We start from the raw sequence: 71,183 nt of genomic DNA, 5'->3' as shown, positions 1-71,183 counted from the left end.
TGTTCGTGTTTGAAGACGTGTCAATCACGTCGGTTCAGGGACACCTTCTCATGAAACGATTTTCTCCTTCCTTTAGTAGAGGCGGTATCCGGGACATTTTCCATCATGAAAGTTGCAAGCCATTGATTTGCTGGATGACCCAGCACATCCAGCAGGTCAATCAAAGATTTTTTGTCAGAGAGAGAGAGAGAGAGAAAGAGAGAGAGAGAGAGAGAGAGAGAGAGAGAAACAAGGGTAATTGTCTTCAGGTGAAAATAATCAAGCCACTCACTGAATTCGCTGGAACATATTAGTCCAGTCAGCACTGACACAGTTTGCCTGTTATTCCCCCGACAAATACTTGGCTGAAACAGAGGCGAGAAACTTTTGAAATCCTTTGATTTAATCTCTCTTCTTTGAAGTGACCGGCTGACACCTTTTCATTTCCATTTGTTGCACTTGTTTTCTGACTTTGACTGATCATTTCCTGATCGTTATTCCAAACTTCTCTCAAAGAGGGTGTGATCGCTTCCCTTATGCAAAGTAATGTCATACAGCGCATCCAATGATTAATGTGAACTGGCATGGTGATATAGGATTTCCTCCCCACGGCGGGATCGATCCCCTCTTCCTCAGCTGGGTAAAGTCTGAGATTTCATTAACCCATTTAGAAAGACTTGACCATCTTCTGTGAGTTATTATAAAAAGGGGAAGAAGGCCAAATGCATTCTTTAGCTAAGATGACACCCTTTCTCGGCTTGCCCCTTTTTTCCTCATTGGGTGTTAGCCTACAGAATAGAAATGATGATGATTTATATGCATTTCAGTCAATGGCAGATAAATCCCTGTGTTTAACCAATCAATAATGCTGCAATCCATCAATTGTATTTCACTATTCCTGTCAGGGACGCTCTCCTCCGTTAAACAATATTTTGTATTCACCGCGCCGGTCGTGAATAAATGTTTTGCTTAGAAATTCCAAACCTCCCATTTTGTTGGCAGCCATGTTACTTCAGACCTCCTCTATGTTTTATTCATATTTCTTCTGTCCAGGCAGCCAAACTTTAAAGCAGCAGACCTGATGTATTTGATCTCTGTGATGTTTTCATGAGATCACTCACAGTCCAAAGCATGTTTTCCACATCTCTATCTATGGTTTCATTCAATCCTGATGACTGAGCTCCATCTGTTTCCACAACATTAGGCTACAGCACATTAGCATCAGAGGAGTCTCTCTCCGTTTGAGCCCGGCAGCCTGGTGTGGCTGTGAAAGAGGCAGGCAGCAGCCATCATCATGTGCGTCTGAATGGCCATGTCTGTGAGTCATTCCGCCCAGTGAGCTGCTCCTTACTGCCTGTTCTCTGTCTGATTGTTACTCCTGTGGAGCTGAACCACCTGCTGTTACCAGGCCTGAGGGACAGCCTCCCTCCTCCTCTACACACACAAAAAGAGGAGGGGTGAAAAATCAATTCCTCATTAAACAAATTTGTAAAGGCTGCATCAAAAGGTGTTCAACATTTGCTTTGGCACAGCCTGTCAGTTTGATGCAACCTTGAGAATGCGATGCGCCACTTGACAAATAGCGGGCATGCTTGTTGAGGATGAAGGTGTTGCTTTTGTCTTACTTCTTGATTGATAGTTGGGTCATCGCTCCCTTCACTTTCTAACACGGAGAAACAATGGCTCAGCGGTGCACAAATCAGAAAGCAAATCAATAGGAAGGTGTGTGTGTGTGTGTGTGTGTGTGTGTGTGTGTGTGTGGTGTGTGTGTGTGTGTGTGTGTGTGTGTGTGTGTGTATCTGTCCGTTTGACTGCCTGGTTGTCTGGGGCTAAAGTCTGGGTTTGAATGAAACCCAAAGAATAGAAAAAGAAATAGGAAGTGGGAGAAAGAAAGAGAGGCACAAAAAGGACTAGGAGAAACTTTGAAGTCCTGTCACAGACCAGAGGAGGGAATGTCATCTTCACCCCATCCTCTCTTGGCAGAGGAGTGGAATTACCCATCCTTATGCGCTCGTACATCTTTTCTTTTACAGATGACCAGCTTTCCCCTTTGGAATTGACACCCACAATTTATACTCATTTCACTTCTCTCCACAGTGCGCACAGGGGCTCCTTGCTGAGGTGTACCTGCCACGGCTATCAATAGAGTGACTCGTCATGGGCTACCTAATGCAGCCCACTCCCACTAAGGTAATCCTTCAGAGGCGTCCCGCGGCCTGAGAGAAATGTCAGAGCGCTGCTGCGAGGATCAGTCTATCCACGCATACCGAGACGGAGATATATCTTATTTAAGCCTGATTTAATTTGGGCTGCTTGGCACTGGTGAGCGGAACTGTTGTGTGTAGAACAGAGGGTGGGAGCTGGGGATGCAAAAAGTCTGTCTTTATTTAGAGAAACTGGCTTTGGTACAACACAGGCCAGATGCACCGCAAACTGAACTGACAGATGTAGCGGTCACAGATATTTCTCTGCACAGATTACCACCTTATGAATATTTACTGAATGCTGGAGTGTTGGCTGTGATGTGGCTGCCACGATCAACCGTATTCTGCCATGTTTCATATATGGGAACGCTGGCAGTGTTTGAAAGGGTAACATTGATAATTCATTATGCTCAGTTGGGGATTGGCTCAAAACTTTGTGGAACATCTAGCTTCACCAGATTTTCATCCGCGTTTTTGGTTCCCTGTGGTAAAGCAATCCACTGAGATCCAATGGTTAACATTAGAGTCTTCTCTTGGTTGCATAGGCTAACAAATTCCCGGTCCAAAATAAAAACAAAAAACTGCAGTTTGAAAGGAGAACAATGACTTTTCATGTTAACTTTAACTACCAAAACAATTACTTGATTATCATTAGGGGTCCAAGCCCGAGGGGCTTCACACAGCAGGGCTGTGGAACCCTATTGTTTTTCTAAGGATTAAATTCCTCCTCCATTATTCTTCTCCAAATTAAACCGCTACAGCCTGAACCGTACATGGTGGCGGTGTGCCGTTTTCAGGACAGGGCCAAAACTCAGCATAGACCTCAGGCGCAACAATTGACCCACTTCCACCACTAGGTGCCGCTATAACAGAAAAAAAACGCCTATAACTCCCAAACCATACATTGGACATTTAAAAACCATATATCCACACGTTCCCTGGATCCAACTGAATCTCGTGATATAGGCCACGACCATTTCTGCCTAGACTTTTATGCATGACAAATCACGAATTATCAAAAAACTACTTTTTCAAACTCCTCCTAGACCGTGCGTTTGATCTGCATGAAACTTGATACATAACATCTCCAGACAGACCTGGGAAAAATATGTTAAAAGAATTTTTATAGAATAAAAATTGCGCATATTACACACAAACTAAATTGTGTACCTAACTATGAAAACACCAACTTTGCCATGTCTCAGCCAAAATAAATGCTGTCAAAGCTAAACTTTAGATTATTCCTTGGAATGACCCTCTGAGGCTCTAAAACAAATTTCACACAAAAAAATGCCACTACTATCCGATTTTTTTAAAAATTTGATGGGTGCCATCTAGGGCCACTCCTGGGGCGCCTTACAGTGGGGTACTGATCGGTTGAAGTGGGAGTGGCCTATGGGCCCCATGTTTAGATTAACCACTTTACCTAAGGTGAATTACTTGAAATTAACAGGATAGATGTAAAATGGGCAGTTGACCTGACTTACCAAATATTACACATATGGACCACTAGTTTGCGCTACAATGACATCAAACTTGTTTTTATCTATAACTCCCACAAAATACATCACAAATTAAAAAAACCTTTACATCCACGGGTTCACTGAATCAAGCCGAGTCACCTGATATAGGCCACGGCCATTTCTGCTCAAAGTTCCTTTTGCAATATTGCTATTACAATATCTCTGCCACAGGAAATGCAATAAACACCAAACCTGTGAAGATTGTTTGGCATGCCGCTCGGAGGATCTGTTACAAATATGGTAAAGATAGACCATTAGGTCGCGCTATAATCAACCTAGACCATTTTGGCTCATTTTATCCCCTTTATTGAGTGTGTCATTTTTGACACCAAATGGCACTTCTGATTAATAACTTTGTAACTTAATAATGTAACTAGCAGAAACCTACAGTCTTTTGGAGCTAAAAGCTAACAGTGGCCCCATTCTGTCTTTGTTGTCTTCCTATCCCTTACAGAAGGTTTTGTATCAAGCCTAGAAACCCAGAGTTTTGGGGGACATTGTGCAATTAATCCATACTGTTACATGCAAGATTGATTACATGCAAGATTGATACGCTGTATGTAAGAAATGTAAGTAATTTGTCCTTTATATAAGTTATAAGGGTCAACTTGTTTGTTTTTGCACTGGATGACTCCAAATATACATAGAACTGTTTTAGACAACACAAATGCTCGTGTGGCATTGCTGTGTGTGTGATAAACCTATATCTATGAGATTTTTGTTTCGTTTTATTTATTTATTGGTCTTTATGGTCCTACAACCTTTTTAACATTCAAGTGACCTCTGTGCAGCACAAATATTCTTATAGTTTTTCCTGAAAAGAAATGATGTTCGTAGATTGACTATGGACAACAGGGTTGATGTTTTACAAGCCTTAGATATAGAAAATGAACGGACGAGACCAGACGGACCAGAGTTGGTCAAAAAAAAAAAAAAAAAAGCTCTGGGATATTTCAATGGCACTGTACTGCCGACCTTAGCGACTCAAGCCTCTCGATATTTCCTGATGTTTGGGTTCCGCTTTTGCGAGCTCCCCGGTTTGCCAATACCGACTCGCGTTGGGATGACTGGTGCGATGAGGCTTGGACCCCATCACTGCTTGCAGTTCTAGTTATCAATATTATTACTAAACCATTTTCCAGAGCATAAAATAAGTTGTTGCAGCCATTTGGTTTTTATTTAATTCTATTTACTTTGAAAATGAATCAGCTGAAACTTGAAACTTGCTACAAGAAAGCTTTCATAAACAATCTCTTACCTTAACATTTTTTTCCAAAGTTATGTTCTCTTAATGTGGTCAAGGTTGTGAGCTGGCACCACTCTCCTTGGTGATGTATTCAAAGAGGAAAAATGATTGGTTGCACAAAACTACAGACATTGTCAATAATAGAGGTGTGAATAAATACTCAGCTCACGAGATGAGACACGGGAATGGGTTCACAAGAACCAGATGAGATAAGATTTTAATATTATTTAAAGAAATATGACTGGTGAAAAAGTCTTTACTCAGTGCACCAAGGTTACAGCGTAACCAAATGATTTTACCATTAACCATTGATTTATGACCATTTTAAGACGAGGGGCCAACATTAATCTTTGTTTAATACCATTAAAGTAAAGTTAGGTTTTGCTTTCATGCTTTTGACTCATTTAAAAAAAAAAAAGATAGAGGAAGAGAGTGATCTGCCCAAGTCAGCCTCACACTGAACTGCACGCTGCAGTCCGTGTGTGTGTCGGGTGCGAGTGAGAGGGAGAGAGAGCGGCCGTACCGTCTAACATTCTAACGCTGGGTTTTACCGGCATCTTTTACAATTGCAATTGCTACCGCTCTGCAAAAGTGAACTCAGAGTCCACTTTGGCTAACAAGCAGGGGGTCTTCTATGCTAATTTAGAGGTCCAAGCCAGACTCATCTTCAAATCCAGATGTATTATAAGACCCACCAGGTCAGACCTCGTCTACTGGCGGCTGCTCTACACTTGTGATCGAAATTACGAAAGAATTTTTACATTTTCGTCACACCTCTAGTCAATATTATGTACATTTTTTACTTTTCACCGAAGGGGTTGCTGCTTAGAAGCTGACTCACATATGTTGTTGTAGTACGATAGTTTTTATTAGGGCTGCTATTAATGATTATTTTCTCGATTAATTAATTAGTTGTTTGGTCTATAAAATTAGTGCTGGGCGGGAAAAACGTAGGCCTATGGTCAAGAAAGGAGCCGTCTGCTGTTCTAAAGTTTTTAGTTTTTAAAGATCTGACATAATGTAGCCACTGTTGTTGCCCGTCGCTCCACATTAATTGGTTGCGCTAACGTTACTCGGCCGTGCTAACTTAAAGACATGTCACTTCAAGCTGCAGAGCAACACTTTGAACACAATACACTTACGGTCTCGCTACAGACTGTTGAGAAAGACGGACACACACACAGACCAAGTTTATATCCTTCACAAGTAGAAGTCTTATATACTGCTAATGTTAAACTGAAATGTACTTTTGATTGTTTTCTATTTTAAATGCCCTGACTCAACTAAGTAGGTCTACGACAAATGCCTATGGACTTTCTCAAGCTGTGCAGAAGTGGCTGCGCTACGCTACGCCCCAGACCGGGCGGGAGGAGCTGGACGACCAACCCTGCAGCAGTTATAGCGCGTTAAAAGAAAAAAATATATATTACAATAAAAAAATGCGTGGGGTGTCATTTGTGCTAGAAAGTTGCCTAGTTTCTATATTTTCCTCATAGCCCATCCTGGCTGTCAATAAAGCCCGAGTATAATAGCCTATGTGTTTTAATACATTCATTTATACCTTTTTAGATTAAACATGTGGTAGTCCTGTACTTAAATACTATTGAAGTTTCGTTGAGATATGCTGGGATTTCAACATTGTTTCAATATCCATTGTAATCAAAATACCACTGAAATCCTGTTGATCTCTGGATATGATTTAAACGTTGTTTCAATGATAATAGAGGGTGCAACATGAGGAAGAATCAACATCACAGATCGACGTTGATTCAATGACTTTATCGCTGACAGCGGGATGCTGATGTAACGTTGTTTCAATGACTATTTGCTATCTGGGGAGCTGTGATTAAATCACTGGATTTAAGATTTCTTGGCTCGCTGAAATACGTCCGCCAACCAGCTAACGTTATTCAAACTCCGAAGGAGTCGCCCACTTCTCTACAACAACCTAACTTACCTGTGCCCAAGGTAGTGTTTATACCACTATCTTACAACTATTTTGAAAAGGAAACAATGTAGAAGTTTTTTGTCTGTGTTTCCATTTGATTTACGTTTATTTTACTAATTTGCAGATGCACAATAAAAATAGTTTAGATTCTGTTTCATGCATTCTCCTTTATATAACTTTATTGTATAATGTTGTGGAGCCAAGCAAATCCTTTAGTAATCAAAGCTTTTAGGAAGCATGATGATATTACCGTGATACAAATGTTTGGTCATATTGCCCGGCATTATATAAAATGTCAGAAAAATGGTGAAACATTTTGATCAGTGTTTTCTAAAGCCCAAGATAGTACCTCAAACTTCTTGTTTTGTCCACAACTTAAAGGTGTTCAGTTGACTGTCACAGAGAAGTGAAGAAACCAGAATATATTATCAAAATAGTTTGCAATTCATTTATTGTTTGACAACTAATATCGTTGCAGATAAACTTGATTTTGAGTTGTGAGTTCTTACTATTACTACTATGCCACAATAGTAAGTTCCACTTTAGATTACTGTTGGAACAAGTCTTTTGTGTAAAAGGTTGCTAATGTGTTAGGACTTCACGTTGGATTCAATGCCTTTTGCACTGCAGTATATTTTGCTCTACACCAAGAGAAACTTGCCAGTGTTTCGTATATTTCAGAATGGTACCCTTAACTTTCATTAAATTCTGGCCGTCCACTCTAATATTTATATTTTATGTGGCTACTCTAACATAATACTGAATGTTGTACTTTTTATTACACAACAGTTACGTGATGCTGAAAAGTTTTACGATTTTGCATGAAGTCAAGTCCAGTGTAAGAGACAGTGTGCCTATTGCCATCTGTACCAGATACCATTAACCCTTGTGTGGCGTTCATATTTCTGTTACACAGCCTATGTTCCTGGGTCTGGTGGACCCACCACATTATTAGACTTTTAAATTAATACAGCCATAACAATTTATATAAAAATTCTTAATAGATGGTTCCTGTCGCTCAATTACCAATGATATATACTGTACATCATTTATGGTTAATATTTGCAATTTACCCCTGTAAGATCACATTTATGATTATATGATCATTTTCGTTTTCTGTGAGAAAAAGAAATTCAAAAAAGGTAAAAAAAAGGTAATAGAAACAAGGTTTTTGATAATTATTGGTGCTTATTTCTTAGAACTTTATCAGAACAGGTGGAAGTCCTTGAACAGTAACAATTTTGTAACTTTGTGTGTGTTATTTTTTATGTTCTTCACAGAAAATGAGCCAAGGCCAATAAGTTTGAGTTAGAAGAAATAATAAATAGCATAATTCTTCCTTTAACAAACATTGAATCTGGGTCCCACAGACCCGACACAAGGGTTAAATTACCAGTTAAACATAGCACATCTCTAAAACACATTAGCTGCACTCTTTGTTAGTACACCACTGTGTATTTGTATGACGTATTTGTTATAATGCTTGAAGTATCTGTTTTGCACATATTTTCCAACTCAGTCGAATAGAAACCCTCAATCACAATGTGTGCTTCTGAATTCACATATTGACGCACACCTTGGCTGCCATTAAATATGTATGACTAATATTGAAAATAGCCCTCTGTTTGCATGGCTGCAGTTATTTCATGAGTTTGGTGTGGCGTGTGGGTGGTGTTTCTGAAGTTTCCCAGCTCTCTACTCTTTAATCCACACTGACAGAGGAAGTTCTACAGAAAAGCAGTACAACAGAGGCTCACTTCCACTAGTCTGTACTCTGCTGGGAGAGCAAGGTTCTTTCTTTGTACGTGGGTGTATTTGTTATGCCTCAATAATAAACGCAGTTATGTCTTTCTGAATAAATAAATCAATAAAATAAATTCGGAATACAAAGGAACACTTTCCTCAATGATACAAAAGGTCTTTGTACCCTTGTATCTCATTTTTTTATTTTATTTATTTATTTCTTTGCTGTGGGAAATGTGTTCATGCTCAGAGGCCAAGAAGAGCTTGATCTATCTATGTCTCCTATCATCTTAATGAAAGTACAAAAGCATTCACCCTCTGTATTGACCTCCTTGTCTGGGAGATGGCTTCATAGCCTCAAACTCGAGTCTGCTGATTACCGCCTCAATGCAAACAATGCTCACAATCAGCCATTTAATAGCTTTTCTTTTAACGAGTCAGCCATAGTAACAATCCTCTGTGATAAGTACTGATACAGTAGAGTGAGCAGGGAGAGATGAAGACATTTTTCTGCAAAACAAAGAGTCATCTACAGGAATGAGGATGGGTCAATAACAGACGGCGGGATGAATTGTTGGCCATGTTACCCGTGAGTGGATCTGAGATAGGGATGAGCATTTCCCATGTGAGGGAAGCATGATCCAGTCCATATAAAGCAAAACTGCTATGTGTTTCACACTGAGGGTATTGTGTTGGTGAGGAAAACGGTCTTGCTGGCATGCTCTTTCATGTTCCTCTTCTTGGAAAGGATCATGGTTAACAGTTCAGGCAGGGCCCTGACAAAACAGATTTCCTATTATTCTATTACAACTCCACCACTGCAGACTGCGAGTGTGTGCCACATATGAACAGTGCGGTGAATAGATCAATCAAGACAAGAAGCTGTTGTCACACAGAAGACAATGCAACAGGAAGAAAATACCATGCACACACTGACTCTACCTCCTTTTCTCTCACCTATTCACACGCACGCACGCGCGCACACACACACACACACACACACCACACACACACACACACACACACACCCCACACACACACACACACACCACACACACACACCCCCACACACACACACACACACACACACACACACACACACACACACACACACACACACACACACCCCACACACACCACACACACACACACACACACACACACACCTTGTTTAGACATGTTGTCAAGGAACAAAGATGAAAAAAAAAAAAGCTGTTTGCTGAAATCTTTAGAAAATCCATCTGCTAGGTTGGAACAAGGAAAAAGTAACGCTGGAGCCTAGTTGGGTGAGTGCTTCCATAAAATATATCTTCCAAAGGGAAAGGGGTTTCATTGATTTTGCTACTGTGTTATTAATAAAATGGAGCCCGGTTGTTGTAATAAGCCTGGTGATTTCTTTTTATTGCAGTCCAGCTGACCCTTTTACCTATTGAGCGAAAATTGTGTGGGGCAAAAATCTACCATATGAGTCAGGTAATTCTCTACAGCATAATTACTGCCTACCTGGCCACCCCTCTCTATAATTCTGAATAGCAGGATGTCCAAATGCTTGTAATCACCTATGATTACTGGTGAAAGGTTAAGATGATTTAATCCCTCAGCCCAATTTGCTACATAATCCAGGTAAATACAACAAAGACTTGGGGATTCATAAACTGCTCATTAGGGACGCTGAAACATCCGATTGCTGTCTTGGGAGAATAATAACATGTTCTGCATAAGGAGTCACAGCATAATTTCATAGCAGTTGCAGGAGAAGAGCAGCAGCTGGACATCCGAGGTAGCAGACACGCTGCATATTGTGCAGGCGATTAAAAAATCCCAGTGTGGCCTAAATATCTTCCCACAGCCTGGTTTCCTCCCTTTTCACACATCCCCTGATTCTGTCACATCTTTACTGTTCTACTCCACAGCTCCCCCTCTCTTGCTCCATATCTCCCCGTTTCACGTTGTATGTTCATTCAATGATCACATCCTCGGGTTACCCACGTGCTGATAAACCTTGCAAATACAATTTCCCATCTTCCCCTGACAATTGCAAGTTTTTTTTTGTAGAGGATGAATCATTCATTCACCCTGGCTGCAAGGTTTCACGTTGCTGCGTGGGATTTTTGGGTTTTGGCATGCCCCTGCTGCGGCTTGGCAATCAGGACGACGCAGCAGTCAGAAGGGGGACCCGAAATGGGGGCCCTAATCAAAACCCCAGTGCAGCCCCAAAAAACTCATCAACACTGAGCAAAATTTTTCAAAAATTTGCTTTTTTTTTTCCCCTTTCCCATGGGGCACCCGTGGATTCGTTAAAGCGGGGCAGGTCTACAGCCGTGAGCTTCTGCCACCAGGGGAACTCACTTCCCCGGGTTGCTCCGGGGGAAACCCCTGCCCCCCCAAAACCCGGGGACCGCTTAAGAGAAGAGGGAACAAAAAAGGGGTGGAGGAGGGGGGAGGGGGGGAAAAAGGAAGCGGGAGAAGTAAGGTCTTTGGGGATCTGACAGCGGGGGGAAATGCCAGCCTCATTTAGAATTCACTCCCGAAACACTGTTCATCTTTTATTGGGGGAGGAAAAAAAAGGCGTGCTATTTCTTGAAGTTTTTTTAAAGAGTACATCAAAGGGGAAAAGAGGAAAAAGTGTGAGCGGGGAAAAAAAACAAAATTTCTTCTCTCAAAAAACACAAAAAACCCCAAACACCAGCTCTTCGTGCTCGCTGTTTGGGGCGCTTTTTGTCTCATGCTTTTCTCACCCGTCTTTTTTGGGGTTAAAAAGCCCCCTCAGAGGTCCCGGGAGTTCTCCAAACCCCAACAAATAAACCTGAAACCTGTTTTTTTTTTGTGCCCTCCCCCAAAAAAGTACACTTTTGTCCTTTGATTTCATTTTTTAAAAACCCAAAAAACCTAGCGAAAAGCTATTACTGAAAACAATTTGATCCCCCCGGGAAAAAAACTCACTGTATTACGCATAGCAGAAAAGGGCTTTTTGGGTCTTAAAATTGAAAATGGAATTTGCAGTGGCACCCTCACATTTTTGGGTCAGAACCCTTTGTTTAAAAAAATCATTAGTTTTTCCTTGTTGGGCATTTTATTACGGGGGGTAAAAAACAAAAGGTCCCCCTGTTGGAAGGGGGGGGAAAATTCAGTTTTTAAAAAGTTGAAAAATCACAGAAAAATTAAATTTTATATGAAAATGAGCAAAAGCGAAAATAAAGGGGCCCCAAAACGCGAAAAAAAATTTACTATTTATGTCAGTAAAAATAACCCAATTAAAAAAAAAAATCACTACTTCGGGTTTAAAATTTAAAATTAAACCCAAAACCACCAGTCCTGTGGCCTATTCTTGGCTGGATAACCGCAGCTCGAGCTTTTTGTTAGATTTTTTGGGTTCTGTGAATGCCTTTTAATAGGGGTTTTTTTAAATTTGTCACTGTTTGGGGCAAACCCCCCCTTTGGGCTCCGTCTCTGGTGAAGTGCTTTTTTCATCGCCGCCCAAAGAGCATTGTGGATTATACTCCCCCATCCTGCCACTATTTTAATTATTTGAAAAACTGTATTTCTGGTTTTTTGATGTGAAAGGGGAGAACATATTAGTTTAAAGTGTTTGATTTTAGCTTGCCACACGAAAAACCAAAGAAATGAAAGTAATGCCCGAACCAGAGGGACATATTTTGGGTTTTTTTTGTCAAAACCTGGGGCTACATTCCCCCAAAGCAACAGACCACCACAGTTTGGTGTGCATGCGTGCGGTTCCCCTTTCCCCAGAGCTTTCTCCCTTTAGTTACACGTTAAAAAAGAATTGGTTAAATGCCAAAAATTTGTAAATTTTCAATTCAATTTTATTTTGGGGTACCAGAATAGGTTAATGGTTTAATTTCAAAAACCCATATTTTTTTGTCTGCCCATTTCGCACTCCCCTTTTTTCCCTTGTTTGACTCTCGTTTTTGCTACAGAGGGTATCATTTATATACATTTTTTTTGGAGTCAAACCCTCGCATACAAAAAGCACTGAGCTATCCTGCAGATATGAAAGTGCCCGCTAGCACAGGCTAACTGTTTTTACAAAATGACTGTTTTCCAGAGTTAAGGGTGGACTACAAACCGGGTGTTTTGGGGTTTTTTGTTAAAAAAGTTTTTGTGGGGATGGGGAAATGCCTTTTGGGGGGATCGGCTTTTTTTACTTTGTAAAACCCATAACGGCACAAAAAGTTTATAACCAATAAGGAAAGGGAAAAACCAAAAAGTTTTATACCTTTTAATGTCAAAGTTTCACCCCCCTTTCCCTTTTTGAAACTCTTTTAATAAAACCCCCTCCAAACCCCTCCATTTTCCCGCCTCCAAAATTGTCCTGCCCGCTAAGTAAAGAATTACGTTTTTAAATCCAAAAAGAATACAACAGAGAACTTTTTAAAACCCAAAAAAAAAAAACAGGGCAAGAAATGTTTGGTTTTTCTCGTTAAAACTGACTGTAGTTTTAAAAACAAATCCTTCAAATTCCATAAAACTGCAAGGGGTTTTACGTACCAGTACCATGCCTTTTCTTCGTTTCCCTTACTAGCCAGTTCTAATTGCAACTGAAAATTTTTAATTCACCATTCCCAAAAAATAACATCTCAATGAACGGTGCTCTTTTTGGCCTTTATGCACAACATTGGAGGGTGTTGTGGCTAATTTTGCTCGAGGCTGTACTTCAGCAGGATGAGGAGGGTGGAAAAAAAGTCTCTGGTTTTCCGGGGTTTCTTTAACCTCACAATCGCGGGAAAGGGCCGGCAGGGGAAAATTGTGTATTTTTAAAAGGGTTTATCTGAAAAAGAAACCCCAGATTGGACGGTCAGCTACTGCTGGATTTACCCTGCGAGATGTGGGAGCCCCCCAGGTCCCCCTTTTAAAAACCAAAAGATTTAAAATTAAAAAACCCAAAAAAGCGCAGGAACGAATCCGACAAATTTCCACGGCCCGGGCAAACCCCGGAAATGGAAGCTTTTTAATTTTTTTTCATTGGGTATGCCTGCAAGGATGGGGAAACAATACTTAAGAAAGTAACCTATACAACTAAAAACTATTTGATTTAAAATAAAAAGGGATCAAAAAACCCCACTGCATTTCTTTTGGAATATGTAATATATGACATATCTATTAAGTTAAAGAGTAGGATTAGGCTACAAAATGCCAGGGGCGTCGGACTGGGGGGAAATGTGGACCGAGTAGCCTACCAAGGGCCCTCATTTGAGGAGGGCCCAAAAAGATGCTAGAATGAATAGCTGTGGGTGAGCCCATAGAAAATGCCTCTCTACAGGGCCCAGAATTTTGTGCTATGCCCCTGCAAAATACAATGCATCACATGTTCGTCTGTGTAGCTACACATCACACCAGAGACCCCTTATGCCAGGTCCAAACCAACAACAGGCTACATTCCATAGACGGCCCCTTGCAGCCTGTGCAAATGCCTACACCTGCCTTCCAAAATACAACCGCCTTCCTCTGTACTGCCTCACAAGAATTACAAGAAAACAGTACAAACACACAGACAATTTAACAAAAATAAAAAAGTCTATGGACATCACGGCGCGTGCCACATAAAGTACCGCCAGCCACTTATCAACAGCAAAGCAAAACATAAACAATACCAAATCCACAGACAATGGCTGCCGCCACAAAAACACAACTAATAGAGAGATTTGTCGTTTTCACACAACTTGAAGAGCACAAATGCACCTAGCAACGGCTAAGCAACACTGACGTTGTCCTCTGGAGAGTTACAATTAACGAGTGCGTTGGTGAAGTCACCTGTCTGAACCTGAGTCGTGAACGAAAGTCCTCCTCCGTCCTCCGTCCTCCTCCGTCCTCCCCAACTTCTCAGCTCGTCCCCAAAGCAAAAGTTCACTCCACTCAGCTTCTCTGTCCTGCTGCTACGTTCCTCAACGTTTCCAAACAGAAGTCAGCAGGTAAAACTCATCCGTGAACGCAGAAATCCCCACTGGAAGACCAGCAACATGTTAGCTAGGCCTAAACCCAGCGTGCACCTGTGGGTGTGTTTGATTTGGGTCACTGAGCCTGCTGGCCGGGTGGTGCATTAAACCACTGATTGTACCCTACACATTTGAAACATAAAATCTACATTTAAATGTATGTCATAAAATTTCCCAAGATGCCCATGTCTTTTGTATATGCCTTTTTGATGAAGGATTGCTGCCAGCCCTAACCTTGGTGACAATTGCATTACACTTTCACTTACACTTCACAATAAAAAACACACCTGTGTTTTGCCAAATAAACAGTTTTAACGTAAACTAGCAGTAGGAAATGGTCATGTTTGCATTAGCAGTAACTTACACCTACACACATACACCTCTGATACAGCTGTAGGGGAGTGATAGACAGTAAGGCTGGTATCAATGATATGTAATTTACTCTGGATTAACTCTAAAATCTGGATTACATGCATAATTTCCTGTGAATCCCTTGTGCATGGGCAGGTAGTCTGAATCCGTTCTGGGATGGGCAGACTAAAAATGATGTTGTATGAATGCTATGATAAAAACTAGATAGTTTCAGAATGTAAATGCAGAAAGAATGATAACTTCAGGATAATTTGGCTTCTGCTGCTTTGATTTTGACCATTGTTGTTTTTCTCGTACAAGCTCCACAATTTTATGAAAGTGCAATATTAAATCCAGTGGAGTACCACTTCATTGCCAATTTTTGCAAGGGGTAACAGAAAAGTTACTGCAATCAGAGAACAACACGCTGAAGTGACACAAGCAATACGTTTTTCATAACTTCTTTTTGTGATAATAACCAACAGTACAACTGTCTGGCATGCTATGTGGCAAACACACACACACACACACACACACACACACACACACACACACACACGCACACACACACGCACACACACACTTAATAAGGTGTTTTCTTGCCAGCTTGGTCTGAATGGCAAAGCCTGTGGATGTCCTGAGGGTTCAAAGGCAAAGCTAGTAGTTATTATTTGACATTCACAGTGGGCTAGATTAATCGGAAGTAATCTGAGAGATGTCAACCTTTCATTTAGTTTTGGCTGAACAAAGGCTAAACAGAGGGGAGATGAATCATCACTTTTGATTATGAAGCCCATTAAGTTTTGATCTGTGTGAAAGCTGTGCCAATAGAAAGGTGCTATTATCACCCACCCATAGCCTGTTTTCCTAGAATTAATTCATAGGAATATGTTGTCAAATATCATAATATCCTGTGAATAACAACTACAGTGATTTTCACATTGCAGGGGTGTTGCAGCACATATGGCAGACAACTAAATAAATATTAAAGGACAATCAGCACACCTTGGACAGTTGTCACTGTGTTTTGGCTGATAATAAATAAATATTAAAGGACAATCAGCAGACACCTTGGACAGTTGTCACTGTGTTGTGGCTGATAATAGAATAAAAATGGCTGCTTGTCAGGCTGTGTGATTACAGTGGACTGTTGGAAATAACATTTCCAGAGCATATTTTATAAATGCTTCATGTTTAATTTCACCAGTAAATCCTAATAGACTGGTAAGCAGCATCGTTGGTGTTATATAGTTTTCTTCAGTTGTGCTGATAGATATATGTTCCTGAAAATGGAACAGAAAAGAAATTATTCATGGAAAATGGAAATCAAGTGTTAATGTGATAATATTTCTCTGCCTCTCACAACTAAAAGACAAAGCGATACATCATCCTCATCCGCAAAGCAACTAGAATCTTCTGCTAGGTCCGAAAAATAGAGAAGAAACTGATGTTTTTCTTTGTTTGTGAGGCACGTGAGAAGGATTTACATTTGTCCCCTGCCAGGATAACAAGATTAGGTTCAGATTTTTCTAAAGTTGTGTCAGTTGCTTCCATGATCATGAGAAATAAGTGGATTAGTACGTTTAGACTTTGGAGAGGTGGCGAGTTGGCCAAGAGGTAAACAGGCCACCCAATTACCGGTGTTTTCGATTTGATCCCAGCCACTCAGGGCTAGGTGTGCTCCAGCTGCCAGTTACTGGAAGTTAGCTATGTTATGGTATGGCAAATGTCACTTGGTAACTATAAATGCATCTATGAGAGGTAAACAAGACTTGAACTGACATGACCTGTAGAAAAATATGCTATAAAGTGGCTAACCTCTTTCCCTATACTAAGCCTATCTGTCTGAGCTGTTGCTTAGCTACCAAGATAGCTTAAATAAAGTAAAGTATGAACACAGAATTTGTATTTCTGTGACAAACAGGTCATATTTTGTTTTGTACCAAAACACGGAAATAAGATCTGCATCCTGAAACTTTAAGAGGCTCTCAAATGTCGATCTTTTGCTTTTGATGGGCTACTTCAAGTTTGTAGCTGCTAGCAGCGTATTGGTTGTCAGGCAGCCAGTTGGTCCACCGCCACTTTTGTTTCCGACTAAAATATCTCAACAGAGGTTGCCATGAAATGTTGTACGGGCACTCATATCCTGCTCTGTGAGTTATTGTTGCCTGCTGAGCTAATAACATTCAGCCTTCGTCTTACTTTGAGCTGAGTGCCAAATTCCACTTAACTATGATGCCGATCATGGTAGCAATTATACTTGATTAACATCAGCTTTTTAATATTGTCGTTGTGAGCATGTTAGCAGGGTGATGTTAGCATTTAGCTCAAAGTGCACAGCCTTATAGAGCCTCTACACACACAAGGTGTATCCTCATCAAATCACCGCAAGGGCCTTTGGGAAAAAAGTCATGCTGCATGGAGGACAATCACGTAACCTACTGGCTGTCAGACAAAAACAATGCAGAGGGAACACAAAGGAGACACAAATGCGCCATTTGAGTGACACTCCTACACTGCCACACAACTCTTTGCTAATTGCCCCATAACCCTTCGCTAATCACTGCAACGCCTGATTTGGTGTGAATCCAACCTTAGTCTTGTGTATTGTGTGTAGTGTGAACCTTTTTCACGCTACACACACTACTGTGTGCTACAAACACACACACACACACCTGATACTACTTTTTTAGAACCTAAATTCTCCTCTTGTGTTTTGGCCAGCCATTGATTTACAACTGTAAGTGTAACTTAAAAGGTCATCCAGTAAATAACACATTTAGATTTAATGATTTATCATAAGTCACAATATAGTCAGCAACTCACTTTTTGTAACTCATTTACAGCTCATAATAATTTGTGTTTTAGTGTTTAAAATGTTGCCAGTAAACATAATTCAAACCTGTATCATATAACCAATATATAAGTCTTGACCTTCTGCAGCCTAGTCATGCTGATTGTAAAAAGCCTTGCCACATTTGGCAGATAATTGCATGTCTCTGGTAAAAAAAACAAAAAACAGGCACATAACAACACATGGCAGAGCTTTATTTTCATTCCAATCCTGTTGTTGAGGATCTCTCTCACACCTGACTGCTTAGTCTCATCCCATAAGAGTAGAAGGCAACATCTGGAGTCTTACGGAAAGGAAAAGCTCTGAGGACAGAGACAGAACAAACCCTCCTCCACACACACGTGAACTCACGTACATGACTAAAACATGTGTAAGGTGATTAAAGGATAAAGCCCTCTCCGTCTGAAATAATGCACAGATCACATCGCATCTCTGTCACTGTCTGATGAGAATAATGATCAGTCCTCAGAACAAAAGTGAAATCTTTAAAATCATCACTTTCAGACAGATAGAACATTATACTGCATGACTACTCAGACAGTATTATGCAAATGCAGAGGGGCAAAATAAGTCCATTATTCTTTTAATCTGAGCAAGCTGTTGAGAAACACAAATGTTTATGGTTTAATGCAGAAAGGGAAACTGAGCTCTTTGTCTTTTAAGTGCATTATAATTGGAATTCAAAGCTGTTGAAATGAATGGGTCTTTAAAAGGTTATCTGTTCATTGTGCGGTCTACAAAGAAAATGTTTATCTTATCGTCTATATCTATCTAGACTGCATTCCCTCTGTGAAAATATGAGTCAAGTGTATTTAATATCAAAGTTTTGCGATTCTCATATCAGAGGAATAGTTCAACATTTTGGGAGTTGTAATTCAGGAATTTCAGACAGCGACAATATCTCCCATTTGGTGAAAATAAGTATGCAAATCCGACATCGCTGGCAGTTACAGCTAAATAAAACCCAATTTATTACACTAATTTAAAGGAGCTGTATGGGCTACAGTGTTTGTATCTGGTTCCAGGGTGTTGGTAACTAATTGAAGCTAGTTCACGCTGTGACTACAAGGCCAGCAGTGCAGGTTTGATGTTGGAATAGCATGTAATGTTTCTACAAATTCAATCAGGAGAGACTTTGTTGCGGATTTGCAAAGTTTTATTTGTACATGTACATAATCTGAAATGCATGTGAGTCTTTGGAGATTAGACTCCATCGTTATGAAATCATTGTTATAAAGGCGTAGAGAAGACAAGACATATCCCCCCCCCCCCAATGGAGTTTAGACAGTGATGGTGGGGTGAAGGAGCCCGAAGACCAGACCGAGGAGCCGACGGGATCAGTGTCCCTGAGGAGGACCCAGGGTGCCGTGGGCGAAGATGACTGGAGGTGGAAGGTGAGGTGGAGGGTTGCACACTTGCCCAAAATGACAACTGACAGCACAGAGACAAGAACGGATTTTAAGGAGGGGATGTCATGCGGTGATTGGCTCGGGAAAATTCATGGCCGCTTTTGATTTGTTAACAGGGACTTGAACGCCTCAAACAGCTGTTCAGTTAGGAGAGAGAGAAGTGATTAGTTTAGAAGTCTTCCTGAAGGAATTTATGCTGAGCTTCATTTAAACAAAGGAGATAATGTGTTTAGTGCGCTTTGAAAGTTTTGTCTGGAGGATTTTTGACAGAGCCAGGTGAGCTGTTTCCTCCCCTGCTTCCAGTCAATTTGCTCAGTTGAGCTAGTTGCCTTCCAGCTCTTGCTCCAAACACACAGCAACCCTATCTCTTAGAAATTGTTTACACACCAGTAATTGGCAACAGCAATTACATTATGAGAAAAACACAATGCTACCTGAATTGTGTTTTTATCAACACAATGGTGAAAATTAATTAGACAGTGTACCGGGTTGCAATGTTTTTACACAAATCATATCTGCAAACATTTTACTGACCTTATTTAATATATACTCCCTATAGTATCTGCTCTTGCACTGGAAATTGTATTTGTAGCCGATAAAGCATGCAGTTCATGGTTAAGTAAACAGTAGTTATAGGGATAGGTCTTGGGTTATTATTGTAAAGGCCCAAAGCACAAGACAGGGCATCTTTACTTTATTAACGTTTAACCAAAACCCAGATCTTTCTCTAACCTTAAACAATCTGTTACCTAAACCTAGTGACCACCCCTTGCGTGCAGTACAAAAAAATGACACACTCCCTAAACTCCAAAAAAACATTGCCACTGAATATAACCCAGGCAGCAATTATGTTTCCGTCAAATTTGGGAAAAAAGCTTTAGGCAAAACACATCAGTAGTACATAAATGCAATGTCAACTTTGGAGACAGATTGCACAGAGACATTGGAGGGGTTGACTGTCTCATCTCTCGCTAAGAAATGTCAAACTATTCCTGCTACATTAACACTTGATAGTTGCTGTAATGTGTATTTCAGGGAGGAGTTCCATATGTTTGATGGGAAGCCCAAAGTAAGAGCCCGCCATTGAATGTTTCACAAAGTGTTTATGGTTGTCTGTCACTTAAATGCCATCTTGACTTGGTTTATTTATATCTTGATCATTGCGTGTGTGTGTGTGAGAGTGAGAGTTACCATGATGACAGGCAATTAATTCAGCTCTTGGGGACTCGGTGAGGAGAAACAGTGACTCGCGGGCTGCATTAGTCATGCAGTATCGCAGCACTGGCATCAGGGAACTCTCACACACTTTAAAGGTGAGTGTGAGTGTGCGTGTGTGTGTGTGTGTGTGCGTGTGTGTCCACATTTGTTGTCTGCCTCTTCTGCTATCCTGTCATCCCTCGCTCACCCGTGGGGGCCCAGCATGAAACAGCCTCATGACTTAAGGATACCGTTGGTAGCGTTGAGTGCAGCCTGAGAAGCTGAGTGTCAAACTTCCAACAAAGCATTTAACAAGCACAACAGTGCACAGTGCTAACAGCTTGTTCAAAGACTATTGCAGAGTTTACCCCCTACAAGCACACAAACTAACAACTTTATTATGGTTGATGTAATGCTGAGTCCAAAGGGATGTGAGGGAAGTTTTTTTTTGTTGTTGTTTTTTTTAAAGATGCTCTGCAGAAAGCAACAGTGTAGCAATACAATGATTACCGTGAAGTGGGTCACGGTGCTGTGTACTGGTAATTAAAGGCTCAACTGTCTTTAAATCTGACTATGCAGAATAGCAATGACGTTCAGCAAGAAATTTGCATTGAGACAAGGTGTGTAAATGTGAAGGACACACACACATTACTCTGCTCATTTAATGTATTTTACATTCATTATCCATCAATGCAGAACAGCCTGTGTAACAGCTTGAAATGTCCTATTTTAAGGCCACAAGCAGTCACAGGTTCTATATTAGCCATTCAGTTAATTCTGCAAACCTCAGTGTGTGATATTCCCCAAACTGTAAATGTCAGTGTCTGCTTTATCTTCAAAAGTCAGGAGGGAAGGCATAGACGCTTGTTCGTGTTGCCTGTCATCCAAGTATGTAACGTTTCTGTAGATTAACTGTTGCGCAAAATAAGTGAGCCATGTATTTATTTGTTTGTTCACCTGCTTGCTGTATCTTATGCAGACATGAATGCATATAATGGCTATACACATCATTTCTAGAGGAACTGTAGCCGGCTTATTTGCCAGAGTGACTGGAGAATGCAGGGTTATATTAATAAGGCAATCTTTATTAATGCGTGTGACTTATTACTTTATCAACACTTATTTATTTGTTTTATGTATGTGTAATCAGCAAAAAAACTTGGCTCGTTATCCTCGTCTTGCAAAATTTTCTTTGTAGTGTTAGTTAAGCCACTCCATTGGATAGTTTGACCACTTCTGAAAAAGATTTGCGAAGCTTCTAGACCAAAATATTGAACAACATTCACAATATCTACAACTGCAGACAGCTTATTAGAAGGCAAGAATCCAATAACCCTTTAATTAATGACTTATTAACGGAACTGGAGACGTGATGCATTATTAGAAAGTAAGCCGATGATAAGGAGTCATGAGTTTTTCATTTTAAAATAAGCCATCTGGTCTGCAAATGTGAACATTTTTTAGTCATTAATAAAGAGCTCCCCCACTATAATAATCCATTTTAAGTTGGAGTTGTTTTGCTAATAAATTGTTATTAAAGGGATTGTGGTACAGATGCTTTGCAGTTCTGCAGAAGTTGAGTGGTAAGTCCATTTGAAGGGTCCTTATTAGTGTCTTATTACTCATCTTACAGTGTAAACTATTATAAAATGAATCATTGATTAAGCCATCATGTTATAATTTATGCCTCACTAACACATGGTACTGAGGAGGGGTGAGTGTAAAGTAAAGATATGGGTTTTGAGGATGATCATTTTGGTGGTGTAAAACTGCTGTCTTCATGCCTGCGGCCTGATTATCTGCCATTTACTGTTGAGGGTGGGGTGTCTCCATGAAAAAGAAATGATGATGAGGAGGACCCGCAGGTGGCTGGTGTGTTGCCTCAGCCAATATTCTGCTTACAAAGGGCCATTAGCTAAGGTCTGTGGCTGACAGATGAAGGCCCCCTAATGCAGGACCATGCTGTGATCTGCAATCTTTATATTTAACCAGAGAGAGATTAATTATTGCCTGCAAATTGACAGGTCCAAGGTGTTGAGTGAAGTTTCTGACGAACATAGCCATTCCTCACAGCACTTCCTGCCAGAGGGCATTGCTCCTGACCTTGGGTTGCCAGGCATGTTGGGTACCCCGCCTCCTCTCAGCAAAAACCTCCCTGATCTTTTTCTGTAATAACCATTCTTTATTCTTTGCAGGGATGCCACTCAGCCCTGGACACGCTCATAGTCCAACAATGGCTGTCAAAGCTAAGCGAAAATTCCCTGTCAAGCTGAATTCACTCGTGTTTTTGATAGTGGACCTTTATTGTGGACTTGTGTTCAAGCATGTGTGAGAATGAGTGAGTGAGTGAGTGTGATGGAAAACAAGTCTTGCCCAAAGCTAGAAAACAAAAGAGCCATGATTCCACTCTGTTTCCATCCTTCTGGTTTACCGATGCCCTGCAGATGTCAAGGCCACTTTTTATATCTAAAGTATTGTATCTTTTCAGAGGTTTTTTGTCATGTTCTGCACTGTGTTTGGGTTGCTATCTATTGTGTGATACTTCATGTGGGTGACAGACTTGGCCTGGTCATTTCTACATTTAACAATAGAATGCAAAATCACTGTTCTACTGTACACAGGGACAATAAAACACCAGTATCTAATGTGTCTAGGCTGCAAACTAACAAAACTCAAACAGACGGCATCATGGGATCTTAGTCAAACCCAACAACAAACTAAAAATTGAGGCTTTAAAAGCCTTTGTGTTGATATTTGCACTGCTACCTGTCTACTGGGGCTTCTTCTGTGAACTTTACTAAAGGGAATCGTTTGGGTAGATATTTGGGGAAAATACTTGTTTGTGTTCTTGCCAAGAGTTAGATGAGAAGATCCATACCACCATTATATCTGTATGCAAAATATGAAGCTGCAGTACATCTGGTTAGCTTAGCTTAACATAAAGACTGAAATTAAGGAAACAGCTAACCAGACTGACCACCAATAGCACATAAAGTTCTATGACCTCTAAAAGCTCAATAACACATACATATTTTGTCTGATTTGTACGATCTTTATTGTGGTTTTACCTTTAAACAAAGTCAGGCCAGCTTTTTTGCTCTGTTTTTTTTTTTTGTGTGCTAAGCTATCAGCTGCAGCCTTCAGCTCCATAGGTGGCTTACTAACATGAGGGTGGTATCAGTCTTCCCATCTAACAGTTGGCACGAAAGCAAAAGAGCATATTTCCTTAACTGCTGTTTTAAAGAGCAAAGCTAAAATAGTTAACTGTGCAAGTGAATCTTGTGTTATTCTTCAAAAGTGACTTGAAGAAGACAAAATCGAACACTCCCCTTAGAACAAGACAAGCTTTTGCACAAAAGGTACAGCATGTGTGTGCATTGATTTTGCAAATATTTCACCATCTGTTTTTTTGTTTTCCAACAATTTAGAAAGGGATTTTGATTCCTGTAAGCAAGTTCAGTCCACACACAGGCATGTCAGTCAGCACTTAACACTGGCGTTGCCCGTCTGCCAGTTTACCCTCTGTCTCAAACTGAATAAATCAACCAAACACAATTTGCTTGTTATCTTTCACAAATGGGAGTGCAGCAGGACTCAGACATAGAAAATCTCTTTTGAGGATGAATAAAAAGACAACTTTGTGGTGTATTTGTGGTTACAGCATAGTAAAAGCCGTGGGTCATGATGAAGATAATTATGCCATCACAGGCATAACACATGCTTTCCACCTCTCATTCTATACAACAGCTTTCTCCTCCCTTTGACTGCACACTCCAGTTCCTACAAGTCTCCCCCTTTTTCTTTCTTTCTCACCCCTCACCTTTATCTCACTAGTCTCATCCATCTCTGTTCACTGCTCCCCACAGCCAAGAAGCTCACCTATCGCACCCTCCCTTGGCACCCTTACTTGCACTTTGCAGACTGAGGATCACAATGAAGGACAAGGTGTTAATGATTTCTATTCATTTTTAGCTTCTGGGTTTGCGAATATACATCTTGGACAAATCCAACAATTTATGACATCAACACTTGATTTTTTTACTAAGTGCAGGAAGACTGAGTTAAGGGCAGTCAGAACGGACAGGGAGTGTCAGGCAGGAGGCACTAATCCTCTGGCACACGAGCAGCCCACGTTAAAGATGGAAATCACTGAAGTATTATAAGAGCGAATCAGCTCTTCTCAGTTTACCATCAGCAGTCCCCCCCCCCCCCCCCCCTACTATACCTCCCTCAATTTCTGTTTCATTACCACCTTTAAATCCCCCCCGCACACATCTCAGGTTAGTGCCTTCAAAGGAGAGATCACACCAATTCAGAGTGTCGGTGTGAGAACAATTAGTCGGCAGGTGCAGAAAAATGCTCTTTTCATAATGAAGGTTATTTATTTCAGCGCTGCTTTTGACACCACTGATCATGTCATTCTTATTGGTCGCCGGAAAAATGGAGTTGGACTACAAGGCTCTGTCTTAAGCTGGTTTAAATCATACTTGAAAGAACAAACTTTCTCTGTGAAACTTGGTACTAAGTCCTCCTCTTGACTGGATATTGAATTCATCGTTCCCCAAGGATCAGTTCTTGGCCCCATGTTATTCTCCCTATGGATCTGTCCTTGAAAAGCACAATTTAAATGATCATTGCTATGCTGATGATACACAACTGTACTTACCCATCTCCCCTGGCTGCACTTCATCAATTAATGCAATATTTAGCTGTTTGGAGGACATTAAATCCTGGATGGCAACAAGCTTCCTCCATTTGAACGACAAGAAAACTGAGATGATTTTATTTGGATCCCCCACCTCTACACAAAACTTGTGCAATGTCCTTGGCCCTTGGTCATTAAATTTGTAGTGCAAGGTCAGAAACCTGGGAGTTCTCTTTGACAGCTCTCTTAATTTTGATAAACAAGCCAGCTCTGTTGTCAAAGGTAGTATTTACTAGCTTAGAACAGTAGCTAAGCTGAAATACTTTATCTAAGAACGATCTTGAAACAATCATTCATGCTTTCATTACTTCATGTTTATACTGCAACTCACTATACACAGGCATAACCCAATATAATTTAAACATACTCCAATAAGTCTAGAATGCTGCAAAAAGAATCCTCACTGGCACCAACAAGTATGACCACACAACTCCCGTTTCAGCTGAGCTGAATTGGCTCCCAGTAAAATTAAGAATCCATTTTAAAGTTTTCCTTTTTGTTTTTAAAGCTCTCTATGATCAAGCCCCTCCGCATATTTCCGATCTCCCGTTGACTTACTCTACCGCCATGGCACTCTGGAATTCCCTCCCACCCCATATCAAATCTTGTAATACAAATGCCAGTTTTAAATCAAATCTGAAGACACATTTTTACTCTTTTGCTTTTAACTCCCCATGATTCATTCTTTTTTTTTTTCTTTTTTTTTATTTCAGAGCAATGAACTGTACTCAACTTTTTCTTCTTCTTTTTGTATTTGCAAATTCTGTTCCATTGTTGTTTTATTCTATGTTACATTATTTGACTTTACTTTTGCCTAACTATATTTATGGAACATTGCACACTTGATTATGTGATCCTTGATTGTGGGGTGATCAGGCTTTTGGCGTTGCTGCCCCGAGACTCTGGAACAAGTTACCCCCTGATTTACGTACTGTTACAGATGTGGCTCTTTTTAGGTCCAAACTCAAAACACATCTGTTCAGTCTGGCTTTAAATTCGTAGCAGTGGTGTGACAATTTAATTCTTTTGTTTTCTTTGTAACCTTTTCTGATTTTACTGTTTTCTATGTTCACTCTTTCTATTGTATGTTGTGATTTTACTCATTTTGTTAAGCACTTTGGATACCTGCTGGTTGTTGTAGAGTGCTTTATAAATACATTTTGATTGATTGATTGATTGATGTATCTTTAAGGCATATTGATTCTGCCTTCCATGCTCTACCTGTAAAGCACAACTGTTGTTTGTTTGAATGTGCCATACAAATAAAATGACTTGACTTGACCTATACAGTACATCAGCCCTCGTAGAGCAGGACTTACTACCTCATTGTCACCTAAACCCTTGTGTTGTTTTCTCGTCAAAATTGAAAATCAACACTTTTGTTGATGCTTTTCATCGTTTTAAAAAAAAACAACGTAATCTTACGTTTTGTCCCTTTTTTCAACACTTTTGATGCTTTTTTGAATGTTTGTCACTTTTTGGACGTTTTCAGCACTACGTAACACTGACTTATTAACTTTAGTTTTACAGTTATTTTGGAATTTATGGTCAATAAACCTCATTTATCGGAAATTATACCTAATGCTTGAGTTAGAAAAGCAGAAATTAGGAATTATTTAAACTAAAATTAAAGGAAAGTATGTTGATAGATAATCACAGGCTGGAATATGTCAACTTTTACTCAATACTATTTCAAAACCACTTCAGTTTTTTTTTTCAAATGCTATGAAATTGAATAAGACGACCCAAAATGTATGAAAGTAGAGGTTTGTTCTTGCCAAAGAGCGTTGTGTGGAATCAGTCATGTTATTTTGGGTAGTTAAAAAGAACATTGATTTAAGAAAACGGGTCAATTTGACCCAAGGTCAACATGATGGTTAAACGCCCAAGGCTCTTTCACTCTCTCAATTCCTGTCTTTTTCTCCTTCAAACACAAAGACACACACACAAACACACACACACACACCCACACACACACACACACACACACACACACACCGCAAATGCTCAACTACGCCCAAAATTCAAAGTCACATACATGCAGATAAAGCCTGTTGCTGCAAATCATAACATTAGCCCAGATGTCAGATCAGACTGAGACATCAGTGATTCTCAATCCAATTACATTAATCGACCATAGAAAATCCATACTGAAGGTTGATGAACAATCTTTACTGCCAAATTACAGGGATGGCACGCTTATAAGTGAAGTTGGTTGTGGCTGTCACTCTGTCTAACAAAATAATCTTGTTGAGCTAACCCTCGTGACCGTGATGATGACAGACATAATTATCAATCTTTCTTTCCTCTCTAAATCTTGTGCTTCCTAATCCCTGCATCATCCCACTCACAGCATGGGAATCATTGAACTTGGGAAACTTTCTCAGTTTCAAGACAGTGGGAGAGAGATGAAGTCGAAGAGGATGGCAAGAAGAAGATGAAGATAAATAGTGAATAGTCCCCCGTCTTTTCCAAGGAAGTTGCCTGACTTTCCAGGCACTAAAGAAACGGAAGGTCATGCACTCTCTAAAGGATCACTTATTGAAAGCAGCCCTGCTTGATTCTGAGATGTCCACATGACTTCATAACAGCCTTCACTTTGTGCAGCGAGTTTAATTCAGTCGGCAATGTGACAAAGGTCATTGGACAAAGTGTTGCTCATCTTAACTGACTAACAGCCACGTGCTGCTTGACTTTCAGTTCGCCCCCAAACGCAGAGCGCTACTGCTCTCTACTGACAGCTGCGTGACACTTTCCGGCTGAAATGGCGCTCACTTATCAGGGTTTACTTCATCAATGATAATGAAAATGAGATCTTCCTGTGTTTCACACCAGAGAAGGTTTTTGGAGGACATGTGGTTCAGAGTTGCAGCTGCTCCACTATGAATTCACATCTTGTCACGGCCTGTATCATGAGGGATGTAATCCCTAGTGAAATGAGCGAGGCCTTATTATGATAAGATTCACATCTTAATCCTCACAGTAAATAGCTTTCTGATTGTTGACCATTGCTGGAGCCTCCAGAGATATCCCCTTCTCAGACAACTGTCCACCGGCTGCTGGATATCCCTCTGATTTTAAATAAGCCCATCAGCGCTTAAAGAATCATTTAGCTGGTTGGAGTGTGTTATTTGCCTTTCTATAATCATTATGTATGATTTCCGTTTTTGATTGAAAAATAAAACAGCCTTTAATATTTATTTTGACATCATGCCTGTCTGTGGCAAGTATGTTGCGTTGTCTCCATCTGGTGGTATCAGGTAGAACTACCGCATTCGATTTGATTGAGTGCATGTGGGCTTTTTTACGTCACCTCAGGCAGGTACACACTGATAAATTCCTCATATTCATATTAAATTTACTATCATATTTTATATTTTTTAGCTGTGAAATAACTTTCCAGTTCTATTTGCTACCAGAGCTCAGTGAAAAATTCTACAATAAAATCACTCAAATGCCATAAAATAAACCAAACAAGCAGCAGAGACACTTTAGACTGCACCAAATAAAAGAGATATATTTCAAATGTTACAATAACTACATGATGAAAGAAATCAATTTCACTGAGAGTGCTACTTTTGTTGTTTTGTGTGTTGACTCAGTTTGGTGGTACCTTTTAAAACTGCAGTTTATGTTGTGTTTATAATATGTTGTGTACTCTGTTTGCATGTATATATGTATATATGTATATATATATATATATATATATATATATATATATATATATATATATAGACAATGCTATATAAACAATAATTACAAACTAAAAGTTTTACAAGAGTGTATTAGGATTGTCTTATTGAGCTGCTGAACAGTGTATAGCTGTTTTCCTGTTATTATATTCTTATTATATTTTAAAATGCTTGAAGTGAACCAATGTATTGTGAGCTTGGTGAAAACTTTCAAAAATATTCCACATATCTCAGCCTTTCAATCTTATTACAACACTGAAGGATGATCCTGAGGTTTTGCCACATGGAATGGGTCCAAATTTTACACTTTGGCAAAAAACAGGTGTAGTCAGAATCTTTGACCTCTTTAAGAATGGAAGATTCAAAACAATCAAATCACTGAAAGCTCAGTACTATATATCTGTATAAATAATACATAACAAAGATTTTTTTACAAATATTTACAGACACTTTGTGCACAAGAAGAACAACTCACTGGAAACCTCACATGACTCACACCCAGTAGACAGATATCTCCTTAACTGTAAGCAGCACAAGCATTTTCAATCTAAGTACTATTATGAGATGTTAAGCTATAAACTGGGTAAACTTACATGTTTAGGAGCATCGCGGTGTACTTTGCTGAACTGTGGAATAGACAGCGATGAATGGGATGAGATAATGCGATTGCCTTCCAAAATAGAGAGCTGCAACATATTTTGCATCGGGTCTCCATATCTGCCATATATCCATGGTAAGTCAACAACTGGAGTCTCACTAAATTGTCCCAAATGCCAATCTCATGTATGTCCCAGGCTGCGTTGTTTGTGGGAATGTAACAAAATACAAATGTTTTGGAAGGCGGTATGCACAGACGTCAGTACAGCAACAGGTCCGCAGGTATCAGTAGAAACTACTCCTTTGCTTGCTTGTTCCTGTCTTTCTTAAAAAAAGATGGAGATGTGAATCAGTCACTTTTAACGACAGTCAGGAAAGCCATAACGATCAGGTGGGTGGGTGATGACCCTCTTACTGTTTCCATGCGGAACTTTCTTGTCTGAGAGGCTGTGACTTTGGAAAACCTTGGACACTACACCAAGAAAAGGACTCATATTTTTCTGTATGAGTGGAAGCAGCCACTGGAGCTCTTGGAAATGGAATATAATCTGGACTTGAATGGAGGGATGACATGATGGACAATTGACACGTTTCTGTCTACTAAAAAATCTGTGAATAAAGAAAAAAGAATAAAATTAAAATGGGAAAAAGTAAAATTAACCACTTCATAAGGACCATATGTAAGGCTGTACGTTTTTTGGCAACTACCACATACTCCCTTATAATAAAAATGGACCGGGATTGTAGATATTTTTTAGTTTCCTTTTGTCCTCATCAAAACGTGATGTAAACATGTCATTATGAGCACATTAGCCTAAGCATCCATTACACATTGTCAGTGTTTATGACACTGCTGACAGCTCTCAGAGTCCCCAATGCTCAAGTGTCTGGAAGCCTTTCTTCTCCTTTTGATGGACTGGGTCTTTAGGAGCCTACACCGTGCTCGCCTATCTGCCATATGGTGTGCTGCTACAAGAAAAGAGTTCACTTGAAACTGCGTTTTTAGCCTGTCATACATGAAGGAAACCCTCTTTTAAGATCGATGAAGCACTCTAACGGATGAGCAGAAAACTCCTTTCATCCTGAGCTGACAAAAATCTAAAAAACATGTTTGTGCATTCATGTTGGGCTATGTAGGCCTATATTACATTATTTGAATATTATCACAGATACATCAACACGTAACCAACGTTTTAAGTTTTACTACTTTATATAGGCTACCTGTCAGGTTTGTATAACAAATCATAATTTGGAGGCTGATCGTTTATATTGTTAATACAATTTTATTCTGCAAAGTGAGCCGTCAGATAGATGCAGGGGAGTAAAAAGAAGAATATTTGCCTCTGACATTTAGTGAGATATAAGTAGAGATGTACAAATTAGTCTACTTTAAAATTGTACTTAAATACTACAGGCTAATTAAGTAAAATGTGGTCCTCTCCCACATGAAGAAATTGTGAAGTGATAAAGGTTTGAACAATAGATTCCTGCCAAGTGAGCAACAATAGCCTACGTTTTGGTACACTTCAAAGTGTGTAGCCTATACTTAGTAGCCTACTCTAAGAGTTACTGAGTTACTGCCTATGTGTATTCATAGTAGCTACATTTTGGAATTGCATGCTTACTGAACACAACTTAAATTGCCGTTTTTGTAAGACACGTGTCATACAAAAGGCATCTGTTAACACCTGTGATCACTGGTGCAGGTCTGACTTTGAAGACCGGCTTTGTTATCCAGTCATGCTGCGTTAACGGATGCCCCCCCCCCCCAGCTCCTTGCATCGTGTCTAGAAAAGACCCCCTGCAGAGACTTGATTTTAGGCATCGCGACATTTCCTTCCAATTCAGTGGAGCCGCCGGGTGTGCCGCTATTCTCGCGATGAAAATGGGCGGTTTGTTTACAGCGAATAGTGTTAATTAACATGCCCCAAAAAAAAAAAAAAAGTCATTTCAGACCTGCAGACTCAGCATAGTCTGCTATTGTCCTGCGCTCGGAGTTCATCAAATTAGCCTCCTACCATAGATAATATGGACTTAATGAACCGTCACTTTAACTAGAATATTACTTCCTTTTCCCCAAATTAATGAGGCAGCTAATTGTCCTAATTTGGGTGTGAAACCCCGGCATTAAGATTTCCACCTCCGTATAGCTTTGGGTGTGTGGGGATAATTACAGAGTACAGGGCTCCCAACATCAAGAGGTTCACTGTTCTTGGTGCATGCGTGTGTGGAAAAATGGAAACGCTCTATTGTTGCGAAATTAAGGAGTCTTTAATTGAAACAACAGAGAGACGCAAGACAAAACGATGGAAAGGAAGGAAACCCTACTGTGTTTCACAGTTAAACTCAGGTAGGCCTGTTGTAGCCTATGCTTTTATATATTTATGATAAAAGCATTCTAAATGGAGGCCTAAGGTTAGGTCACAAGGAGGGAACACAATGCAACGAAAATATGTTTGTATTTATTGTATAGCCTATAGGTTATATAGGTTATATGTAATATTGTAATTCACATAAAAAGCAATAGTACAATGTTTACGTTCACTTATATTTAGGGATGTATTTATGAAATTGTGTCTATAGAATGTAATCAAACCTTTGATCATTTAGTTGTACTTTTTGTTTTGTTTTGCGAGTGACAAATTGTTTCCGTGAAATCTTCCTGGAAATTAGTAGGCTTTGTAATAGTGACTATAAGAAAATGGAGACTGGTACTCTTCCAATTACTTCATTCAAATTGAGGGTAATCAAAAGAATCAGCAGGTCAGGTTTAGTCTTTGTTTAACGGGCAAGTAGAACTTAACATGAATAATACATTCATAATGGTTTCTTGGGTTTAAATGGAGCAATTCTTTTGACGAAAATCCAATTTCCCCTCTAATTAGAACCAAAATATTACATAACGACAGAGCCAGAAGTTCTAGGTGTTCTGAGTCTAGATGTGGTTTGTGTGGATCTATTGTTTTTACGAGGTGTTGTAACGTCTTGAACAGGTGAACAACGAAACAGACACAACACTTCACATGAAAGCCTGAAAAATTAGAGTTGAATTCATTATAGATGGCTTGGGGCCATGGTTCCCTAACTGGGGTTCCCCAGGGATAAATGAGGAGCTTTAAAGGCGTCCCCAGTGAAGTGGGGACTGCTTTAATTTCACTATTAGCCCTGCTTCATTTACAAGAAATTAGGACATGAGACAAAGTATTATAATTGGAACGACTCAACAAGACATTCAGCGCATGCAGTATTTTACGATGTTCGGCTGCAACCAAACAGCACGATTGGTTGAGAGGCATCACTCCTACTCACCAGTAACAACCGCCTTCAGTGTGTGCCGTAACAACTTTAGATGGTTAATAAGAGTTATATTGCAGCCATGGAGCATGTGTTGACACAAAAGGGTGCTGCTGTGGATGGCTGGTTGGGTTCAGGGTTTGAACGGGTCAAAATAAACTGTTGGGACAGTTGCCAGGTCCATCACCAACGTCATCTGGCAGCTGCAGTTGCTCACGGTGCTCTGGTTGCCAAGGTGGTGACATATTGTCCGACCATTATTGGCTATAAACGGTGTTGCGAGGTTGCTGAGGCATTTTGTGCCAACATTTGACAAAGTTTGTTGTTTTGCATTGTGTGATGTTACATCTGACACCACAGCCTGTTCAAGGAGTTTACAAGGAGCCCTTGAAGGCAAAGAACACACAGGTCCTTAATGTGGACAAATGAATCCAACTTGTTTACATTCTGCCACAGTCGGCAGTATTTACAGTCTAACTGTTCCTGTTTCATCGTGAGTCAGAGAGTCAAGGAGCCAGATATCTCTCCGTGTTCCGTTTCGAGTGTGTTCAGGTTTTCCCACAGCGATTACTCTGTTAACTTGCCTTTTGGAACAGGGATGATGACTGTACTTTTTTTTTTATCCCACTAGATTTATTGGAGAACCAATTCTAGTTACAAGCTACTTTGCAGATTCAGATTTAACAAACAGTTTATAAAATAGAATGCATTGATACAAATTAAAGGACCCAATAACATTTAAAGCAGCTAAGAAGATCACAAAAAACATGCTGCTTTAAGTATGAGTTTAAATACAGACTTTTACTTGTAATGAAGTATTTGTGCATCATGGTTAACCCCTCTTAATAAATATGGAAATTACTGTTCAGGTAACTCTTTCACTTGAAAGGGAGGGCGGAATTATGCATATGAGCAGTGGTGGAATGTAACTAGGGATGTAACGGTATGAAAATAGTGACCAAAATTATCCCGGTTTTCAATAATATCTAATATTTTTAAAAATGTGTTCAATGCTTTTAGCAGCAACCTTTTTCCTGCATGTTCCGCAGACAGGATACCTATCTTCAATCAACATTCTTATAATAACCCAAATATGCCCATGCTTCAGACTTATAGTCCTCATAGAGGGCTGACAAATGTCCTGAGCGCTGTCATCTCCTCCTTCCGCCATGATTCTAACTTCAAGAAACGCGCGTCGTAGGCTACGCAGTGCGCCTGCGCGGCAACTTCAGGAGACTCGGATGAAGCTGGGATCGACTAAACACAAGGTTTCCACATCGTGGTTATCTACTGTGATAATAATGACATTTTAAATCCAAACGGTAATTGTTATCGTCAACATTTTTATTGTGGTGTACCGTTACATCCTAAATGTAACTACTGGTAAGTACATTTACTCAAGTGCTATATGCATAAGTAGCCTATCATTTTCATGTAGGCCTGAGTATTTCCATTTTATACTACCTTATACTTCTAATCCACTACACACTGTTGGCAAATTTTGTACTTTTTATGCCACTACGTTTCAGATTTATTTTACAAAATATAAATGAACTTATATATTATGGTATAGGGCTAATATTATAGGTTAAGCTACCCAGCAGTGTATAGTTATTAAAATTAGCTCCACCTCCACCCTCCACCAGATGCAAACTAAAAGTGATGAACACATTAATGCATCGATAATTATCATCTAGTAATATAAATAGGACTACATGATTCTGAAATTGGCCATTCTGCAGGAGTACTTTCACTTTTAGTGGGCCTACTTTAATAAACACTTACATTTGGACTACTTTTAAATAAATAAATGCAGGACTTTTACTTGTGAAAGAGCAGTTTTACACTGTGGTATTATTACTTTCTATGGAAGTAAAAGCTCTGAGTATGGCTACTTCTTCCACCACTGCATGCAGCTCTCCAACATGGAGGCTTGGAGTAGCAATGAAAGTTGCCCTAACAGTCCTGCTCCCCCCCCTTCGTCTCCCTGACTGCTGGGAGACATCAGTCTCTCTCTCTTACAGGAGGTCAATATAGAAGCTGACCTCAGAAGTGTTCCTCACACCTTCTCGGCCTCTCTGCCACTCCCCCGCTCACGCCCCGCACCAGATGGGGAACGCGGCCGCATTTTTTAAAGCCAGCACGCAGGGTTGCAGGCTGTTGCTGGCAGTGGGGCTGAAGGAATGAAATATTCATGTAGGCCAAAAAAAAAAATGAATGGACACCCCGGGACGGAGAGCGTGCCGATTTATTCAACTAAGACCAGGCCTCATTACACTGCTGGCGGCGAGGCAGGTCACGGTGATTTTCTCTACCAGTGCCTCGACCCCGACTGTCACACGCATAGCCTACACAAACAGAGAGAAGGAAAGAAGAAGAAGAAGAGAGAGAGAGAGAGAGAGAGAGAGAAGAGAGAGAGAGAGAGAGAGAGAGAGAGAGAGAGAGAGAGAGAGAGAGAGAGAGGGGCACTGAATGCTAAATTTGTCCAACAGTAGCCATCATCCCAACCTCTCAGATGTCCCAGCGGATGATGAACTGGTTCCTCTCATGTAATTGATGACCTAATGAGTGATTAGCTCCTGTGTCAGTGTGTTAGCTCTGAGTTGTAGTTGCACGCGGCATATGGGAGACGTGGGTGACACTGGTTGTGACAGAGGTATGTCCCTGTGTGTGTGTGTGTGTGTGTGCAAGGTGCCAAGGGACACCAGCTGATAGGCACAGGGACCACGTGACTAACCCAAATGAATCCGTCTGATTTGATTTGATCACACTTAGGACATAATATATTATAATAATAACGATAATAGGCTACTCATAATTATTGTTATTATTATAGAAATAATGGAGCTTTTTTTTTATTATGGTGTATGCTTGATTTGACCCTTCTTGCTAAATGATTCATAAATCGCCTCTGGACAACTTATCAGTTAGCGTGGCTGTGTTATGGACAGGTGTGTCTCAGGACTTGCCTTCCACCTGTTCGTTTTATTATTCTGCAAATAATCCGCCAAAGATTGTCCACCTGTTTGTTTGAGAAGCAGCCTCAACGCTGCCAGACCCCTCAAGGAGTCCGTTCCATTGCTCAGGATGATGAGAAACTGCACAACACACAAAATGTACAAAATATCTTTTTTTTATAAATAAAATAGCCTACCTGGAAAATATTAATTCAGGGGGAAAAGGAGAAGAAAACTCTCAAAAAGTCAAAGCTGCAAACACAAGTTATTTATTAATGTTAAAGAACAGCTTCGGCATGCGCACTTGTTAAGCTACTTTTTTTTTTTTAATTATTTATGGGGAACTATAATAATAACGCCAGCAGACAAGCGGACCAGACTTTAATCAACAAGTTTGTTAGATCACCTTTTCCTAAGCTTTTCAAACAAATAAGCCCCGCTCTTAAATGATTAATACTCTCGGCTCCCCCCTGTGTGAGGATAATAACAAGTTCGTGATGGAGTTACAATGCACAATGGGAGAAAGAAAAAAAAGTCGAGCTTTGTCTAATTGTTCGTTGACAGGGTCAGAGGGGATTGCGCGATTGGCTGCTGGCATGCTGCCTCCTGAGGCTGCAGGGCTGTCACTGGGCTGGGAGTGACACCAAGGTGACCGAGGGGAAGCTCTATAAATTGCTGGCGCAGCGCAAAGCTCTCCAGAGACGAGAGCGAGAGCATCAGCCAGACTCTTCTGCGTGACCTTTCACTGCGACCACAGGCCACTGCCGTGATGACTGCAAAAGCAGAGCTTTCAAGCTGGCCGGAGTGCCCGGAGGATTTCACCCTGCTGCCGCAGCGCAACATTCCCTACATCAACTCCAAGGCTTGGATTTCTTCTAATTCCCTCCACGCGTTCTCCAGGAGGGACGCGCACGGCGCCGGGGACGCGGGTCTCTCACTGGACAAACTTGTGCCAATGAGCAAACTTCCTGACTGCTTGTCCGCAGAGACAGACTCGGACCAGGCAGCAGAGGGAGACAAGGCGACGAGCCACTTTGGCCCGCAGAAACACAGGCGCGTGGCAGCCAACGCCAGGGAACGGAGAAGGATGCACGGCCTCAACCAAGCGTTTGACGAGCTGAGGAGCGTCATCCCCTCGCTGGAAAACGAGAGAAAGTTGTCCAAGTATGACACCCTCCAAATGGCGCAGATTTACATCACTGAGCTGTCGGAGCTGCTGACCGGTGTGGTCGACCCGGAGTGCAGGAGTCCCCGTCCTGGCGCGGGGGACAAGACCTCCATGAGGAGTCTGATTCACTCTCTCGCTGACTTGGGTTCAAATCAATCAATGACTTCTTCCAACAGCAGTGATGGGGAATCTTCGCACCTCAGTGACACGGAGGAAAGTCTGAGTGGAAGACAGTAACAGGAAAACACTGATTCTCACTGTTTAGACGGCAGTGTCTGTCATAGAAAGAACCAGGAGAGCCAAATACTACAGCTGGTAAACACGTTGGTCATATCAGATAGTTCTCTATATTCTCCTGTTATTTTTTAATAGATTAGATGACGCACTGCCAATGAAAAAAACACCTACTGAGATCTTGAATTCTTTACTTCCTAAGACCTCAAGGAACACCCAGAGGCCTTTTTTTTAATGCACTTTATGCCCTGAACCATCACTGAAGACATTCCCAGTGTCATTAGTGACATTTGTCTAAATTAAAAACAATTATTTTGATATTTATGTATAGCTATGGGGTATTTTATGAGGATTGTTTTTGCTACAATAAAGATATACTTAAGACATGAGTGTGCACTGTATATTTAATTTTTTTTTTTAATTGTTCATTTTAGTTAGTGAGTTATGTCATTTTTTCTACTATGTGAAGCGGACTGTCCAAAATGCAGTAGTTGCTGCAAAGCTGTTGATTTATATGTGACACAACCAACTTATTCTCTTTACGAAAGGGAGTTAACGAGGAATAAAACAAACTAGAAGAAGCAATTTCCAAAGATGTTGTTTAACTCACTGAATCTAACAAGGACACATTTTTTCAAAGCTACTCCCACAATGTAAAGTGTTCATTAGCTTATGAGCTAACAATGTCCCATTAAAGATGCTGCAGCACATCCAGCTTCTCTGACATCCCAGCAGTGAAGAACAACAATACTTGAATCCTCTTTTTTGCAAAACAATCTGTAGAGCAAAATTCATTCCAGATGTGTTTTTCATTCAACAGGCTACACATAAACAAATAATCTAATGCCTAATGTTACCAGTGGAAGGGATTTCAAAGAAAAAAGTAACTAATTATGTTTCATGACTATCAAGTCTATCATGGTTAAAATTGCTCCTCCTAGTCTGTCTGTTAACTAATAGCCTACTGAGAAAATGTGGTGCTGCCCGCTCCGGAGGGAAGAGGTGGCTGGAACTTTGCCAGGTCCTTAGAAATGATTTCTGCCAGCCTGTGTTTAAAACTGCCAGGGGCCTCTGTGGGGGTAACATGGGTAGAGGAGCTGATGGCCTCCTCCATCTCCTTCTTGTCATCCACCGCCTGTGCCTGTGCATTGGGCCCAGGCTGGATGTAGTTATTAGCAGGGGGCTGACGCTGGTATCGGGGCTTGAGTTGGGCGAGGGGAACCGACTGGGGAAGGGTGGAGGGAGGATCCTGGGGAACAAGCGGAGGCAGGGGTGGCGAGAAGAGATGCAGCTGGGGATTTAAGGATGAATCATTTATGTTCAATTCCGAATAGATGTCCTCTGAGTCCATCTCAGGTTTGAGATCATTGTATTTGATCATTGGAGGCGTGGCTCTTCTTAGGTTGCAATAAATGTTGTCGTCAATGACGTTGTCCACTTTTACAGCATCCAGGGAATGACATCGTTCATCCTCATCTTCCTCTCCCACATCCTCCTTGCTTTTACAAAAGTAAGTTTCGACAAGAGACAGCCGCTTTAATTTTCGTTCAGGGGTGTCATTAATAGTAGAGTAGTGATTGTCAGACTCGTCCTCCATGTCACCAGAAAGAGCAGCACAACTGTAGATAGGGGCGCCAGAGGGCCAGTTGGTTGTGGATGGGAGAATAACAGGAGACAGGTCAGATAATGATCTTCTATGGGAACTGAGCGGCTGGACAGGGGAACTCCTCTCCACAGAGCACTGCTTTGATATAGTCTGGAAGATCTGGAGACCGTGTTTGGACAGGAAGATGAACAATCCTTCTCCTGACTCACAGCGATGGCCTGCTTCAATGCTGAACCCACCCTGCAATCACACGCATCAACACACATCTTAAAGGAATAGTTTGACATTTTTGGAAATATATTGATTCTAATATCTATACTTGCTTTCTTTCTGAGAGCTAGATGAGAATTTTTGATAACACACATATGAAGCTACAGCCAGCAGCAAATTAGCTTAGCTTAGCACAAAGACTGGAAACGGGTGAAACCGCTAGCCTATCTCTGTCCGAAGGTAACAAAATCAACCAACCAGCACTGCGGAAAAACTGAAGTGCAACATGCACCACTATTATGTCTGTGATAACCATTAGCAGGAGCCACCAAACCATTAGCTTAGCTTAGTTTAGCACAAAGAATGTAAACAGGGGGGAATAGCTAGCTGTGGTCCATCCATAGTTAGCCTGTAACTTGTTATTTTCACACTTTAGTTTCAGTACAGAATAAAAAAACAACATGTAACGTGTTAATTAGTGACCTTTAGAGGTGCTGGTAGGTGGATTTCGTTGCCTTTGGACAGAGCATGTTTCCCCCACGTTCACAGTCTTTGTGCTAAGCTAAGCTGAGCTAATGGGCAAGTGGCTCCAGCTAATAGTTAGCACAGAAATGATAGTAGTGCGTGTTACACTTCAGTATTCGTGTTGGACGGAGCTAGGCTGTTTCTCCCGTTTCGAGTCTGTGTGCTATGCTAAGCTAACCAGTTGCCAACCATAGAAAACATTAGAAGGGTAACCTTCAAAATTATGTGATGGATCTGAGCGGAATGTCAGGTGTATCATAAGTATGCAGTTTGAATTCTATTTTTGCATTGTTTCCAATAGAGGGAAATTCATAGGAACTTTACCTCAACTTGTCCAAACTTGCGTAAGTGCATATACGGCCAGCGATAGAATATGTGACCAGTATTGATGGCCAGCAGTATCACAGCCTCTTTCTCTGGAGAGATCAGATACTCGCCAGACAATTTGCACCTCCTGGATGCCTCTGTGCTCTGGACAGTCACTCGGTACTGGTTTGGAGGAAGGGCCAGATCTAAACATGAGAAGACATGAAAATATTTGTCACTAAAAACATCACAGCACACAAGTTAGTGCAGCATAGCTACACATGAAAGTACAAGATTTTTCATATAAGGTCTGTGCAGCAGTATATCCGCAGAGTGAATACAGCAAATATATTCTCATACAGAAAAAGGCTGAGTTGAAATTGCTTGCATATTACTAATCTCTCTGTGTGACTGGACTGCCCAGATTTTGTTTCAGGGGAAGTGTATAGTCCAGTAGGAAATAAAAAGAAATAAATGTGTGTAAGCCAGAGTTTGCTGACGCTATTATATTCTGTCGTTTATGTTTGAATAAATTAGTGGCTTAAGCTACTGCTCACCCATATTCAATGTTTCTGCTGAAGTCTTGAATTTATGATTACGATGCCATGACATTTAAACCACACTGCTAGCTTCTTCACGGTCTTTTACCTTTATTGTGATACATTTGCCAATTTACTCTTATAACCTTGTTAAAGGATAACTTCAGTTTCTTTAATTTATGTTGTACCTTTAGCCAAAAGACCCACTCTTCCCCACTAATAATTTCCACATGTTCCCTTATAGCAATGGTAGCATGTTCCCAGATCGAAACGGTCACCTTGGTCTGCATGCTACACAGTAAATACTTATAGGACAGATGGGAAAACTATGGAAATAATCCTTTAAATTCATCCCCTGATAGGAGAGAAGAATACAGTTTATGCTGGTTTCTGATGAGAACCACTTCAGCTGACACTCCCTAAACCGAATGTTATTTTCGATTGTTTGTTGACAGATCAGCTGGCGCCTGCACACTGACGAGCATTACCGGCGGTTTTCCAAGATGAGTAAAGGTCATTGTCCTCCATGGCCAAGCCATTTCCTCTCTCGAAAGCCCCTTTGTCTGATTCCCCAGGATCCTTCTGTAAACACAGTGGCATGGTAAACATTACATGGAGTGTACACCGACCTCTTATCACTGTTTTATGACTTCAAAAAGGTAAGACGCAAGAAACAACATAGCTTGTGCAAGCAAAGAAATTAGAGAAGTGAAGAGACAGAAGTTACAGATATTGTATGAACTTCCTCATTGTGCTATCTTACTATCTCTGATTGCGGATAATGCTTATCACCACCTTTCCCAAATTATAACCCTACTCCTGATATAAAAAAAAAAAAAGAAAAAGTGGGAAGGTGCACTGGTCATGAGGAGAGTTGTGAAATACCTGGAAGGCCAGAAGACAGAGGGCACTTAGCCAGTCCTGGCTTGACGTGGAGGCCAGGGTGTAGGTGCACTGAATGGTGTGTAAGTAGAAAGCGGTGCACCCAGAGGGGCAAGACTCCTTTGGCGCAGGGATGACACTGAGGCAGTCACTTAAACGCACCACTTTTCTTTCAGGTGTTTTATTCCGACCGACTTTCCTCCGTTCAGTAGCAGCGTTGTTATCAAGTACAGTCGAGAGCTCCAACCGCCCGACCCCCATGGTGCTAGGCTTAAATAGCACCACCGATACTTTCCGCCATGTTTTCTGTAGCAGATTACAGAGAATAAATAAATAAATGGATAAAGTGAATGTGAATAAATCCTTAACTGGTACATATATTTGTATGTTACTTTAAAATTAGAAAGTATGGCATCTGTCTCTAATTGTTATGCAGATGACACACAGCTTACAATTCTGCTTTACATAATGATCTGATTCCTGCTGACATTGTTTAAAAAAAAATCATTGACTGGATGGCTCAAACGTTTCTACAGTTGATGGATAACAGAGATCATGGTTTTTAGGAGGAGTCAGAGCCTGAAGACAGAAACTCAACTCTTATCTTACTGCCTGTAAGCAACAGAATTAATTTCAAAATGCTTGTCATCGTTTGCAGAGGACCTTATGAATGAGCTCAGTGACACTGCTATTTTAGTTCACCACCCACCCCCAGACTTATATATATATATATATATATATATATATCTATACTGTTTATATACACACAAATACACAAAGATTAATCTCTTTGTTTGACATGTTTAAAGTTTATTAATTTTGATAATTTAGTGCTGTTGTTCTTTTTTAACAAACATCAGTAGATATGGTTTTCTGTGCATTGCTGCCATACTGCTCCTCCTTGAATTTAGCAAAAAGTGTTCTTGTGAAAAAATAGCCCTGTGCCAATCTGCAGCTAGTTGCAGTTTGAGAACAAACCACACCGAAGGGATTTTCACATCTAAGTCATATGGATCAAAAAAGGATTTGTCACACCTTAGGTGTCCACATCTCATTATGATTATATAAGTATTTTAAGATCTTTTTAAATCAGAATAGCACCTTGAAAGAATCCTCTCCACATTAACCTGAATAATAGCATGACCATTTCACATGTATGAGTAAAATAGTATATTGGAGTATGAAGTATAGGGATGGCTTACTTGAGTGACTTTACAGAGTTACCAACCACAATGAACATCTTAAGGAAAATTTAAAATAATAAGTTGGTCCTTAAGTGCAAGAAGGGTAACACAGTTACACATACTCTGCAAAACCTTGTTTAATCTAGATCATCTGGAGGGCATGGATAGTCAGACTTTCAAAACTAAATTATACTTACAACACTGGAAAAAATGATGCAACATTTTTCGAGAAGTATCACTGGTAAACAGTTGCATTTGTTTTTACTAAATGCTTACAGGTTTTGGTAGTGCACTCTTTAACTCACTATATAGTTTCCTCAAGGTTGATATTCAGAGATTAATTAATTTATCATTGCATTGCATTTGGATATATGTTTCAGTCAAGACATAAAACAGCTATCAATTGAGCCTCTGCTCATTTTAACTAAGCGGATCAAAATAGCTAACCACCATCACTATTTTTTCACCGAGCTGTTCAGTACCCACATCGACTTCAAAATTAAATCAGATCGTTTCACAAGAATGCTGAATTTCTAGAAAACTTACTTTTCCAAACTTGACAACCTGAAGGTACAACTTCCCTTCCTTGAAGCTGACATCCATGCTCGTAAGCCTCGTCTGTAGGTCTTTCACTCTAGTTCCTGATGCTCTGTGGTCAAGATGTAACACACGGCTGGGTTAAAATTAGGTTTCCTACGCCACAAGAAAAACTGTTTCCTTCACGTCATCAGCAGCTCTCGTTCCGTTGGCTACTTGTGCGTTGTTAGTTGTTGGACTTACTGAAAGTCAAGATATCTCTGATCTGCAACTTAACGGTTGCAAAACAATGGGTACGCTGTGTTTTCTGTTTTCATGAGTCAAACTTCCCTTTACATTATCCTGCTTGTTTTAGCAACTTCCTCACCATACCACACCTTTGCATTTTTCTATAAGAACATTAAAAAAAAAAATCAACAGATAGTGTTTTTTTATTTACAATTGGAGTATCAAAAATGTATATTACAAAGTCTACACAACCAGGGCGAAAAAAGGTCAAAAAGTAAATTGATCTGATGAACCTGCAAACTATGTTAGGTGATGATAAAAATACACTTCCTTAATTCAGTGACGCGACAAAGCTGTACCATTTCTTCCGAAAATTTCAGTTCCGTTTTACATGGGAGAATGTTCTCTTTAATTCAAATCTCTTAGAAGTCCATTGAGCTGTGAGCCAGGTAGTCTTTCCGTCCGATGTTGGTGACCTGCTTGGTCTGCATGGCCTCCAACTTAGGGCAGTCTGTAATACGATGACCCAGACCGCCGCAGAATGTACAGCCCCTCTCTCCTGTGAAAACATAAGAATCAGGTATGTCACGAAGGGTTCCCAAACACTCCACACTTCTGCGAATTTTAGATGAGAAGATCAGATCGGGTTGGAGCGAGAAAAAAAACCCCAAAGAAAATTGGAGTAACCCATAAATGAAGAGCACGTAGGCCTAGAGCAGGAGACTCACCTCCGATGTCCAGCGTCTCGTCTCCTGGCTGCAGCACCTGGAGGACTGGAGGGACCTTCTGCTTGGCTTCAACTAGCAGAGCTTTAAGGTCCATCAACACGGACTCATCTATGGGGAAAGACGTACACTTAATGTTAAAATTAGTGCTGTCCAACAATTGAAATATTCAATTGCGAATAATTGCGTTGATGTCATAGTTAACTCGCATTTATCTATTCTAAAAGGTCCACTGATTTCTTTTTGTCTCATTATTTTTTTCTCATTTTAATGCTCTTATCAACATGGAAAAGTGGATCGGCTTAATTTGTGCAAATGTTTGGCGCATAGCCTACTGTAAAGGACTGGGCGATATGGCCTAACAATAAAAATCCCTGATTAAAAAAAAAAAAAAATCTAATTAAAGTATTAAATATATATTTCCCCCCATTCTTAAATTCAATCTGCAGATGAAGAAATTGTTGATTGACAAGTTTTAACTGTATTTTGTTTTGAGGCATATACACACGCATTTACACAATTTTGTGTAAATATAAATTTGTTTGAGGGTTTTCCCTACCATTGTTTTTTTTGGGGAGGGCGCGCTTATCTTCAATAACCACAAAACGGATGTGCGAGATAAAGCGGTTTTCACACATACAGGTTATTTACTTGTTCCTCACTAAAAGTTCAAATAATTGTATTGTTATTGCGCAATGTTGCCCCTATTTTCACCTGTTGCTGAGCAACGTACATTAACATCCCATGGTCTCTTGAATATAGCATACCTGTAGCAAGCTTTTTCGTAGTAACTAGCGGTAAAAACAAACGTCAAGAGAAAGAGTTGCTCCGTGCAACTAAGTGGCAATTGCTAATTGCTTGTTGTCACAGCTCGGTCGTATCAGCGTCATTTCGTAAGAGTGTTGAGACGCAAAAGAGTTTGTTAGCACCGCATCTGGTGCCCCGCTTCAGGTCAGCGGTAGCTGGTGATCCAGTTATCCGAGAATACTGTAGGTGACTCAACCGGGGACGGAGCACCGCGAGCTGCCGGCTCGCAAGCCCAAACAAGTGTGTGTGGTGTGTGTGGCGTGCCTGTTGCTTTATTTCCAGTCTAGCTATATCAGGTATGGTGTTGTAGTTTTTCTAACGTTAATAGTTGTTGCGACAGCATGTGAAAAAACTACAAACTTTGCTAGGCCAAAAAGAACCTTAATCCTGCGATTAAAAAAAATTGTTGCCGTTAAAATGGGTTTGTGTTTATAGGCCGTTAGCAACGCGTTTAACTGACAGCACAAGTTAAAATAGACTGCCTTTCCTTATTTTCAGTCAAATCTAAAATATTACCCATGCTCAAAACAAACGTGGTCAAAGCTTCAAATAATGAGGTATACATATTTAAACGACATCCCTGGGAGCTAAAACCTGCTCTATGGGCCGCACAGTGTGGAAGCAGTGCCGATCACCAGAGTAATTTTAGAAATGGTTTACCTCCCTGCGCCAGTGAGCATCTGTTATAGAAATGAAGGAGGCTCCGCCTTGGGCACTGTATCCAGTTCTTATAATACGGCCATGGTGAATATAAGGTGCAGCAGCCATGAGCAGTATGAGACAAATTGTGTTGTTTTTTTTTACATTAAAGCATGTAAACACGTTATAGTAAAAACGAAAAAATACAAGCATGAACCCAACATGCTTGTGACTAGCATATAATAGGTCTCCTTTAAGTTATTGTCATTAAACACTGAATTATGCTGACTAAATTCATTATAATAATATTCCGAAAATCACTAGTCCAATACAAAAATAAATTAGATGTTTGTCTTGATTGGTATTTTCCTTACCACAGCCTTTATTGATGAATGTAGTGGCAATACCGGTCTGGCCTGATCTTCCAGTTCTTCCGATCCTATGGACTGAAATGAGACAATTTCACCGAACCATTCTGAGCAATTTAAAGAGAACTGATTACACAGTACCAAGAGAGAGAGAGAGAGAGAGGAGAGAGAGAGAGAGAGAGAGAGAGAGAGAGAGAGGGGAGAGAGAGAGAGAGAGAGAGAGAGAGAGAGAGAGAGAGAGAGAGAGAGATGCACACACTTGCACACTCACACATACCATAGTTTTCTATCTCCTCAGGCATGTCATAATTCACTACATGCTGTATAGCTGGGAAATCCAGACCCTTGGAGGCAACGTCTGTGGCAACTAATACATCTTTCTTTCCTTCTTTAAATGCCTCGATGGCTTTGGTTCTTTCCTCCTGATCTGCAAAATAAATCAACAAAATATTACAACATAAACCATATTTTGCAAGACAATGACAAACGGAAAATTTGAGAAAAGTGTTGGCAATGCTTTCCGTTTCTTGGAAATGTTAAAGAAACTATAAAGCAGAAACGGTGACATTTGCAAGCAGGATGGCATCTGGTGGTAAGGATGAGCAACTACAACAAAGTTGAAGAGTAAGGCTGTGTATAAGTGCTCTCAAACTTGATGCTGGGTTGGGTTCCTCCAAATACAGTAATCCTCTGTAGGCACTATCACTATGTACTGATGGCTATGTACTTTAGGATAAGAACAGAGCTCTGTGCACCTTTTCCTCCATGGATGGACACCGCTTCTACTCCTTTTAGCAAGAGATACTCATGGATGGCATCTACATCGGCCTTCTTCTCAGCAAATATCAGCACCTGTTGATTTGAACAGGAAATATTTTTCTAACACTTGACATGTCTGAGTTACGGACTTTTGGTATATGTCATTTCAGTGTCATAACATGTGGAAATACTGACAGGAGGTGGTGTTTTCTGGAGACACTCGAGAAGGTACACCATCTTGGCCTCCTCTTTGACGTATTCTACTTCCTGCACACACACAAACACACATTCATTATTTTTATATGCGTGAGTTTGTAAATTTAATTCAATAAATTCCCCCAACTAAGGTAGAAAACCTCTTTCAGTGACAAATAAACATACCTGGATGACATCCAAGCTGGCAGCTCCGGCCCTGCCGACGTTGATAGTGATAGGTTTGACCAGTGCACTCTTGGCAAAGTTCTGGATCTTCTTGGGCATAGTGGCGCTAAAAAGCAGGGTCTGCCTTTGTCCCTAAATAAAGAAATAACACATTCCATGTTGGATACCTCGAAAAGACAAGGTTGGTTTTTCATGACAATATTTTTGTTTGAGAAATAAATAAAATATTCAGCTACAGCTGATTGAGCCCAGCAGCTTGAAGATGGACTAATGGGCCAACTATGGTGAGTGCTTAGGTGACGACAAAATGTGCTACCTCGTAAAGCATCGAGACCGTGTTAAAAACTATTTAAACTACTGTTACAAACAGAAAATAAAGCATTATTCTGGAAGAGGAACTGCATGAAATGCCAGCATGTCTTTTCCTTGTCAAAAATCACAAGGAAAGACCAACGATATCCCATTGAGTGGTGAATTTTTCCAACCAGGGCTTTGACAGGCAGGACATAGAAAAATGGAGGGCAGAAAACTGCATCAAAAACTCACCTTGAAATAGGAGAAGATGGTTCTGATGTCTTCCTCAAAGCCCATGTCAATCATCCTATCAGCCTCATCCAGAGCCAAGTAACGGCAGATGTCCAGACTCACCATCTTCTTCTGCAGCAAGTCCATCAGTCTGCCAGGGGTAGCAACCATCATGTGGACACCACTATAACCAAGAGGAGGTACAGATGCAGTATTTTTAAAAATACAGTTTTATTAGTGCCTATGTTTTGAGATTGCACTGAAATGGGGCTCGAAAGTTTGGGCACCTCAAACAAGAATTGAAAGACTCTTGGCTGGCTACAAGAAGCGTTTTTTTTATTTCTGTTATTTTGAAAGTGTAAATGATGGAAATAAAATCTATCTTTTTGTGACATATTATACGAATGTCCAATCTGTCATTTGATGCCTTTTGGACATTTTTCCATCTTTTCTTGGCTTCTTTATGCACATTAATAGACATTTTTACCTGGGGTGCCCAAACATCCGAGCCCCACTGTATGCATGATTTCTGTTATGCTTTTTGTCTGGAACTTTTGCCTATTTTGTTCCGCTCTGAGTGATTTAAAGGACAAATCCGGTGCAAAATGAACCTTGGGTTAATAAGACGTGTTTCATGCTAATCGAATGTGAACAGTTTTGGTGCAAGCCTATAACGCTAGTAGTCGGGACACGGGTAAAGAAATTACCTATACCACTAACAAGGCTTAAAATTGCACCACACTTCCACTGTAGCATAATGACGGTCCCTACATGTAAACCGAAGCATCGAGAACTTTGTAAGTCTACATACAGTTTATTAAAAAGTTTATAAAGACAGTACAGTTTGCGTACACAGGCAGGCGCCATCTTGGGAAAACAGTCATGACCAGTTGAACCGTGCTTGAGCTATGTTACTGTTTGCACAATGAACGTTGTTTTGCGCCGGATTTGTCCTTTAATGTGGCTGCATCATGCATGGTTTTGCATGGCAGTTCTAACTGGAATTCTGAATTAAAGACAGAAACGTTTTCCTTTCAGACGATTCTTCACTCTTACTTACTGTTTAACTACCTCCATCTGATCCTTGACAGACATTCCTCCGATGCAGAGGGCAGTGCGCAGCTGAGGAGCTCCTTCCTCCTCCAGCAGCTTGCAGTAGTACTCGATGATGCCGTGAGTCTGCCTCGCCAACTCTCGCTGGAGTGAAAAGAAAAAGGTATTCAAATCAGATATGCTTTGTTGCATACAAAAAAATAAAAATAAAGTTACTCACAGTAAATGCAAGCTGTCTGAAGTGCAGACAGTAAGAAATGCCGTTTATTTTGGAACCACCAATCAGCCTTTATGCTGCATTTCAAGTTGCATCATCAATTAAGTGGGCTTGTCGTGTTTGTCTTACGGAAGGACAGATGATGAGTCCATATGGTCCCTCTCTCTTAAAGAAAGGCAGCCTTTTCTCCTGCTCCAGAGCAAACATGGTGATCGGCAGAGTGAAGACCAAAGTCTTTCCAGAACCAGTGAAGGCTATGCCAATCATGTCTCGACCTGACAGACTACAGACAAACACTGTCAAGTCCTGAACAGTTCACACGTACAGTACTTAATATCATTCACAGTCAGGTTGTATAGCATATGGTCCATTTACTGTACTTACACTGTAGGGATTCCTTGAATTTGAATTGGTGTGGGATGCACAATTCCCTTCTTCTTCAAACCTTTTAGAATTGCTGCAAAAACAACAAACCGATTTGTTGCCAGGTGTTAATCATGTGGGACCACTGAAGGCCTCGCACAGGCACACAATGTGCTTTTCATGTGTGGGAGAGAGGGAGTGTGTTGTGACCTGGTGGAAGCTTCATCTCCCTGAAGCTTTTAATTGGAGGAGGGATTCCGTCTCCATCAACCAGGATGTGAAACTTCTTCCTGACGCGCTCATGTCGGGTCTTTGGCATATTTAGGATGTAGCGTGGTGCCTTCCAGCTATAAAGAACATCCAGGTTAAATGAAAAGTATGTTAATGTAAAAATATAGAATAGAAAGAAGAAATAGAATACACTTATCAAGAACTTACCTTGTTTTTATAGGATCATCATATATGATACCTTTGGCCATTTCTTTTACGGACATTAGAGCTAATTGAGGACAGATTAAAAGATTAGTTTCCATGTTTAGAACGTTCTGCACAAACTGTAAGTTTATCAAGGTAAATCTGATTAATTATCCTTGACAGCATTATTTTTTTTTTACCTCTGCCCTCTGCAACGCTCTCAAGAATCTTCTCTTCCTCTTTCAGCTGCTTCTCCTTGGCGGACTCCTTACGGGCTGTAGATGCAAAACCATAGAGCGGGTGAGATACAGCTGACCTAAAATAGTAATATCTAATGAGCAGCATGATAGTAACAACACCAATCATGATCCAGAGTGGGTTGTGCTTAAACTGGATACCTTCTGCTTTTTCTTTGAGGTGCTGATGCTGGTCAAGGAGACTGACATTGGAGCGTGGACCAAGACCCTCGTCCTCATCTCTCTGCTCCTCCCCACTGTCCTTCTGCTCCTCATCCACTGCCTTCCCTCGCAGACGTAACATCTTCTGTACCTGGGTGTTACACGTTTGGAAAAAAAAAGTTAATTTGAATATGTGGCAACAGAATGTGATGTTGGTATTCATATGCGCGCGCAACGATACTGAATGGTTGACTATTGGTGGTTTAATAAAATGTAATTCACACAATGAGATTTTTGATAAATATTCTCCAGAAATGATTTGATGACTTGACGTGAAGTAAAGGTAAATAATACAACAGCCAGAACAGTCTCTTGAGTTCAGAAATTTACCTCACTTTACTGTAACGCAGCCTGTAAAACCAGGTAAAGACTGCACTTACCATATTACGATATACAATCCTACACACACACACACACACAGTTATCTGACGGTTAGCTTCCTCAAGAAAAATCTTAATGTTTAACTGACCATACACCCCTAATAACAGACAGGGATGCATCGTTTACACTTGTTCCTCTCCTGATGCTTATTCCAATTCCTCAACTCACGGTATCTGGCAATGCAGATTCTTTGTGGCATTTTCTTCCAAAATTCTAAATCTGTATAGATCACTACATGAAATTTAAGATTGTCCGACCTACATCCCTAACCTGCTTAATGAGGTCTTGGCCCCGACACCACACCGGTGGATCGGATTGGCGTATCCTTACTAATTTGTCAAAACAGTGCACAATAACTTACCATTTGATGTTTTCTTATTTTGACTGGAACATAAGGGACATAGTCGTCATCCTCTGATCCTTCTGAGCCAGACTTCTCATCCTCCCCATGGGATCTCTGTACAAACACATCACCATTAGCAGTAGTATTATCTCTTGGTTTACCCTCTGCAAAACGGACTCGGATGTTTTAAACGCGTTTTTAAACATGCAACGGTGCCTAAAGACTACCACACAGATATCGGATGTGGTTGATCTGTATATGCCGACATCAATGGCGAGTTCCACCTGGATACATATTTGAACAGCATGGCTATAGGATTTTGACACATTCAGATGTTCAAACCAACAACATAGGTTAATAGACTTATCATGAAAATTTGAAGGGACGAAGCGTCACCGGACGCCTCAGTCTTCACATTGCTTACCAAAAGCATCATTATGTCCACACTTTCTTAGTAGCGTTAGCCTAACATTACAATTTAAAGGCCATCGCGCCATTTTTTAGCTGGTAACCTCAATGTTATGAACTCAAACCCTTTTATATTTAACGCAAATAGCTAGACGTGCAGGTAACGTTAGCTAGCTAGCTAGTGTTGATTGGAGTAGACACAGACGTTTCCATTACGTCCTGCATTATGGCTAATGTTAACGTTAGTTGATTGTTGAATGTTACCGAACACGGTTTACATTACACATTCATATTAAATACCATATTAAACTTTCTATATTGGCCTGTTCCAATGGGTTTAACTGTGAATAGATAACAGTATGCATGTAATGCAGAGAGTTAAAGACAATAAAGTTAAGGTTGACTAGCTAGCTAGCTAGCTTACTTTAGCTAGGGTTAGCTAACATTAGCTAGTGTAACCTCAATACTGTGAACGATGGTATACGCGTAGTTAGCTTACTTACCTTTTGGGGTCGATTTTCGGTTTCCATTTTATTAATGAATACAGTAACGTTCCCTGTGTACTAACGCTAGCTAAATCCACAAAGTTGTTGAGAAAATACTCTACCTACAATTCAATAAATAGAACTTATACACATGTTTTCACAACACAGGAAGCTTTGATACTGTACGGAACGCTGGAAGGGTCAAACCTCAACGAGACGCTGCATTTCAAACGGTACCGTGCAAACGGTAGCTATAACATGGAAACCAAAGCAAGCAAATAGCTATACTTAGAAAGCAAACACCACACTTATTTTTTTTTTTGTCAAAACTGTATTGTTTTTAATCTTTCTGAACGAAAGATTTTTTTCACAGTATCAAAAGTGAATTTTAAAAAAAAGAAGAAAACAAGCCAACATACACTTGGCTATTATTGATATAGTATAAATCTACATTCGAAACATTAAGATAATATTCTCTAATTGAATATAACCTGGAAAGCATCAGAGATGTTATATGAAAACTAAATCTCAGCACAGATTCAGTAAAGAAAGTATCCACCTCAATGAATGCCGTCAACTAAAAACATGGTTATGGGTGTACATCTCAAGGCCCTTGTCCAAAACGTATCAACTCTTCAGTGGTATTTCAAATCGAAAGATGATCAAGACTTGGACTTATATAGGCTAGCTGAGGTACAGGGTGCCACCAAGGTCACAGTACAGGGAAAAGAGTAGTATGATTGAAAATATATCTCACACACACACACACACACAACCCCCAGAAATGCATGAAAAGGCTCAAAAGGGCCCAAAAATAATCACTCAATATGTACAAGCAATATGTAACAATATGTAACCGTGCCAACTAATGGGTGATGGTTCCAATGTTAAAATGAACATTGCACACTGGTGTACCTGTCACTGCTGGGGTATAAGGGGTTAAAATTACAGTTTAAGAGTGAGAAACCCGTGGTGAAGGACTTTCTTCTACAGATGACAGAGTGTATATCAATATAAAATATATAATTGTTCAATAACACCAAGGGAGGATTGATATTGAAGCAACATCTTTACCCAGTACAGAGCTGGGGGACAGTTTTGAGATGTTTCTGTCCTAGGCGTCATGTGTGGGGACGTATTTGCATTGGTATTTCATTAGATGCATCTTGCGAGCTAGTACATTTATATTTTCCCACTAGATTCTATTAGCGTTGTTGGTGTTCTTAATTGTCAAAAATTTATGTTTTTAAAAAACTATTTCACACAAAAAAAAACTGTCGGAGGTGGGTAATCAAGTGTCTGTCATTTCAGTTTCAACCACTGATTACTAAATCATTTGATGATCATAATTATTAAGAGAAGTATTCCAATTAAAAACGGTCAACAACTGCTGAATGCACTGCAGTGTTTTGGGGTAAAATCAGTGCAGTTGTTGCTACAATTGCCCCCTGTGGAGTAGGAGGGTACAAGTGTTTTCCTCTAAAATCAGGTCAAAATGTTGTCTTGTGCTCCTTTTTGACAGTACAGTCAAACTTTTTGTTGTACAATATAAGACAAATTGTCTCAGGTGTCTACTGAGACTGGTCTAGTGAGCGGGAAACTAGAAATGCAGAATGTAATGTGTAATAAGCACCAAATTGAACTGATTGGAATTCAGAAGTTTAACAACGTTAAAATGTCTCAGATTTGTGATAAAAACATTTATTTCATATAAGGTAATTGTTTACATACTACATACGTAAGCACATGGATGCAGTGGATTCAACAGACTTTTTTTTCCATTTTTGCATCTCTCATTTAGTGGACATTGCGATAATAGCAAAGGGTAGAGTTGGCCTTGAAAATGATCCCTGGCTTGTCAGCCACAAGTTATGTTTCAGTCCTCTGATGGAGAGTGTGATATTTGAACCAGGGTCCCTTGGCTTAGTAAGGAAGAGAAGAAAACGGAATGAGAGAAGGCCTCAGGCCATTTGGGGCTCTACTGAAAGAGTTTGTGGTGTGTGGTTGGATTTCTGGCACTCGTCCGAGTTATTGAGCTGCATTGGAAGGAACCTTTTTGAGGCTGAAGTTAGACCAATTCACTGCTACCTTCTGGCGAGTTTGTTTTGCAGAATCAAGACAAAACCTAGAGGGAACAAAGACAGAGAAACAGGAGGAGGAGAAGGTTCGTGTTAATCAATACAACAGTTTAGCTCCAAAAAATTTGTTTTTAAGTATTCTGATACACTGCTTTGTAACACCTACCTTTTGAAGTATTCCACTTCCCGATCAATCTCATCCATTTCTGTTGGATCCACATCTTTAGGGAGAAATACATCATCTAGGGAATACAGATTAGACATTAGCTAAATACATCACAAATTAAGAAACAATTCAAATTTTGCACACATGGCAAAGATAGTTTATTGTACCAATAGCACTGCTGGATTTTTCACCCTTGTTCTTGTTCTTCTTATTTTTCCCCTTGGCTTGCTGCTGTTGCTGCCCATTTGCTGCAACAGTGGGATGAGCTTTGCTTTCCAAATCCTGCTCAGATCGACCTCCTCGTGTTTCTGTGTCACCTTTCCCTCTTTGTGAATTTGAAAGGCCACCGTTAGTTGCATGTTTAGACGATCTGCCCTCCTCAGCTTTCTTTGGCCCATTTCTCTGGTTGTCTGCAGAGTGCTGGGGCTGTCTGTTCCCAGATTTTGAGCCGTTAGAAGACGTTTCTCTACACTCATTGCCTTTCTGGGTGTCAGCTTTGGTTGGTTTGTTGGAATTCTGCTCGGACACAGATTGCTCCAGTCTTTGCTGCTGCTTTTTATTCTTCTTAGACTTTGCACCACTGTTCCCAACTGTTGTGTTCTTGGGATCAGGGGCATCCTCGTTCGATTTAGCTGTAGCGTGGGCTGGCACCTGTGGCAAACTGTCCGATCCAGTGGAAGTGCATCTTTCTGGCGACCGAACCCTTATGAGCTTTGAGAGATTGGGGGTAGTGTGCAACCGCTGGATGTCCTTGGACCCAGCAGTGAGCCCTGATGCCGTGCTGGTGGCATTAGGGGACGAGACGGTGGTTGTGTCCTCCCAGCCATTTACCAGGTCCAGGTGGCTCTTAAAGGTTCCCAGTGAAAGAGGGGCCAAGTCAAGGTCTATCTGCTGCAGGTCAGAGGAGCCATTGAGATGGGACAGTAAATGGTTGCCCTCCAATGTGGCTGCCTTCTTTGGGAAGTCATTAACATCCAGATTGAGGTCGTACATGCTAAATGAGGCCCGGATTGAGTCTTTGATGGTGTTTTTAATCTCTTCGAGCCGACTTGTGAGGAAACTGTTGACTCGCTCAAGCTCCAGCTGAGGCCAGTCAAGCAACCGACTGGCTTCTGGACCTTCAGGGATGGGCTCGTCGTCGATAGGCTCAGACAGGTTGGAGTGGGGGTCGCTGCCTGCAGCACCCATGCCCTGCTGAGCTTTTTCCTGAAACAGAAATGGTACAGACTTAAAAGTGTGAAGAGAAAGACACACATAATGAAGATTATCTATTAGTAATGATCAAATAGAGCCTGACCGATAAAGGATTTTTAAGGCCGATACTGATACAAATATTTGGTTATTTAGATATCCTGATATATCAGCCAATATATATAATAAAAAATAAATAAAAAAAATTCAGAACAAAACTTAAACAGATTTCCCTAAAATTAGTTATTTGTAGTTATTCATGAGTTCTCACTAAAATAATATGATAATTGTCACAACAGAACAAAAGAACATCAAAATATATTAAAGTTCTCATAAATGAAATGTATAAAAATACAAACGTAAGATATGAAATTGAAAGTCCTTTGAACGATAACAGAATAACAAAAGAAAAAAACTAGAGTGTTGCCAACAGGGACGTTGTAGAGTGCCCTCCGGCATTGTAAATGCTGATACCGATCAGCCAATATCAGACCAATCAGCGGTCGGGCTCTATTATCAAACCTCAATACTTTCTTTTTGGTATTGACCAAAACGTGTCTGTAGCACAGAGTATCAAAACTACTGAAATATGTAAATTAAATATCAAATGTCTGGTCAGACTTTTACTTATTCTTAAATTAAATTAGTTCCTGGTTTGAAAGTATAATCCATAAAGATTTACATCAAATCAAACCCCTTTTTTGGTAGTTATCAGAATTATTTTTAGCAATAACCATTCACTGAATACACATTATGCAATTACCTCTCTATATAGTAGTCTTCATTTCCAAACAGCATTCAAATAGCCTACCTACCCATGAGGGACTAATAGGATTTATGTAATCCAGTGTTACCGTTGTTATTTAATCTCACTGTTATCAGCCTCATTGTTTACGGTTCACTCTATTAATGCCATAATGAGCTGTATTGAGTTATTGATCCATCTCTGGATGCGCTAGGGTGGGGTCTGGCTGCACCACTTATCTATTCTGGGATAGGGGAACCCCCCCGTGGCTTGTTATTACTTCTTTAAGCCAATCACAATCATCCTGGCCGGCGCTGAGCCCTGGATGCAGCAACTGTGATTTTGCAAAAATAGATATCAGAAGGGGAGCGATGTCAGGCTGTATCCCAGCACATCTGGTGAGCCAGACTAAGTTAAAGCTAATGCAAACCGAATGTGTATACAGCTGTTTGGACTGAAATCAGTTATAACTTTAAATGTAATTTGGGGAATTGTACTCTATTTTGGTAAATTATTGAAGAGGGGCTCGTGTTTAGACAACACTTAATATTATTACTATGGCTTATTTTGTTAAATGAAAAAAGCTTTTGAAGACTCCATGTTAATATTACGAAGTAGTGTATCAAATAAGCTTTTGGTCGTTCTTAATTATTGTATGGGTACTGGTGTCAAAATCTTAAAACCAATACCCAACCCTATACGTTAGATCAAACATATTCAAATGAAAATGAAAAAAAATCAAACAGTCAAACACAACGTTTCACACCTTCTTCTTTTGTTTGTGTCGGGCCCTTTTGGCGGCCTTGGCACTGTTGACAGGTTTGGGCTCGGAACTGTTTATGAAGTCTAGCAGCTCATCTACGTCCCGGTTGTCGATGGCACCAGTCACCGTCAGATCTGAATCTTGGCGCTGAGGCAGCTCCTCCTTACGCCGGGTTAGACGTGAGCGGAGCTTCTCTCGGATCTCAGCGTAGTTACGGCTGGTCGGTGCAGCTGGAGGCTGTGACCAAATAATATATAACAAGATATTTCACGTTACCTTTGGTGTAAGTATGTAATAGCAAAGGGAACTCTTAATTACTACTTAAAACGAGCAGAAAAACTAAAAGTTTTAAAGTACCGCATTGTGTCCAAAGAACTCGCAGTAACAGCAGTCGCAGTACTTCCCGTCCTTCTGGTTGGTGGAAGAGGAGGCGCAGGAGCTCCTCTCAGAGCTGCTATCTTCATCCTCCCCCTCTTCCAGCTCAGACGGAGGGTGGCACAACGTCCCATTAGTCATTTTGTGCCCCTTACATGCCTGGTCCCTTTAAACCATCAGAAGGCATTTGTGTTTTGAATCAACAACAGCTACAGAAATGGTTTCTCAATTTCACAAAAACAATGCTGAGATAGTATTACTAACCTGCAGACCCCAGCTGTCAGATGGCCCCCCACATTCGAAGTGGCCACTGTTCCCGCACTGTGTCCATTACAAGGGTGGTTACAGCCCATGATAGACGTGCCCAGTTTGCCGTGTTGTGTGTTCACGGCGGGAATGTGGGAGTTTTTGCACGGGCTGGGCTTATGGACAGATGTCGGGCTGTCTGGACTGGGAGAATTGAGTTTGGCTGTAGGGCCGTGGAGGTTTGGGACCAGCGGGGGGAAGGGAGAGTGGGCTGCCACACCGGTGCCAGACGAGGACGTTACATGGCCGTGTTGCCCAGAGTTAGGCTTCGGGGGCAGGAGGGAGGAATGCTGGGAAGACAGGCTGGTGGGACTGTTGGGGGGTACCGACAAGTCTGTGTGTTGATGGTGGTCACTGGGGTGGAAGGCTTCACCTGGACAGTGGAAAACATGAAAAAACGACTTGAAAATCCCAAACGCTGCATCACCTTTTTACATAGGGCATCAGTTTGTGTTCTGGTCCGCAGTTTATTTAATGGGATTTCCTAATTACCTGAATACGTACGTACGTACACACACACGTACACACACACGTACACACACACACACACACAGCCAATTACTATATAATGTAATTTAGATTCAACTTTGTCATTGTGCAGAGTACAAATACAAAGAAAACTAAATGCAGTTTACGTCCAAACAGAAGTGCAAAAAAGCAGAAAAGTGCAATGTAATATTCAAATAATTACCACTGATGTCATAAAATGTAACCTAAATTGTCCACTTTTCTATAGATTAACTAACTTTACTTTGAAGTTGAGTGAAATTAAAATATGAGCACTGTCTTGCCAATTTTGTTAAGTATGACGAACGTTTTCCCATCTAAAACCAAGATCTGTGCTAGGGCTGGGCAATATATATATATTTTATTGACATCGTGATATGAGACTAGATATCGTCTTAGATTTTGGAAATCGTGATATCGTAAATGGCTTAAGTGTTGTCTTTTCCTGGTTTCAAAGACTGCATTTCAGTAGAGTGATGTCATTTTCTGTGTTACCAGACTGTTAACTCTTCTGTTATTTTTACCTTTACCTTCTTACTCATTATATCTACATTACTGAAGATTCTTCATTTTAAATCTCGTTGTGAAAAAAGCACTAATTGTCACCCCTATATTATCGCCACAATATCGACATCGAGGTATAGAGACAAGAATACCGCGTTATCTGATTTTCTCCATATTGTCCAGCCCTAATCTGTGCAATATAATAACTCTTGTTTAAATGATGGTGTCCAGAACAGTAAGTTACTCTTTAAAAACAATGAAAAAAGGTGTAAATAACAAAGTGAGTAAAGTACACTTACATTTTTAAATTCAACATTACATATCTTATCTCTTTACATATTCCCATTACCTAAACACTGCAGATTTAATGACATCTTTTACACATTGAGCTTGATAAGTGGATTCTATACTGGGTTCTGATTTCATAAAATGCTGTTGAACCCTAAGAGTCCCAGGAAACATTACCTGGTGGCGTTGGTCGACGGCACATGGTCTTGAAGTGCTTGGGAGTGGTCTTACAAAGGTCTGCTGAGGTAGACAGGGGGTTCCCAGCAGAAGATCCACTGGAATTCTGGGAGGATGGGTGACTGTAGGGACAGACTTTGGTCACCGATGTTTTAGCAGATTTCCCAGGAGCTTCATGAAGACCTCTTTTCTCATGACAGACTGATCCTGGTGTTAAACCTACGGATGAAAAATGAATGAATTTCAAAAGGGAATTGATCCATTTAAGACAACATGACAACGGTTACAAAAAAGGGAAATACAACTTTTTAAAGAGTATTTACCAATTAGTTTGTAAAATGTCTTACAAAAAGGTGTAAAGATTCAGAGCTTCAATTGGGGATTTTACTGTCCTCGGAGAGTTTGAGCAATGCTCTTTATTTGACCACTTCCGAAGTGCTGAGATTAAGGTAATTCAACACGCACTTTCTGGACTGTGGTTTATGTTTTGAAAAATTAATTCCATGCTCTTTGGAGGCATCTTTAGACATGTTAAACTGTCAAATGGTGATAATTTCTCACTGCTCTGAAAAAGAAACCAGCATCCAAAGACACTGTTTACCACGAAGGATAAAACCCCTTTATGATAACCAAAACAAAAATGAGGAAGTATTACTACATTTGAATTATTTAACATGTGATTTCTGTTGTAAAAAAAAAAGTGACTCTCTACAGCCAGTAGAAGTTGATCCAAGTCACTAAAATAAAACCACCTAAACTTTTGCAATAATATGTAAAGTAGTACATCCAACTTGGGTAACTTGTAACTTTGCCCATGCAGATGGGTACAGCTACACTCACTGAGCACATATGCCTCCATGTATAACTACTTTTATTTATACCAGTTTAAATTTTGCATCAAGGAGTTGGAGTATTTGCTAAACTAGAAATACAACAACATGCACCGGGTAGCCTCTACAAAGTGGTTTGATTAGAGCCAAGAAACAGAAACAAAACGGACAAAAGAAGAAAAAAATCATAATTCCATTCAGTTCTCCTCTTATGGCTGGTAAATGATATAGCTAGGTAGTGCATTTGAGTTAGTTTGTAATACAGCCCTATGAAACCCCTGAACAGTCAAAAGACAAAGAAATAAATCTATGTATGAAAAAAATGGGCTAACATACACCATTGTTAAATTTTAACTTCAAACTTCTTGATGCATCTCAATTTTTGATTTCCCCCTTTTTTCATTCTTTATGACAAGCCTTACTGGAAAACAATTATAACATCCATCATGAACAGTCAGGAATCATAATGCTCCATATCAGGATTCCTTTGGAGGAGGTCAAGAAACAAATTACAATGCGTGTGAAACATGAGCACTTCTTTACTACTCTATGAAAGAGGGTTTTTGAGGGCCAATTTTGGAGTCTTTGTTATACTGGTCTGTGAGTCCAGCTGTGTTTCGGTTTATATATTTATTGCCGCCACTGTTTCAGAATTTTATGAAAGGTCATGAAGTTGCAATTACCCGACCCTGCAGAGCCGTACGCTCCACTGAACTCAAACAAACGGCCGTATGCTCTCTTTCCCCTTTGAGGGTGAGCAACTGGAATAGGCTTAGTCACGACAAACAAATAAACAGTGCAAGTACAACCATTTCTCTTCAGGCAGGGTGACAAAAAAAGGGACAAAAGCCTTGACCGCTGTGTTCCCATTGAGACGGCACTCATGTGGGACCCGCAAAATAAGACAGCTACTGTATCTTGGAAAACAGCAACATGGGGCACTGAATTTGATGAATACATTTGGCTAGCTAGCGTACCCTGTGTCCCATTCTGCCTCACTTTCTACCACGAGAAGACACCGTCACTGGGAGGAGAGCAGGCAACCGCTGTGGAGACTGACCTTCACTTAGCTGCTGTGGCAACTTGAATTTAGCTAGCGCGAACCCCTGCACTGCGGTCACAGAAAAATGGTTGCTAGCCGGTGGGAGCCTGGGATCAGCAAACTTTTTGTTAACCCTAACCCCCTACTGCTAAAATAAAATCCCAAAAGAAACACTGTCCAGGCATGCAATGCATGCTTAGTTCTGTAGTTCATGTAGCTCTTAAGATCTTGGGAGAATTGATTAGTATGATGGACACTTCCATTTCTATGCAAAATAGTAAGATTTTGCTGATGAGGATCAAATCAAATTAATTAGAAGGAGACTGTTATTTTAAAATGTATCTCCCATTGTCCGAATGCGTTTGGTAGTTTTTGACCACAAGTTCATCTTAAATAATATTTCCAACTGTTATACTGAGCTCTATGGACGACAGGAAGTACAGCGTTGTAAGCTTGTACAAGATTTCTCGGTTTTCCTCTGAGACGTAATAGACAACACCTAAAAAAAGTGGTCAAAAACGTATCACACATTTATTGCTTGAGTTGTAAGGTAACAAGCCGTTTGTAGACCTTTTATTCTAACAAATGTTTTATCCATGTCACAAAACTGAAACTCGCAACACGGCGTGAAATTTAGGTTTGTGATGTTTTCCGGAATTACTGTCACTGTCATTAAATGTTTTCTGGAGCTGTGTTTTGCACCTTGATGACAGACCTTGTTGTGAGTGTGAAGAAGTGCTGTGGTTGCAGTGTTCCCCTCCGTTGGTGTGGGCAGAGTTCCAGAGACCTGACAGTTTGTGGGCTGACAAGAAGGAACTCGGGTCCCAATCCACAGTACTTTGCTCTGGGTAACCGTTCCCACAGCTCTGCGACTTACAGGAGGAAGAGTGCGACAATGGTAGCTGAATAAAAGAAAAGAAAACCCAACTGGTTAATCACAGGGCTGTCTACATAGGCTTAGACTTTGGTACCAAGTAACTACCAATATCGTCTTGTAATACATCCAAGGGAGTGTGACACGCCAAGCAGAAACATCTTCAAACAAAATAATCAGTGATAAGTGCAAGTCGGGTGACAGAACCCATCTTTTCTGGTATTGCCCCGAGCTCAGGAGTTTCTGAATGACATTTTTTATTTGTACAGCGACATAGCAGACAACTAATCCCTGATGGTCTCTCTGAGATATCAGGTTACAACAAGCCCGAAAATTTGGTATACTCTGTCCAATGCCCTGCCCAAGTTTCCTAAGATCTGGGGAGCCTTTATTGAACATATTAGGAGGGAGAGGTGTCAACCTGGGACTGTAATGTACTGTATGGCATTGTGCTTTGATCCGCCAGGATTTACATTTTTTAGCTTTTGTCTTGGTCCTTCCTCGACCTCCCTTGGAATTGGTTTCCTTGAACTCATTTCTGACCCTCAATCCACTTGTGGACATTTCCGTCACTGTAAAAGATTGACGTGCCTTAAGTGAGCTGGCAGTTTGTTTGTTTTATTTTGTTCTACCCTGTCCTGTCTATTTCTTTGTTTTAGTTTTTTTTCTGTGAATTTCATTAAAAAAAAAAAAAAATACATATACAATACAGTGCAAAAGTTTTAGGCAGGTATGAAAAAATGCTGTGAACTAAGAATGCTTTCAAAAATGGAAGCGTTAATAGTTTATTTTCATCAGTTAACAAAATTCAGTTAGTGAACAGAAGAGGAATCTAAATCAAATCAATATTTGGTGTGACCCCCCTTTGCCTTCAAGAAAGCATCAATTCTTCTCGGTACACTTGCACACAGCTTTTAAAAGGAACTCGGCTGGTTGGTTGTTCCAAACATCTTGGAGTTCTAACCCCGGATCTTCTGTGAGTGCCACCACATCCAGGACTTCATATTCTTCTTTACACTGATGATAGTTCTTAATGACTTTGGCTGTATTATTGGGGGTGCTGTCCTGCTGCAGAATAAATTTGGGGGCAATCATACACCCCCCTGATGGTACTGCATGATGGATAAGTATCTGCCTGTATTTCTCAGCATTGAGGACACCATTAATCCTGACCAAATCTCCAACTCCATTTGCAGAAATGCAGCCACACACTTGCAAGGAACCTCCACCATGCTTCACTGTTGCCTGCAGACACTCATTATTGTAGCGCTCTCCAACCATTCTGCAAACAAACTGGGTCAAGAGCACCTGCTGCCATTTTTCTGCACCCCACTTCTATGTCTATGTTTTCGTTTAGACCACTTGTGGCCAGACTTCTCCGGACAGTAGATGGGTGTACCTGGGTCCTACTGGTTTCTGCCGGTTCTGAGCTGATGTCAGTGCTGGACATGTTCTGATTTTGAAGGGAAATAAGCTTGGTGTGTTTTTCATCTCCTGCACTAAGTTGCCTTGGCCAATAACTGTGTCTACGTGTTCTCCGAATTTTTGCAAGTGCACCTATAAGAATTGATGCTGGTTTGAAGGCAAAGTGTAGCAACCCCAAATATTGATGTGATTTAGATTTCTTTTGTTTGCTCACTTTGCATTTTGTAATTTGATAAAAAATAAACAATTTTTTTTTTTTGAAAGCATTCTTTGTTGACAGCATTTTCTCACACCTGCCTAAGACTTTTGCACAGTACTGTATATGTATATATGTATAATAATGCATTAATCAATCATGAGTAAACAAAAAACAAACCTCTGCAGCATACTGTTCATAAATCCCTTCTTCTGTTCCTTTTTTGCTATTTTGAATATTTGCAAGTTAAAGCCAATGTCAACAAAACATCTTGAACTCGATGTTAATCTACAGTTAGGCTTAAGGATGATAATGAAGGCTTCAAAAGTTGCATTTCATGTAAAGTATTTATGTAAAAACAACAAGAAAGCAAAGTTTATAGCTGCCGCTGCCTTACATATGCCACAAAGACCCAATTACTAAATAAGTTACTTCTGAAGAGGCAAACAATAGACTACATGTTTAAACTTATTAAATCCAACATGACATTTAGACAGGCAGATTTGTTCAGAGAGTAAGCAAATGCAATGCCTTGTGCTGTAAATAAAGACGACATTACCTCAGTCAACAGAGACAACACAGTTTAGCTAAAACGTAGGCAAAATAAGTTGTTAAAAGGATCCACACATATAACCCAAATTATTATTCTTTTATTTACCGGCGTGGATTGCTCCTGGGTGCTCCGCCTCTCCTCCTCTTCCACACTCTTGCAGCAGCTCTGACATATCCACAGAGGCACCTCACCAAGCAGGGACTGAGACAGCGAGGGCACTGCATCAGCAAGCTTACGCCCTGGCGCCTCCCGCAATAAGGCCTGGGAGAGCGCAGGCACTGCGTCAGCCAGCTTGGTCCCATGGCCCCCAGGGAGTCCGTTCACCGAGTTCGCTCCCCAGTCCTTAAATTCTCGGTGGCACAGGAGGCAGCAGGTGTGCATAGGCTAGAGAATAGGTATAAAAAAGGAGGTCAAGTATTAGCCTAGGATCCATTAGGTCAGTTGTCTTTACAATATTTGACATTACCAACTAAACATAGTAGGCATTCAAACAGACATATCTATAATTATATTTGTGCATGCACTAAGTTTACAGTTTATTATGTACAATTAGCTAAAACAAATTCAGTCTATTACAAATGTGTCCTCCAGTTGAAAGGTTGAATCAAAGTCTCTCTAAAACAGTTATAGACACAGCTAGATGTTTCCCAGTATTCTCTGGATACCGCACACTTGTATGATAGTGATAGACATTACCTTTTAGAGATAACCAGGTAAATAAAAATTGCAAAATACAACACAAATCTGCCTAAAAATGAAATATTATGAGTTATGAGACGTATCTAGACAGGCATCTTACACATTTGGTATAAAATGTAATCCAAGCAACAGTCAGCCAAGTTGTAAGGCTCAGAGGTCAGATGTAAGGTTAGCCGGTTGCTGAGGCGACAGTGGTCCAGCCTGCAGCGTAACATCTTCTCTATTTGAGGTTAGTGTTTACCCTCAGTTTAGCTAACGTTACTGACTTTGACTTTTGCTAACGTTATGCATCACTGGCTGATAACTGCATGCATTGAAACTTTTGACATAAGCTCCTGTCACACTCCGATAAAGTAGTGCGGTAGAGATAAAACCAACAACAGTATAGAGTCGAAAAAACAACTCAAACCATTTTGGGAGTTAGCTAGCCCTATTATGAAGCAGTTATCTCTTTCAGCTAAATAGCTAATTAGCAAGCTAGCAGATGGTGAGCTAGCTAGCTACTGTTGGCTGAGTGGTTCCTCTGGATGGATTCATGTGCAGGGAGTAAGCACGTTTGCAGCACGCTAGCTGGTTGTGGTAGCCCGGCTAGCCTTCTGGCTAAGGTTAGCTGGGCGGATGAAGAGTTGTAAACGCTGGAAACGGGACGACCTGTCCCAGGCACAATGTCACCTGTCCGTCAGAGGAGATGGGCTGCAATGCTAGCCACACTGCCTCAACGCAGCCTGTTGGAGACGAGTCTGCTCGCTAAGTTGTGTATTATTTATTTAATTAACAAATCAAACGACGTGAGACCTCAACACCTACGAATACTGATTAAAATAGCGTCCAATCAGCCAGCGGATGCATAGCGATATAACTTCACCTCTGCAGGATCTAACTTACGTTACATTAAATAAAAGCACAATGGGGATGCTTGGATTAGCAGAGAAGTGCTAGCTCAGAAGCTAGCTAGCCTATTTTTAAAAGCAACGATTGGCTTGCTGCTAGCTAACCTACCTGGTTCGCCCTGGTAGTGGCCAGCCTATCCAGCCCAGCATCTCCGCCGCCACCGTCAGCTGCATCGCCGGGAGAGACTGGGCTCTTCGGCAACGTTACGGTCTGCTGTCCAGGCGCAAGCTCCTTCTGGGCGACCCCTTGCTGCTTGCTTTTCTTCCTTGCCATTACGGTGGTGTTTATAATACGCTTTGGCCAAGTTTGCACCAGTTTCGATGATTTGGAGAGCACACTTTCGTTTCTTCCCGGACCTCAAAATGTTCTCTATCTCATCCAGTCAAGACAACAGTCAATATGGCGGAGGACTGGCACACTCAGGGGTTCATAGGTTAAAGATACTACTGGCAAAGAGGCTTCACTCCCATAAGGAGAATTCGACGGAAACCTGACGCAGGCAGTGAAGCCAGACACCGCCATATTTAGTAAGGGCATCCGCCCCTCCCACTTTCTTATGTGTATGAAAAAACAAGTGAACACATCCTTCCGCTTAAACTGGCATTTCAAACGATTGTTTTAGTGTTTAAACATATTTATTGAGCATATAATTTTAATCTAGCTAAATACGCAGGTAAATCTAAGTCCTATAGTGCATAGTGTAAAAATGTATTAAGCTGTAGTTGAGGTAAATGTATGTTTTTCAGACATCGGTAGAGGGGGAGTGTAAGACAAAACATAAGTGTATATCTAACTATGTAATTTAAAAATTGTACAACTTTAGCTCCCAGACGACTGTTTAGATTTTCATAGAGGCAAATATGCATAAGCACATGCCAATATCAGTCTAGCACAAATCAATATAGTTAGCCAAAATAGTAAATGTTTGAAAAAATAAAGCTGCTTGAGAGAAGAACATGGGTGTATAGTTGAGGAGGGGACGGGGGCTCGGCTGTCGATGCCTTCACGTGCTTTCAGAATTATTGGTCTTGTAGACTAGTATGCCTATTCGACCCATTCATGGAACATGGATCCATTATAATCATAGACCGTTACAGTCTATGATTATAATAAGAGAGGGAATGCGAATCTTTACTTGAGAGTGAAATTACGTTAAAATATTTATTTATTTATTCATTCAGGACAATGCACATTGATGAACATGCACAACAGTACAGGTAAATGTGCCAGATTGCAGCCCAAGGGCTAATTTCCATCTGCAGTCCAATAGGCAGGTTGGAGTTTACACAAAAGACATAGGATAGTACCATTTAGTATATAAAAAAAGAAACAATAAGAAAAGAAGAAAAAAAGAAAAAACAAGACAATTCATTAGTAGAAAAATAGAAAACATAAGCCGTTTATTGTCTTTCTTGTTATTGTCACACTGTACAACCAAAAATGAATATGTCAGTCATATGCGTCCTATCTTTTTACAAAAATAAAGCAACACATGCCAATACTTCAGGTTGTCCTTTTTGTAATTATATCCGACCAACTTTGTGCCCGCTGGATCGTAATTACGATGGTAGTTTCAAATGTCCGAGTTTACGTGGAACACGTGAATGCAGCGTCAGTGTTGGGGTTCTGTGGACTGAGGACGTAAGCACACAGACAGCAGACAGCTTCATCTACTTCAGGCTACTGACGCTGAGCTACACCACTGTAGGTCGTTTACCCGCGGTTGTTTTTATTTTAACAACCACAATTATGGACGGAAACGTTTGCAACATTCAGGTGCTTCTTCGGGCCGCTGAGTTTCTGGAGAGACGAGACCGAGGTTGGTGTTTTATGATAACTGTCAGTCTACAAGGGGAGGAAGTTGGTTATTGTTCAAACAACAGAATTCACAATGAAGCGACTATAACTTTGCATGCAAAACACAATATAGATACATCATGCAATGCGATTGTTCGAGAAATCCTCAAGATTCTTGCTAGAACGTTTTTTGTGAGTTATGCGATTTTTTCCCCCATTGACTCAGTGACCTACATATCGGTCACATCATTGTACTCAAAGGCGCCAATCTGGTCCAATTTGAAAATGAATCGGAGCGGCGGTGAACGCTCAGCACGGTGAATAAAAGAGAGACAGGAAAAGCTCTGCTATTCAGTCATTGTTTACACCCTGTATGAATTGCATGATGTATTTATATACTTGAGATGCTACAGAGAGTAATTGTATAATAGGTGGTGTGTGATGGCGCCAAAAACAAAAAAGTCCAGCTGATGACAGCAGTCGATTGCTTTTGTCCTCCTCATTTTACAACTTAGGAAGAGATAATCCATGGTATATATGTCAATTTGTAGCACCACGGTTCATTAACGGTAATAATAGGAAGTCTTTATTTTTTACATCGCTGCAATTGAATTTTAGACAATTTTCTTATACATCTGTGATGTTTTTTTTTTTCCTGCACAGAGGCAGAACATGGCTACGCTTCAGTCCTGCCTCTCAGTCCAGATCACTCTGACAAGAGAAGCAAACAGAAGAGTAAAAAGATTTCTGCCGGTGGTGGCAATAGGTAAATACATTGCACAACACACAACCGACAAGAGGGTGTGGTTGTGAAGCCCGACTTTCAGTTTTGACAAAGCATCCTTATAGTATCACACCAATCTGTCATTGCTAAGAACCAGTTTTTGTCATGAATGCATCTAAACAATCGGTCTCTTTCTGTAACTGCAGGTCGGTTCACAACGAGCTGGAAAAAAACAGGTAAGGAATATCTTGTCATGATAAACCACAGCAGATTTTGTCTATCAAAGTCTTAAAAAGAAAAATACACTTTTGGCCAAAGAGAAAGAGAAAGCGTCAGTCTTGAGCACCCTGTTTCCACTCGCTGGACTAACAGATTCTGTTGTTGCTCGTTGTGCTTTTGTAGACGAGCTCAGCTGAGACACTGCCTGGAGCAGCTCAAAATGCAAGTCCCTCTGTCATCTGACTCGATGAGGAACACCACGCTCAACCTGCTGAGGCGAGCCCATCTTCACATAAAGGTAGACACAACGCCATGGCATTGCACTGATCGAAGTCCTGGTTGGGATCACTGCCGTTAGTGTGCATTTGGCTAAAAGTGCCCCATCCATCCATCCATCCATCTTCATCCGCTTTATCCGGTATCGGGTCGCGGGGGCAGCAGCTCCAGCGGGGGACCCCAAGCTTCCCTGTCCCGAGCCACATCAACCAGCTCCGACTGGGGGATCCCGAGGCGTTGTCAGGCCAGGTTGGAGATATATTCTCTCTACGTAGTCCTGGGTCTTCCCCGAGGCCTCCTCCCAGCTGGACGTGCCTGGAACACCTCCCTAGGGAGGCGCCCAGGAGGCATCCTTACCAGATGCCCGAACCACCTCAACTGGCTCCTTTCGACGCGAAGGAGCAGCGGCTCTACTCCGAGCTCCTCTCGGATGACTGAGCTTCTCACCCTATCTCTAAAAGTGCCCCTTCTGGGGATTTCATCTCCTAATGCTTATCACGTCTCTAAAATGTGGTCCACTTTCTCCATCCACTGCTCACTTGTGTGTGTCTCTCCGCTTTCTCATTTCAGAAGCTGCAGGAGCAGGATGAGCGGGCAGAGCAGCTGAAGGGCCGCCTGCGCTGGGAGCAGAGAGAGCTGCGGGTTCGGCTGGAGCAGCTGCAGAGAGGCACAGAGAGGATGAGGAATGACAGTCAGGGGTCGACCATGTCGTCTGAGAGGTCGGACTCGGACAGAGGTACGTCTCTCACACAGAAGAAGGGTCTCACCTAGGTGCAGTCACAGTATGGCCTAGCTCTGCTCTATAGCTTAAAGCGCAATTACTAGGTCTGCGTATCGTTTAAAAAAAAAAAAAAAAAAAAAAAAGTACCAATTTTATAAAAACAGAAGAACTTAGAACTTTACATATTACGGCACAAAGATTTTATTTTTCAGCTCCTACTACTTGAGCCACATCTCTGTGTGTAACATAGAGTTTTTCCTGCGTGCCTTCATGATGTGTAACATAGACAGCCAATCACCAGCATTATTAGAACTTGGTAGCCGCATGCTGCATGCTTATTGGCTCACTGACGCTGATCACTAGGTCATCATTAGGTATTGAATTTGGGCATTAAATGACAAGGCATCACATTAGAGGCAATTTGGACAGTGCCTAAAATGTATTGAATTCTTTACCCAGCCCTAGTGATTATAGGACAATACAAACTCTGGTTATTTTTGATAATTATTCTGTCAGGCTCAACCCACTGTAATTCACTTTACAAATGTGTGTTATTTTCTGAGCAGCATTATTTGAACTAGAACTTGACAATAATTCCTTATTAGTTTATCAATCTTCAGGGGGGAAATATATCGTTAGGATATTATATTTTATTATCATCTTACACAATTCTGTTGATTAAATGATTTAAGGCAAGAAAGCATATTTTGTTTTATTTTAAACTTCTGTAGAGTTTTGTCTGTCTGTTGTAATGCATTGAACACTCATTTGATAATTCTATGATTGCCCTCCCCCATTTTCCATATCACAATGTGTGAAATGGGGAATATTGGGATATTTGTCTTATGTTTCCGTCCGCTACTGTATTTGATCTTTGGTTGGTCACATTACAGATGATGTGGAGGTTGACGTGGAAAGCATCGTGTTCGACTGTGTGGACTCGGACGGACTGAGCATTACGCACACTGATGCAGACCACTGTTACTCCAGCATGGACAAAGCCTGGCTATGACGGCAGTAAACCTACCTTAACTCGTTTGAACGTCAGGAAGAGAAGAAAAACATTCCAAAAACAAGACAACCGAGGAAGAGGGATAATGGAGAAAAATGTTACTGTACAACTGAACACATTTCGTTTTAAAGAAGAAGTAACTTTTGACATTCTCTTCAAAATACGTCCGACTACAAGCTTAATGATATTGGTATGAATGAGCTGGCTCCATTTGCACTGAATAGCAGTTAAAAACACTGGGCTGTGATGGACATTACGCATATACATTTCTGGCATCAACCATTAATGGCATTTATTTCATAAGCCACGCCGTGTGTGTAACTTGTCAAACCGTTCCACTTATTCATCTTTTAAGGGCTTACTCATCTTTTAAGGGCTTATTCATTGGTCTTTAAGGGCTTTTTTTAAAATCCAAATAAGTGCTTTTTTATTCATCCTCTTAACTTATTCTTTACTACACTATGTATATACTGAATTCTGCCTTAAATCAGATTTGGTCTAGTATTCCATACAGCTATTTAGCACTAATTTCATATTTCAGTAATGTCATGTGTAGCATGCACTTATATATTAATATGTGCTATGTTAGTATTATTGTCCTATTATGTAAGTTCAGTCACGTATCTCTCTTCTGTTGCACAAAACGTCCACACATTGCACTTGTTTTGTCGCAAAAAGATTATGGGTATATTAAAAATGAAAGCCGTAAACAGAAATGGCATGGTTATATTTGCACATTGATATCTGGCATTTTAGTAACTGGCAAATATTATGTGTGCGTGTACACAGTCTGTGATCAAGTGCAAGAAGTTTGACTTCTCTATTATGGAGATAGGAATAAAGACACGTTTTATTCACTGCTAACATTAACTGGTATGCTGAGAAGTGTTCATTAATCACAACTTTACACTTCATTGCTTGTGCATTTGTCAATAGAAATGCCAATTATGCATGCAACAAATTAATCCGTTAGGCAGGTAATTTATGCTGTAATACAAGTATGTATTATGTTCATTGCTATATATTTAATAACTGAAAGTGCTTTTTCCATTCACTTTCATATATGCAAGATGCCTTATTACCTTTTATTAGTATGTATGCATTCATCCCAGTAATATAATGTAGCATTTTTGTACTGGTGCAAGCTTTTTTTATTGAATAAATATTTTCTATATTTATGGCCCGTGTCTTGATTTTTACTGGACCTAATGGTTTACAATGATGAAAGTCAACAGTTCCCAACTTGTTTCCTTGTGAGCTGAAACACTAAGTACGGCCTGCGTGTGACCCCTCTTCACCGATTGTTTTGATTTACTGTTAGGACTAGTACAGAGGTTTCCCTGTTTTATTTGCATTTTATTCAGAGGTAAAGTTCTGTAGTAATTGATGAGGAAAAAAAACAAACAGATTGCAGGATTGCAGTTCT

The 71,183-nt window shown here is 40.6% G+C and overlaps 5 protein-coding genes across 7 annotated transcripts; 2 read left to right on the top strand and 3 right to left on the bottom strand.

Annotated features, from left to right (window-relative positions):
* Positions 1–36,365: 36,365 nt before the first annotated feature.
* On the top strand, positions 36,366–37,204 carry atoh1b (atonal bHLH transcription factor 1b). Its single transcript, XM_032528299.1, has one exon. It carries the CDS (start codon positions 36,423–36,425, stop codon positions 37,056–37,058), a length of 636 nt encoding a protein of 211 aa, XP_032384190.1. The 5' UTR covers positions 36,366–36,422; the 3' UTR covers positions 37,059–37,204.
* Positions 37,205–37,288: 84 nt separating this feature from the next.
* Positions 37,289–43,098, bottom strand: dok3 (docking protein 3). Of its 2 annotated transcripts, none has more exons than XM_032528297.1 (5): positions 42,854–43,098; positions 41,127–41,429; positions 40,730–40,823; positions 39,721–39,908; positions 37,289–38,901 (listed from the first exon to the last, which is right to left on the bottom strand). In XM_032528297.1, the coding sequence occupies exons 1-5, from the start codon at positions 42,908–42,910 to the stop codon at positions 38,017–38,019; spliced, it is 1,527 nt and encodes a 508-aa protein (XP_032384188.1). In that variant the 5' UTR covers positions 42,911–43,098; the 3' UTR covers positions 37,289–38,016. The 2 variants fall into 2 exon arrangements, with proteins under 2 accessions (XP_032384188.1, XP_032384189.1); XM_032528298.1 differs by having other exon boundaries at positions 42,850–42,930.
* A 161-nt stretch (positions 43,099–43,259) lies between these two features.
* Positions 43,260–51,649, bottom strand: ddx41 (DEAD (Asp-Glu-Ala-Asp) box polypeptide 41). Its single transcript, XM_032528294.1, has 17 exons — positions 51,417–51,649; positions 50,524–50,619; positions 49,722–49,872; positions 49,524–49,598; positions 49,348–49,408; positions 49,120–49,256; positions 48,931–49,003; positions 48,676–48,829; positions 48,337–48,473; positions 47,298–47,460; positions 46,752–46,883; positions 46,566–46,637; positions 46,367–46,463; positions 45,889–46,038; positions 45,618–45,689; positions 43,801–43,908; positions 43,260–43,631 (listed from the first exon to the last, which is right to left on the bottom strand). Exons 1-17 carry the CDS (start codon positions 51,441–51,443, stop codon positions 43,495–43,497), a joined length of 1,842 nt encoding a protein of 613 aa, XP_032384185.1. The 5' UTR covers positions 51,444–51,649; the 3' UTR covers positions 43,260–43,494.
* A 1,015-nt stretch (positions 51,650–52,664) lies between these two features.
* On the bottom strand, positions 52,665–65,473 carry fam193b (family with sequence similarity 193 member B). 2 transcript variants are annotated; one of them, XM_032528548.1, is made up of 10 exons: positions 65,117–65,473; positions 63,524–63,802; positions 61,086–61,272; positions 58,499–58,717; positions 56,981–57,395; positions 56,699–56,882; positions 56,345–56,578; positions 53,834–54,848; positions 53,643–53,718; positions 52,665–53,523 (listed from the first exon to the last, which is right to left on the bottom strand). In XM_032528548.1, the coding sequence occupies exons 1-10, from the start codon at positions 65,279–65,281 to the stop codon at positions 53,427–53,429; spliced, it is 2,871 nt and encodes a 956-aa protein (XP_032384439.1). In that variant the 5' UTR covers positions 65,282–65,473; the 3' UTR covers positions 52,665–53,426. The 2 variants fall into 2 exon arrangements, with proteins under 2 accessions (XP_032384439.1, XP_032384438.1); XM_032528547.1 differs by having other exon boundaries at positions 53,810–54,848; positions 65,117–65,471.
* A 1,116-nt stretch (positions 65,474–66,589) lies between these two features.
* On the top strand, positions 66,590–70,935 carry mxd3 (MAX dimerization protein 3). Its single transcript, XM_032528556.1, has 6 exons — positions 66,590–66,827; positions 67,469–67,571; positions 67,736–67,765; positions 67,932–68,046; positions 68,595–68,760; positions 69,639–70,935. Exons 1-6 carry the CDS (start codon positions 66,758–66,760, stop codon positions 69,755–69,757), a joined length of 603 nt encoding a protein of 200 aa, XP_032384447.1. The 5' UTR covers positions 66,590–66,757; the 3' UTR covers positions 69,758–70,935.
* The last annotated feature ends 248 nt before the right edge of the window (positions 70,936–71,183 follow it).

Source organism: Etheostoma spectabile, chromosome 10, assembly GCF_008692095.1.
Source record: "Etheostoma spectabile isolate EspeVRDwgs_2016 chromosome 10, UIUC_Espe_1.0, whole genome shotgun sequence".
NCBI classification, from domain to species: domain Eukaryota; kingdom Metazoa; phylum Chordata; class Actinopteri; order Perciformes; family Percidae; genus Etheostoma; species Etheostoma spectabile.
The sequence above is the reverse complement of the archived record's forward strand: the minus strand, read 5'-3'. Positions and strand labels throughout refer to the sequence as shown.

Bases quoted from the DNA above. Each gene is read 5' to 3' on its own strand.
- atoh1b (XM_032528299.1), top strand. From the start codon at position 36,423: ATGACTGCAAAAGCAGAGCTTTCAAGCTGGCCGGAGTGCCCGGAGGAT.
- dok3 (XM_032528297.1), bottom strand. From the start codon at position 42,910: ATGGATGTCAGCTTCAAGGAAGGGAAGTTGTACCTTCAGGTTGTCAAG. The intron at 40,824-41,126 runs GTATTTCACAAC...CTGTGTTTACAG, and splicing joins TCTGTCTTCTGGCCTTCCAG to AAGGATCCTGGGGAATCAGA. The intron at 39,909-40,729 runs GTAATGCTCGTC...TCTCATGTTTAG, and splicing joins CTCATCTTGGAAAACCGCCG to ATCTGGCCCTTCCTCCAAAC.
- ddx41 (XM_032528294.1), bottom strand. From the start codon at position 51,443: ATGGAAACCGAAAATCGACCCCAAAAG. The intron at 45,690-45,888 runs GTATGTGTGAGT...GTCTCATTTCAG, and splicing joins TGAGGAGATAGAAAACTATG to TCCATAGGATCGGAAGAACT. The intron at 43,909-45,617 runs GTAAGGAAAATA...CTTTCCCCATAG, and splicing joins ATTCATCAATAAAGGCTGTG to ATGAGTCCGTGTTGATGGAC.
- fam193b (XM_032528547.1), bottom strand. From the start codon at position 65,281: ATGGCAAGGAAGAAAAGCAAGCAGCAAGGGGTCGCCCAGAAGGAGCTT. The intron at 61,273-63,523 runs GTAAATAAAAGA...TCTTTTATTCAG, and splicing joins CCCAGGAGCAATCCACGCCG to CTACCATTGTCGCACTCTTC. The intron at 57,396-58,498 runs GTAATGTTTCCT...TCCACTGTCCAG, and splicing joins CCGTCGACCAACGCCACCAG to GTGAAGCCTTCCACCCCAGT.
- mxd3 (XM_032528556.1), top strand. From the start codon at position 66,758: ATGGACGGAAACGTTTGCAACATTCAGGTGCTTCTTCGGGCCGCTGAG. The intron at 67,766-67,931 runs GTAAGGAATATC...GTGCTTTTGTAG, and splicing joins AACGAGCTGGAAAAAAACAG to ACGAGCTCAGCTGAGACACT. The intron at 68,761-69,638 runs GTACGTCTCTCA...GTCACATTACAG, and splicing joins GAGGTCGGACTCGGACAGAG to ATGATGTGGAGGTTGACGTG.